At 41.9% G+C, this 72,089-nt stretch overlaps 1 protein-coding gene and 1 long non-coding RNA gene across 3 annotated transcripts; both read left to right on the top strand.

Annotated features, from left to right (window-relative positions):
- The first annotated feature begins 22,953 nt into the window (after nucleotides 1-22,953).
- On the top strand, nucleotides 22,954-24,555 carry LOC109616867. Its single transcript, XR_002198150.2, has 3 exons — nucleotides 22,954-23,946; nucleotides 24,152-24,227; nucleotides 24,445-24,555. It is a non-coding gene; the product is annotated as an uncharacterized LOC109616867 (long non-coding RNA).
- A 530-nt stretch (nucleotides 24,556-25,085) lies between these two features.
- LOC105008953 (sterile alpha motif domain-containing protein 3) lies at nucleotides 25,086-32,327 on the top strand. Of its 2 annotated transcripts, none has more exons than XM_029114395.2 (8): nucleotides 25,086-25,479; nucleotides 26,266-26,370; nucleotides 26,522-26,547; nucleotides 27,925-28,001; nucleotides 29,211-30,194; nucleotides 30,372-30,524; nucleotides 30,880-30,972; nucleotides 31,939-32,327. In XM_029114395.2, exons 5-8 carry the CDS (start codon nucleotides 29,235-29,237, stop codon nucleotides 32,242-32,244), a joined length of 1,512 nt encoding a protein of 503 aa, XP_028970228.2. In that variant the 5' UTR covers nucleotides 25,086-25,479; nucleotides 26,266-26,370; nucleotides 26,522-26,547; nucleotides 27,925-28,001; nucleotides 29,211-29,234; the 3' UTR covers nucleotides 32,245-32,327. The 2 variants fall into 2 exon arrangements, with proteins under 2 accessions (XP_028970228.2, XP_028970229.2); XM_029114396.2 differs by lacking the exon at nucleotides 25,086-25,479 and adding an exon at nucleotides 25,856-25,872.
- Nucleotides 32,328-72,089: the final 39,762 nt, after the last annotated feature.

Here is a 72,089-nt window from a genome sequence, read left to right as displayed (position 1 = left end):
CACTCATATCTGTAACACTGAATTAACATGCCCACGCATCTTTTGCCAATTACTGCCCAGTAAGCAATCGATGGCGGCCTGCCAGTGTTTTGCTGCTGGCCGGCCGCAGGAGGCTATAATGTCATACAGCCAGCGGGCCACCAGCTTTTCTCACTTTTCTCCTGATCTCAATTTGCATAAGCTAATTTGCATCTCAGGCAGCATTCCACCAGCGGCCCGACTGCGTTACGCTAGCGGCTAGCCACCGAAGAGTGGGCGTGTGCTGTGGTCTGTTGTATCTGCTTGTGTTGCCATTTTCTTCCAGCAGGGATGCTATTGTACCCCTTTGATTCTTGTACTGATTATTTTATTTATTTTAATATTGTTAAGTCTTAGTGTACAGAATTTTGGTCAACATTGGTAGTTTATAAATGAAATAGACTTTGACTATTGAAATATTGCTTGTGTAAAGGACCTTTGTGTAGACATGTACAGTAAACACATAGAAACAGCCGTCTCTCACCATTGCTTACCATAATATTTTCCCGAATGAATGACCATTTTCCACTGCATGGTACCGGCTCAACTACTCGCCTATAGCCTTGACTTTTATGCTTCATGGGGGACAGTTCTTTACTGTGTTTAAACACCACCGTGTCCGTAGATGGCGCTATAGCGAATGAGAATTGCACATGTGTAAGGCATGACAATCGCCATTTGGAATTCCACACTGTAGTACTGTGAAAACTAGTAGGATCATTCATTTGAGTGACTTGGTTCTTTCGTCAACTCTTGTTCAAAGTGTGTTAGGTATAAGCTTTATGCTCTGAATTGGACAATACAAACATGTGGATTATGAGATTGTTTTACAAAACAAATACCTCTCTGTAGTTTTGTTCCCGGAGGAGGATGACTGTGTGGCAGTAGTTCCACGCCTGTGGCTCAAAGGAGGATTTTGCTACTGGCCACCACACAGCATCACCAGCAGGAAGTCCTTCAGCCATAATAAGTTTGCCAGAAATTTTTCCCCACCTGAAAACACCTGGGAGGCTGTCCCTTACAAGCTCATCAAGCATGCAGGTGAATTTGAAAACATAATAACAATATGTTTTGCAGGGTAAATGCTTACAAAACCTTAACTTTTGCTAGACATGTGAGAAACCGGACATTTGTATCACCTGAGGAGCGAAAAATCGTTCCAGTGTGGGCCCCTACCACCCCAAGGATGCACATCTACACCACAACACCCTGTGGATTGCAGCCCTGGATGTATGTGAATTACATGTTGATCTCGTAATTGCTGCAATGTTTACTTGGTTTCACCATATTTATCTGTTCACCAACTTTTATGTTTATTTTTAGGATGGAGCAAGCACAGTACTCCAAGGCACCAGAGAGGTACTCCACGCCACCATGTAGAGGATTGCTAAAAGGATAAGTGTGGGTTCATTCACTTAACCCAGATGCTTAACTTGTTATTAAAGCATGCTGCTTCCCATTTTATTTGTCAATTTATTTTGATGATGAAACATTTTTTGAGTTCCGTGACGTCGCCCGGTATGGCGCAGCTGGGGCCCCATCCTGGAGCCAGGCCCGGGGTTGGGGCTCGCACGCAAGCGGATGAAGATGAGATTAATTAACTGTCTGTCTTTACTTTCAGAACATTTGGAGAAGATCAAGCGGCTGACTGAAGAGAAGATCGAGCTGAGGGCACAGCTGGCTCTACAATCAGGTAAAAACAAGACTATAAGGAAGAAACCATAAGGAATAAATCTTCCAACCGGGATGCCACTGACGAGGCTGTCCAGAACCAGGTCCCCAGGTACCAGAAAGGGGCTGCTGACTGTGCAGGTGGGAGAAGATGTCGGGGCGGTACCAGGGACCTGCCGTAAATGTAAGACATCTCCAGCACAACCAATTGCTGCTAAGCTGCAGTACTGTTTCTTATTTTTTTACTGCTGCTATGTACAGTGTTATATATATGATTGCATTGTCCTCTTAATATATTTATAGCTCTGTGTGAATGTTCTTAATTCTGACTGTAGTTGTAGTGTTATGCCACATTCATAAGCTTATTTCACTGATGTATCTATGATATTCAATAACTATCGATTGTTGCTAGGTCATACTTATGTACACTCACCTAAAGGATTATTAGGAACACCATACTAATACTGTGTTTGACCCCCTTTCGCCTTCAGAACTGCCTTAATTATACGTGGCATTGATTCAACAAGGTGCTGAAAGCATTCTTTAGAAATGTTGGCCCATATTGATAGGATAGCATCTTGCAGTTGATGGAGATTTGTGGGATGCACATCCAGGGCACGAAGCTCCCGTTCCACCACATCCCAAAGATGCTCTATTGGGTTGAGTTCTGGTGACTGTGGGGGCCATTTCAGTACAGTGAACTCATTGTCATGTTCAAGAAACCAATTTGAAATGATTCGAGCATTGTGACATGGTGCATTATCTTGCTGGAAGTAGCCATCAGAGGATGGGTACATGGTGGTCATAAAGGGATGGACATGGTCAGAAACAATGCTCAGGTTGGCCGTGGCATTTAAATAATGCCCAATTGGCAATAAGGGGCCTAAAGTGTGCCAAGAAAACATCCCCCACACCATTACACCACCACCACCACCAGCCTGCACAGTGGTAACAAGGCATGATGGATCCATGTTCTCATTCTGTTTACGCCAAATTCTGACTCTACCATCTGAATGTCTCAACAGAAATCGAGACTCATCAGACAGGCAACATTCTTCCAGTCTTCAACTGTCCAATTTTGGTGAGCTTGTGCAAATTGTAGCCTCTTTTTTCCTATTCGTAGTGGAGATGAGTGGTACCCGGTGGGGTTTTCTGCTGTTGTAGCCCATCCGCCTCAAGGTTGTGCGTGTTGTGGCTTCACAAATGCTTTGCTGCATACCTCGGTTGTAACGAGTGGTTATTTCAGTCAAAGTTGCTCTTCTATCAGCTTGAATCAGTCGGCCCATTCTCCTCTGACCTCTAGCATTAACAAGGCATTTTCGCCCACAGGACTTGCCGCATACTGGATGTTTTTACCTTTTCACACCATTCTTTGTAAACCCTAGAAATGGTTGTGCGTGAAAATCCCAGTAACTGAGCAGATTGTGAAATACTCAGACCGGTCCATCTGGCACCAACAACCATGCCACGCTCAAAATTGCTTAAATCACATTTCTTTCCCATTCTGTCATTCAGTTTGGAGTTCAGGAGATTGTCTTGACCAGGACCACACCCCTAAATGCATTGAAGCAACTGCCATGTGATTGGTTGATTAGGTAATTGCATTAATGAGAAATGTAACAGGTGTTCCTAATAATCCTTTAGGTGAGTGTATATTACTGCCATTCTAGCCCTTGTTTATTTTGTATTGTTTTCTTTTTATTTTCAACTTTCACATTCAAATACTGTAATTTTACTATATCTGTTGCTGGACACGTTTTCTTGCACTATTTGATTTTGTAAAAAATTTATTTCAATACATTTGCACATGTTTATTTTGTATGCTTGCTGTATAATGCATGTTTTTTTGTATTTTGCACTATTTGAAATAAATTGTTTAGATTTTATTCAGGACATTGTGACATGACCAAAATTATTATAAAGGATTATTATAAATAAAACCTAATATTGGGGTGTGAAGCATCCCTGTCAGGTCCCTGTACAACCGAAGCAGGAGCTTGGTCCGCATTGCCGGCAGTAAGTCAGACTTGTTCCCAGTGCATGTTGGACTCCGGCAGGGCTGCCCTTTGTCGCCAGTTCGGTTCGTAATTTTTATGGACAGAATTTCTAGGCGCAGCCAGGGGCCGGAGGGTGTCAGGTTTGGGGACCACACAATTTCGTCTCTGCTCTTTGCAGATGATGTTGTCGTGTTGGCCCCTTCTAACCAGGACCTTCAGCATGCACTGGGATGGTTTGCAGCCGAGTGTGAAGCGGTGGGGATGAAAATCAGTACCTCCAAATCCGAGGCCATGGTCCTCAGTTGGAAAAGGGTGGCTTGCCCACTTCAGGTTGGTGGAGAGTGCCTGCCTCAAGTGGAGGAGTTTAAGTATCTAGGGGTCTTGTTCACGAGTGAGGGAAGGATGGAACGGGAGATTGACAGACGGATCGGTGCAGCTTCTGCAGTAATGCAGTCGATGTATCGGTCTGTCGTGGTGAAGAAAGAGCTGAGCCACAAGGCGAAGCTCTCGATTTACCAGTCAATCTACGTTCCTACTCTCACCTATGGTCATGAGCTTTGGGTCATGACCGAAAGGACAAGATCCCGGATACAGGCGGCCGAAATGAGCTTTCTCCGCAGGGTGGCTGGGCGATCCCTTAGAGATAGGGTGAGAAGCTCGGTCACCCGGGAGGAGCTTAGAGTAGAGCCGCTGCTCCTCCACATCGAGAGGGGTCAGCTGAGGTGGCTTGGGCATCTGTTTCGGATGCCTCCGAAACGCCTTCCTGGGAAGGTGTTCCGGTCCCGTCCCACCGGGAGGAGACCCCGGGGAAGACCTAGGACACGCTGGAGGGACTATGTCTCCCGGCTGGCCTGGGAACGCTTCGGTGTCCCCCCGGAAGAGCTAGAGGAAGTGTCTGGGGAGAGGGAAGTCTGGGCATCCCTGCTTAGACTGCTGCCCCCGCGACCCGGCCCCGGATAAGCGGAAGATGATGGATGGATGGATGGATGGATGGAAGGAGAAATGTTACAGATTAGCAAGCTTTTTCCAAACAAAAAAGCAAAGACAGAAGAGCAGAAGGGAGCAGAAGGAACAGAACTAATCTTTATAGCATATAAATATTATCTCTGATAGTTGCTTTAACTTATTTCAAAAACAAATAGGACTAGGTTGTGTTCAACACAAAAGTTTTATGTTGTCTCATTATTATGTGATTCAATTTCATAAAAAAATCCCCAGAATACAGGAAAAGAAGTCTCTTAAATTCATATTTTTCGGGGGAAATAACCTCTGCCCTCCCAGTTGGATCCTCATGTCACACTTTTGCCACCACAGGTAAAACTTAATAACTCTAACCACTGTGTATGTGTCAACTGTTTAGGAATGCTCCCTTTTAAATAAATTATTGCTGCTACACTACCCACGTTTTGTCACGTCCAGTGGCATTGCCCAAGCTTCACTAAACGCTAAAGTTCAATTCCTCAGAATTGCTGAAGTGTGTATAGTGTTGATATACTGTTACACCATTACAAAAACCTATAGGCCTACTAAAATAGGACTCAATAAATGTTCTCTTGTCTGTCTAAGACATCTTCTGGGTCTTAAATTCTATTTGTTGAGGTCTTAAAAAGTATTTAAAAGCACTGAATTTGACTTTAAAGGGTGCAAGCACCCTGTAGAAAAACACTGGCAGAGACAGATTCTTGGAAAAAACAAAAAGCTGGCAGTGAAACATTTGAAATGTAGCATGCTAGCTAGGGTGGCATTATTAAATATTTAGCCACAATCCATGAGGTTCTAATGACGGTATCTAGCTAACTGTAGCCTGCTGAAGCATGGTTAGCCTTGACAGTGTAAAGTCTGCAGTCTTGCTATAATGGACTCAATTCTAATGAGAATTTTGTGGTAGTAAGAGTACTACTTGCTTGTAAGTTATTCAAGCTGCCAGTGGCAAAAGCCTGTCATATACAAAATGCTAATACATAAGACAATGCTAAGTTATAGCGTTAGACAACGACACAGAATGCCTTGTTCATGCATAGCGCACCATTTAGAAGTCCATCTTCACTGGAAAGAAATGTATGGAGCAAAATGTATCTGAAATGTATGAAATGTAAGAAAAGAAAAGCATAACTGAAATACTTTTTGAAAATAAAAATAAGAGCACGGTTAACAAAAAATATTTAATTGTATGAAAAAACTAAATACAATCGTATGAAAAAAATATACTCAGACGTGGTAAAATGTATTTTCGCGTCCGATCATAATGTATCTTCGTTCAAACAAGCTTTTTTTCACATTCGCTTCTTGCAATTACAATTTCTTCCCACCTTCGTTCGAGCCATCAAAACCAAGTTTTGAGCCTCTATTGGCATGGCTTTATCTGGGCATTAAATTCTCACACCTGATTAGCCATGAATCACAGCATTATAAGATGGAAATCATAGCCTTTCCATGCACTGCTTTCCCAATGCATTTTTATACGCTAGGCTAAATGTGTACATTTAAACAGAATAATAAACTGTTATTCACAGGTTGCATCAACGTTACTATTGCCATTGTCACAGACACAAATGTTGATGAAGTTTAACAAAGGGGCAATTTTACAGCAGAAATAAACATGTTTACAGCCTGGTTTTTAAAAATAATATGTGAATATTGCTAATTTCCCCCATTGTGACAACTGTGGGGGGGGGGGGGGGTGTTATAACTTATCTGTTTAAATGATATTAAGTCTTATAATTAGGAGGCGTGGACTATTGAGTGGCAAGTATGGTGATGGCGCTGTCACTCGTGTCACTCCTCACTCCTAGTCTGATGTTTTGCTCCACAACCACAAACGTTGTCAAAACGTTGCAAAAGCCCCAGGCACGCAAATGCATGTTTGCAATCATGAACACCCCCACACAAATACATTTTACCCACGTGAATGTAATCTGCGATTATTAGGGCCACCAGCGATGGATTTTCAAAACGCAAATGAAAGAAATAAACTGTGATTATACACCTGCACTCTTATCTTAAATTAATTGCGGTCAGTAGCCAATATTAGCCACAATTTTATGAGATGCTATGCAAAAAAAGCAGGATCACATCGCCTACCTGTATGGACAGAGTTGCAGTCGCTGCCAAATGCAAATCATCCTTTGGCAGAGTGCTTCCAAAACATTTTCTCCTCAAATGTTGTGATAAATTCCTTATAATGTCTTATCTTGAAGGTAGCGCCATGTAACAGCTATCAAACAAATAGTTGCCTAATCTTCTAAACAATTTCTGTCTGAGTTGTTCAGTGCAACTCTTCCTGGCTGTGTTGTTCGGTGCGTGGCCTTTTATTGTGGCCAACCTAAGGCACACCTGTGCAACAATCATGCTGTCTAATCAGCATCTTAATATGCCACACCTGTGAGGTGGATGGATTATCTCGGCAAAGGAGAAGTGCTCACTAACACAGATTTAGACAGATTTGTGAACAATATTTGACAGAAATAGGCCTTTTGTGTACATAGAAAAGGTTTTGGATCTTTGAGTTCAGCTCATGATACATTTTCAGTGTATGTGGGAGACCGGAGTTCGAATCCAGGGAGGGCAACAACAGTCAAAGCTTTTTATTGTGGGCCGGCTGAACTAGGCTTTCTTGTTCTTTTCTAACAGTCAATACATTTGAGCTAATTTTGGCTCCATAGAAATGCATCTACGATAGGCATTGTGTGAATACTATTTGATGGCAGTGGTCTTAACTGTATGTGCATTGCTTATTCTGGGTATTCTTCTGTGTCCTTAAGAACCTTCATCCTTAAAAGTGGCCTGCAGGGAACCTCACAGCCAGTTCAGTCAAAAAAGTGGTAGAACTATAAAGTAAATATAATTGGCTATTTTAAATTAAGTTTGACTATACTACTGAAATGTTTGAAAATGTGCTGCTTTGTACTTATCTAGTCTGATGCTAAGGAGGCTGTTGTGGATTTTTATTAATAATGCCACCCTAGCTAGCATGCTCCCTCTGCAACTGGCCCATCTGTGAGTGAGGGAGGCCTTACCACTCCTAATAACAGAAAGAAGGAGCGTGCTAGGCAATTAGGAGAAAAAGAGTGTTGAACAGGCCACCAAAGAGTGGAAGAACCCAGGAGGAGTGAGAAAGATATGTCTCGAATGGAATTAAGAGAGTGTAGTATGTGGGGGAACAAACATAAACAACTTCGAATGCTACTGAGTGGACAGGTAGGAGAATTAGTGCAGAGACAATCTATGACTTATGTGATAATTTAATATCTAATAATCTGACTCCACATTGTTTGTAAACATATGCAATCATAAATGACCATGATATGCTAGAAGTTCTTAGAAAAGATAACTAATCTTTCATCACAAGCCAAACTTTTAAAAGATCATATGTTTCACGGCCTACATTATCCTCAGTGCTCCTCATCAGTCAAGTCCAGAAAACAAGGGATGGCGTAGCAACCCGGAACTCAGGGATGATCAGTCTGGTCACTCAGTCTGGATTTACGTATGTGTATGTGCCTATATCAGTTATCATAAACACCCATAAGGTGTAGGTCGTTTAACATGAACCATACAGTAAAATGGCATGTGTTCCTGGGGCTAACAGAAGGTAAATACGACTCAGGGATGACTAGACAATGTCATGTGTTCCTGGGCCTAACCAGATTGCTTTGAGAATCCAGGACTCAGGGATGCCAAGTCTGGTCACTTGTACTTACTTATGTGTGTGTAATTACCAGTAACCCCACAAGCTTATGGAGATGAATGAGGAATGCCGTAGTAATTTATATTCCAGAGTAATACAATTTATTCCAATCAAGTAATAAAGTACAATACAAAACATAGTCACACAGTGGCATGAATCAAGTCCTCCCAACTAGCCTAACTGTCTACTAAATATACCATAAGTATTTAAGGCATTATAGCCCAAGGTGCGCTAGGAGCTTCTGTTAAAGATAGACTCCCAGACCGTCAAGCTTTCCTATTTATACCCACCTGACAGATCGATTCCAACCCCGCCCCCCCCCATTGCATCTCTAATAGGATCAGCTCACCTTGGCTAAAACAATGAAAACAAAGAAACTGGCATTCATGCATTTACATATATTCAATTAGCACCATCCAAAGCTAGACCCTTGGTCTTGCAGGATTTTTCATCCAGTAAATATTTACCTGTAACAAATGATACATAACATGTACAGCATTGAAACCTATTGGAGAGTTAATCCCATTAATGACACACATTAAAAGACCAAACATCAGTGAGATTAATCCAACAAAAGTCATATTTCTATTTTATTGATTAGTTGAGACACCAGACAACACGGCACCTTCATAAACCTTCCAAAACACTTATTTTATTACACTATAAGAGAACCAGCTAGAGGAGGCCAGGAGAGACGCTGCTGCAAGGATAGAAAGACTCCTTGCACTAATGGATGCTCTAGTAAATAAAAAATGGAAAATTAACTGTTTTGGTAACACTGTCTTCGCTTATTGTAAGTTAGCTAATGCATGCATGCTTCTGAATCTAAGGGGATGTGTTTCTCTGAGGGAATGTTTGATATAATTGAAAAGACAATGTCAAAAGAGTTTCCAGCACTGTCCTACAGGTGATGACAATGGTGACAATGTTGTTCATGGCCTAAAAGAAGGCTTTTGACATACCAAGTGGCCTTATTATTGGACAGACAACATTAGGACTGAATAGCATTTATTTCAGTGTGCAGGTATCTCCATTCTTTATGTTCCTCATATTGGCAGTTATAACAAATGTTGAATTAATGTACAACTTTCACAGCTTTTTAAAGTGTTTTGTGTGATAGGGAATACAAGCATTTCGGTGGAGAACATAGTCATGTTCCAGAAGAACAGAAACTTGAGCCTCAGGTGCAGAAACTTACAGTACTGTAATTTCCCATTTGTAAACCGTGGCTTATACACAGATTTTGTGGACATTTTCAACCAGCTGTTAAAACATGGGTGCGGTTAATACATGGGTTTACCTTTTTAAAACCTTTTCCACCAGCAAACCTTTTCACAGATGATTGCTTGATGACGTAGAGGTCTCAGAAACTCATAGCAGATGTTTAATATTAATGTAAAAAGTATGCATAGGCATCAATTGGGTATGGCAAGGTATCGCAGCTGCCAGTCTTTAGAAACTTTTTTTTGTTTTATAAAATAAAAATTAGAAACTAATTTAACTTGTATTGCCTTTAAATTGATTGCAAAAATTGATGGGCTCATCATTGATGTTCATCATTTTCTCACATATGATGATATTGTCACGGTCGTGGGATGAAAAGGACACAGGCGCAGAGTAAAGGTAGGGAAGGTAATCCATATTTAATGAAAAAATAAAGAAGGACTCCAATAAAACAAAAGGCAGCAACCAGTGACGTGGGTATTCCTTACACAGGATAAACAAAACCAAAATGAACCACGCCTTGGGGCCTAACAAACTAAACTTAAATAGGGTCCCCAATTGGAGGCAATAACTAACACCTGCCTCCAATTGGGGAAACCAAATGCCACCTCCTGTCCTGTCCCGGGCTATGCCCCGAGCCCAGCGCAGAGATGGCTAGGGGCACAGCCGGGACGTGACAGATATAATGTGCGTAGCCTATTAATATTGCACAAATATGGAATTTGTTCTGGCCATTGGTGCAACAATTAATACAAAAGGAATAAATGAAGTAAAAACCAATAAGAATAGTGGACTGAGCATAAAATAGTGGACTGTGCATTAATACATTACTAAAAATAATGAAAACATTTATATAAGGAGCAATATTTTGTATATTTGAGGGTTGTTTATGTATGTGGGGAGGGGTAATAGTTTTGTCCAGTTGAGGGTTGTGTGTGTATGTGGGAGAGGGTTATAGATTTGTCAGTTTAGGGTTGTGTATGTCGGGAGCGGGCTATAGTCAATTTGATTCCAGGTGCATGTTAATGAGGTCTACTCCAGAAGGAAAGAAACTGTTCTTGTGATGGGAGGTTTTGGTCCTGATAGACATCAGCCTTCTGCCAGAGGAGAGAGTACTGAATAGTCAATTTCCGGGGTGGGAGGGATCAGCCCCAATCTTAGCAGTTCGCTAAGATTGTACAGGGAGAAGAGTAGGGGGGACGGGACACTGACTTGGGGGGAGCCGGTGCTGATGGTCAGGGGGGTCGGACAAGAGGTCTAGTCAAAATTTAATTACAGATATCTTCAATTTCCATTTGGGATGTGTAACGAGTCGAGTGTCGTTTTCAGCGAGGTCATTGCTGATATCTGTAATTCACTTTTGATTAGCCCAAACTGAATTACAGATATCTTTAGTTGTAGTTTTGACTAGTCAGAATGATGTTACAGATATCATGAATCAAAATTCTAACTAGTCACAATGTAATTACGACTAGTCAAAATTACTGTGTTGATATCTGTCATGTTAATTCCGTATAGTCAAGTATAGCGAATAAATGTTAAAACGGCACCTAGTTCCTGATTCTTAAGAAAAACTACTTCCTGTAGCAGTAGAAAAACACTGATGTATTAGGTGGCACTAAATCACATTAACTTATATTTTCTCTTTTAGATTTCAATGTGGTCCAGAACAGTAACCCTGCTGAACTCTGTAACCATACCCACCAGCCCACCACTTAGTACTGTCTCTCAGGGACCTTGTTGTTCTACTCTCTTTGTACTGATAAAGACGTTTTCAGTTGTTACATGTACAAACCTGATTCCAAAAGAAGTTGGGACACTGTACAATTGTGAATAAAAACAGAATGCAATGATGTGGAAGTTTCAAATTTCAATATTTTATTCAGAATACAACATAGATGACATATCAAATGTTTAAACTGAGAAAATGTATCACTTTAAGGGATGTCAGGGACATTTCTATATACAATGTATTCTCACTGATTAAAGGACTGAGTCCCATTGTTTAGATAGGTAGAGGAATGTGGGGGATCTGGTATTTGCATAGGGGGCATCATTGACTGGTATCAGCTGATGAAAGGGTTACTCTTTATCTCCTTATCTGTATAACTCATCAGGCCATCTATTGTCTGTTTGGGTTCGGTTGGAACTCTTAGAATTGAAGAAGGTATTTACGGGAGGAAGGAGAGCTGTGCTTTGTGTGATGTTTAGGTTATAATGGAACAAAGGAAATGAGTCCTGTTGAGCTGGAATGTGCAGGATTTGTCACACCCCTCTCCTGTCCTTAAATACTGTCGATTGCCTGTTTTTATTTAGAGACTATTCACTGTTACTTTGTAACCTGCGTACTCTCTCCTTGCAAGTATATTAAAACCGTTTATTGTGCAATTGATTTCTCCTGTCTTACCTACCATTTTCATAGAACTGTTTTGCACTTTAGAAATTGCCATCACAGGGGAAAATAAGTTTAAATTTAAAAAAAATTTAAATTTCATTGCATCAACACATCTTAAAAAAGTTGGGACAAGGCCATGTTTAGCACTGTGTGGCATCCCCTCTTCTTTTTATAACAGACTGCAAACATCTGGGGACTGAGGAGACAAGTTGCTCAAGTTTATGAATAGGAATGTTGTCCCATTCTTGTCTAATACAGGCTTCTAGTTGCTCAACTGTCTTAGGTCTTCTTTGTCGCACCTTCCTCTTTATGATGCGCCAAATGTTTTCTATGGGTGAAAGATCTGGACTGCAGGCTGGCCATTTCAGTACCTGGATCCTTCTTCTATGCAGCCATGACATTGTAACTGATGCAGTATGTGGTCTGGCATTGTCATGTTGGAAAATGCAAGGTCTTCCCTGAAAGAGACGACGTCTGGATGGGAGCATATGTTGTTCTAGAACTTGGATATAACGGTCAGCATTGATGGTGCCTTTCCAGATGTGTCAGCTGCCCATGCCACACGCACTCATGCAACCCCATACCATCAGAGATGCAGGCTTCTGAACTGAGCACTGATAACAACTTGGGTTGTCCTTGTACTCTTTAGTCCGGATGACATGGGTCCCAGTTTTCCAAAATGAACTTAAAATTTTGATTTGTCTGACCACAGAACACTTTTCCACTTTGCCACAGTCTATTTTAAATGATCCTTGGCCCAGAGAAAACGCCTGCGCTTCTGGATCCTGTTTAGATATGGCTTATTTTTTGATCTACTGAGTTTTAGCCGGCAACGGCGAATGGCACGGTGGATTGTGTTCACCGACAATGTTTTCTGGAAGTATTGCTGAGCCCATGTTGTGATTTCCATTACAGTATCATTCCTGTATGTGATGCAGTGCTGTCTGAGGGCCCGAAGATCACATGCATCCTGTATGGTTTTCCGGCCTTGACCCTTACGCACAGAGATTGTTCCAGATTCTCTGAATCCATGGATGATATTATGCACTGTAGATTATGATAACTTCAAACTCTTTGCAATTTTTCTCTGAGAAACTCCTTTCTGATATTGCTCCACTATTTTTCGCCGCAGCATTGGGGGAATTGGTGATCCTCTGCCCATCTTGACTTCTGAGAGACACTGCCACTCTGAGAGGCTCTTTTTATACCCAATCATGTTGCCAATTGACATAATAAGTTGCAAATTGGTCCTCCTTATCTGTACATTTAACTTTTCTGGCCTCTTATTGCTACCTGTAAATTTTTTGCAATGTGTAGCTATCATGATATCCAAAATGAACCAATATTTGGCATGACATTACAAAATGTCTCACTTTCAACATTCAATATGTTCTCTATATTCTATTGTGAATTAAATATAAGTTTATGAGATTTGTAAATTGTTCCATTCCTTTTTTCTCACAATTTGTACAGTGTCCCAACTTTTTTGGAATCGGGTTTGTACATGTCTACCCCGGGAACCTCATTGGTGCTATCCCTGCATCACAGTTGCACATGCTACCTTGCACCTTCAATTTGCCTCCATTGCACATTTAAATTTTCTTCATTGCACATCTATACATCCCAATTGTAACATACATTATACTTAATTATTTCACTTGCCCTCTTCTATTTGCACTTCTGGTTAGTTGCTTACTGCATTTCGTTATACTGTACTTGTACTTGTTGAATGACAATAAAGTTTATTATCCAAAACCTCCAGGTTTTATCAAGACTACCTTATAAGAAAAAACAAGATGCTAGGCTTCAAATCATAGAAAAGCTAGCACAGTCTCTAGATGTATACCCCATCGAGCTGGGCAGAAGGGTGATGTGTTGCACACTAAAAACAGGACAACATTTGCGTTTGGCAACTTTATTCTTCCCCAGTGCTTCCCCAATGCTTTTTCTTCCATTAACATGATCAAGTCGCAGAGCAATCGGTCTCATTTTCATATCTTTATGTTCTCTACCAAGAAAAAAAAAATGTCTCCCTCTTTCCTTCCCATTCCCGCACCTGCATGTTAAAGTGACATTAAACAATTTGTATCCATGAATTGCTCTACTCAACCACAGGAAGAGAATAGGCTTAACAGTAAACAGGAATACATGCATAGTACACCTCAATCCAAAATACTGATATCACTGGCAACAGCTTCTTTCATTTGACAATACCCATATACAGCTCAGGAAAAAATTAAGAGACCACTGCAAAATTATCAGTTTCTCTGGTTTTACATAGGTATGTGTTTGAGTAAAATGAACAGTTTTATTCTATAAACTACTAACAACATTACTCCCAAATTCCAAATAAACATATTGTCATTTAGATTATTTATTTGTAGAAAATAACAACTGGTCAACATAACCAAAAGAAAATATGCCTTTGTTTTAACAGAAATCAATATTTGATGGAATAACCCAGATTTCTTATAACAGCTTTCATGCGTCTTGGCTTGCTCTCCACCAGTCTGTCACATTGCTGTTGGGTGACTTTATGCCACTCCTGGCACAATGACTCAAGTAGCTCGGCATTGTTTGATGGCTTGTGACCATCCATCTTCCTCTTGATCAAATTCCAGAGGTTTTCAATGGGGTTCAGGTCTGGAGATTGGGCTGGCCATGACAGGGTCTTGATCTGGTGGTCCTCCATCCACACCTTGATTGACCTGGCTGTGTGGCATGGAGCATGTTAATGAGGGAACATTGTTAGAGCAGAAGGAAGCAGGTGTTATTCCAGGACAACCTTGTACTTGGCTTGATTCATGCGCCCTTCACAAAGACAAATCTGCCCGATTCCAGCCTTGCTGAAGCATCCCCAGATAATCACTGACCCTCCACCAAATTTCACAGTGGGAGCGAGACACTGTGGCTTGTAGGCCTCTCCAGGTCTCCGTCTAACCATTAGACGACCAGGTGTTGGGCAAAGCTGAAAATTTGAGAACATGACCTTACTCCATTCCTGATTTAAGAAAAAAATAAAAATCCAGAGCTGAATATTCTAGCCCTCAACAAATGCAAAGCAAAGCACATGTGTGTTTGGCTGTTATGTCGGCAAAAGGTGGCTACTTTGATGAGTCAAACATTTTGTGTATATGTATGATTGCTGTCAAAATGTAAGCGTTACCGCATGCAAATATTTTAAAATGGTTAATGCCATTTATTTGTTTGTCGTCGTTATAGAGCTGCTAATCCTCATCCCAACCGCTTCGCACTCGTTAACGGATAGGTCTAGCAATGTCCCTCCCACTCAGGGCAGATCTACTGTCTCTGGCCTAGGGTTAATACTGCCATGTGAAGCCTCAGATTTTCAGTCTTCATGCTTGTCTCTTGAACGGAAGCTGATACAGTACATTGGGTTGACACCAAGGGTTGGAAAAACCACACTGGCTTCTCGAGCCCACTCTACAAGATTCTTGAACAGATAGAAGTGGAGGATGTTTCATTTCGGTTATTTGGATCCGGAACGACGCGAGAACCTCACAATGACAAGCCAAGGACACACAGAAAACACGAAGCGGAACAGTCCCATCAGGCTGGGACCATTACAATTATAAAACAAAGCAAAACATTTATCAATATATATATACAGTGGGGCAAAAAAGTATTTAGTGAGCCACCAATTGTGCAAGTTCTCCCACTTAAAAAGATGAGAGTGGCCTGTAATTTTCATCATAGGTACACTTCAACTATGAGAGACAAAATGAGAAGGAATAATCCAGAAAATCACATTGTAGCATTTTTTATGAATTTATTGGTAAATTCCTCTGTAAAATAAGTATTTGGTCACCTACAAACAAGCAAGATTTCTGGCTCTCACAGACCTGTAACGTCTTCTTTAAGAGGCTACTCTTTCCTCCACTCGTTACCTGTATTAATGGCACCTGTTTGATCTTGTTATCAGTATAAAAGACACCTGTACAGAAAATAGATCTTTGAGTAGCTTGTGGGGAAAAGCTCATTACTATTTTAGTGACAAGTGATACAGGATCAAAATGTTCAAGTGTCCCGAATGACAAAAGTTCCTGCCAGTTCTGTGCAATCTCAGCACCACTGAGTTTGTGAAAATTATGCTTATTTGGGGAGGAGTCTGTTATATGATCTATTCAAAGATGTTCATGTATTCGTCACTGCTGAAGTGAAGGCCAAATTCATTTGTGGAGCCCTAATTTTGTGTTAACTTTGCAACTGTATCAAAAATAAACGTACTTATTGCACTTTAGTTCCTTTCCAGGCTAGTCTAAGTACTTCAAGATGTTGTGAAGGGCTATTTCCGTCCCAATTTTCCAGAAGCTTGCTTCAGGGCTCTAGTATTGTTGCATATTTCTTTAGTTTTTAGTGATGCGACCATATCCACTGTACGCAGGGTTAAGTTTAGATCCTCGGTTGGATTGTTAACAGATTTATTTACACTGTCTTTCTCGGTTGGTGGAGGCACTCTAAAAGAGCATCTAAAATCATTCAATCCCAAGATGTCTTTGATTCGGGTGCCAGGGTGTTAGATGTTGTAACAGTAATCATAAGGGTCCAAAATGAAGTGGGAAAAATTGTTACATACACCATATCCATTCCACAGGTCAAAACTATGTTCAAGGTATTAGTGTGGCAGTGCGTAGGTCCTGAGACATGTTATGGCTACAAAGAACTTTCGGAAAGTGTGGTTGGCATAAGAGTGACATGACACTGTCATGATACTGTAATAGCCATGACATGACACATGAAGGAATCATTTTGAATGTTTATGAATGTTGTCATTAGGTGTCATTTGGTTGATTATGTCAGTTATTATGCACAGTTGACATTGTTTGGGATGTCTTTGTTATGACAACTTGACATTAACTGAGACAAAATATCCTGTCAGTGTCTTTGTTAATGGCAACATGACATTTACTTAGACAAAATATCCCGTCAATGTCTTTGTTATGACAACTTGACATTAACTGAGACAACATAATCTGTCAGTGTTTTTTTATGACAACATGACCAAGACAACATAACCATATACATGGGCCTAATTATCAAACTTGAAGAAACTATTTAGCCAGTATTATGTCTGCCATAAAAGGAACTTTTATGAACCTGAGACTGGTGCTCATACTTAGGATATTGAGTATGCATGGCAGAAATTATGGAGTCATAGATGTAATTGCACTCGTCACTGAAATTTCACCTCAAAATTATGGAGTGGCACCACTAGGTAGCCATGCGCCATTATAATGGTGTCTTGGGCAGACTTTTCCTTCTCATCTCGTCTCATCTTCATCCGCTTATCCAGTATCGGGTCGCGGGGGCAGCAGCTCCAGCAGGGGACCCCAAACTTCCCTTTCCCGAGCCACATTTGCCAGCTCTGACTGGGGGATCCCAAGGCGTTCCCAGGCCAGTGTTGAAATATAATCTCTCCACCTAGTCCTGGGCCTACCCCGAGGTCTCTTCCCAGCTGGACGTGCCTGGAACGCCTCACTAGGGAGACGTCCTGGGGGCATCCTTACCAGATGCCCGAACAACCTCAACTGGCTCCTTTCGACACAAAGGAGCAGCAGCTCTACTCCGAGTTCCTCACGGATGGCTGAGCTTCTCACCCTATCCCTAAGGGAGAAGCCTGCCACCCTTCTGAGAAAACCCATTTCAGCCGCATGTACTTGCGATCTTGTTCTTTCGGTGATGACCCGGCCTTCATGACCATAGGTGAGGGTAGGAAGAAAATTGACCGGTATATTGAGAGCTTTGCCTTCCGGCTCAGCTCTCTTTTCATCACAACGGAGCGGTAAAGCGAATGCAATACCGTCCCCGCTGCTCCGATTCTCCGGCCAATCTCCCGCTCCATTGTCCCCTCACTCGTGAACAAGACCCATAGATACTGGAACTCCTTTACTCCATTACTTGGGGTAATGCCTCATTCCCTACCTGGAGTTGGCACCCCATCGGTTTCCTGCTGAGAGCCATGGCCTCAGATATAGAGCTGCTAATCCTCATCCCAACCGCTTCGCACTCGGCTGCGAACTGTCCAGTGAGTGCTTAAGGTCACAGACCGATGATGCCATCAGGACCACATCATCCGCAAAAAGCAGCGATGAAATCCCCAGCCCACGGAACAGCAACCCCTCCCCACCCCGACTACGCCTCGATATCCTGTCCATAAAAGTTACAAACAGGATTGGTGACAAAGCGCAGCCCTGGCGGAGGCCAACCCCCACCTGGAACGAGTCCAACTTACTACCGAGAACTCGAACACACCTCTCACTTTGGACGTACAGGGATTGGATAGCCCTTAGAAGGGACCTCCTCACCCCATACTCCCGCAGCACCTCCCACAGTATCTCCTGGGGGACCCGGTCATACGCCTTCTCCAGATCCACAAAACACATGTAGACAGGATGGGCATATTCCCAGGCCCCCTCCAGGATCCTTGCAAGAGTAAAGAGCTGGTCGGTTGTTCCGCGACCAGGAGAGAATCTGCATTGTTCCTCTTCAATCTGAGGTTTGACTATATGCCGAACCCTCCTTTCCAGTACCTTTGAGTAGACTTTCCCAGGGAGGCTGAGAAGTGTGATACCCCTGTAATTGGCACACACCCTCTGGTCCCCCTTTTTGAACAGGGGAACCACCACCCCGGTCCGTCACTCCTTAGGCACTTTCCCCGACTCCCACGCAATGTTGTGTCATCCAAGACATCCCCTCCACACCCAAAGCTTTCAACATTTCTGGACGGATCTCGTCAATCCCCGGAGCTTTGCCACTGTGGAGTTGTTTGACTACCTCAGTGACTTCCGCCATGGAGATTGACGATGCTTCACCATCAGCCTCCAGCTCTGCCTCCACTATAGAGGGCGTGTTAGTGGGATTTAGGAGTTCCTCAAAGTGTTCCTTCCATCGCCCAATTACCTCCACAGTTGAGGTCAACAGTGTCCCATCCTTACTGTACACAGCTTGGATAGATCCCCGTTTTCCCCTCCTGAGGCGGCGGACAGTTTTCCAGAAACACCTTGATGCCGACCAAACGTCCTTCTCCATGGCTTCCCCAAACTCCTTCCACACCCGCTGTTTTGCCTCTTTCACAGCAGAGGTCGCAGCCCTTCGGGTCTGTCGGTACACTGCAACTGTCTCTGGAGTCCTCCAGGATAACATATCTTGGAAGGCCTCCTTCTTCAGTCAGATGGCTTCCCTGACCACCGGTGTCCACCAGGGTGTTCGAGGGTTACCGCCCCTTGATGCACCTAAGACCTTTAGAACACAGCTCCCCGCCGCAGCTTCGGCAACGGAGGCTTTGAACATTGACCACTCAGGTTCAATGCCCCCAACCTCCACAGGGATGCCAGAAAAGCTCAGCCGGAGGTGTGAGTTGAAGATCTTTCGGACAGGGGGCCTCCTCCAGACGTTCCCAGTTCACCCGCACTACCCGTTTGGGTTTTCCCGGTCTGTCCAGACTCTTCCCCCACCCCCTGACCCATCTCACCACCAGATGGTGATCGGTTGACAGCTCCGCCCCTCTATTTACCCGAGTGTCCAAAACATGCGGTCTCAGGTCTGATGACACGATCACAAAATCAATCATCGACCTTCGGCCTAGGGTGCTCTGGTACCACGTACACTTATGAGCATCCTTATGTTCGAACATGGTGCTCGTTATAGATAATCCATGATTAGCACAGAACTCAAACAACAAACAACCACACGAGTTCAGATCAGGGAGGCCGTTCCTCCCTATCACGCCTCTCCAGGTGTCTCCATCATTGCCCACGTGTGCATTGAAGTCCCCCAGCAGAATTATGGAGTCCCCTACTGGAGCCCCATACAGGACTCCATTCGGGGTCTCCAAGAAGGCCAAATACTCCGAACTGCTGTTTGGGGCATATTCACAAAAAACAGTCAGAGATTTCCCCCCCCCCACAACCCATAGGCGTAGGGAGGCGACCCTCTCATCCACTGGGGTAAACTCCAACATAGCGGCACTCAGCCGGGTGCTTGTGAGTATCCCAACCCCCGCCCGGCGCCTCACACCCTGGGCAACTCCAGAGAAGAATAAAGTCCATCCCATATCCAGGAGTACGGTTCCAGAACCGAGACTGTGAGTGGATGTAAGCCCCACCAGATCTAACTGATAGCGCTCCACCTGACTCACAAGTTCCGGCTCCTTCCCCCACAGAGAGGTGATGTTCCATGTCCCCTGAGCCAGCCCCTGCCGCCCGGGTCTGGTCCATCGAGGCCCCTGGCCTTCACTGCCACACATATGGCAGCGCACCCGACCCCAGTGGTTCCTCCCATGAGTGGTGGGCCCATAGGATGGAGAGGGGGGTGCCACGTTGCTTTTTCAGGCTATGCCCAACGCCGTCCCCCAAGACGTGGCAACACAAATGTCCTCCACCCCCACACCCCTAAACAGAGTGGCTGAGGCTGCCACCCCACGCGTGGAGTGGGCCCCAAACCCCCTAGGCGTAGGAGTGCCACGTGACTTGTAGGCCAGATCAATCGCCTACAAGTCGCAGTTTTAAGGGACAGCATCTTCAACGGTATCTGATCAATCGGTTCAAACGGCACGTTACACAGCACCTCCAGAACCAAAGCCAAATCCCACTGAGGGAACGTCCGCCGGGCCACCGGCCGGAGACGGTGGGACCCGGCCAGAAACGGTTTCACCAAGGGACTGTTTCACCTAAACACTCCACTGAAACCCTCATGACACGCTGAGATCGCACAAGCATAAACCTTGAGCATGCCAGGGGACCTTTGCTGCTCAAACAGACTCTGCAGGAACGACAGGACACTGCCCACGTCACAACAGAGGGGGTCAACCCCTGCGTCCTCACACCAGCCGACGTGGAGGCCGCCCTTGCGCCCTGAATGGTCGTGACCACCTCCTGTCTGTCCTTGGCACAGCAGTCTGGCCCTCTCAGGAGCCAGGCCCGCAGCGGCTGACCCAGCACCCAGCCGTTCGCCTCTGTCAACGCCCCGGCCACGGCGTCCCCACTGCCATCTGGGCCTCCTCTGCAAGCCACAGGGCACCGGGTGAAAAGGGGCGATCTGTATGAGCGATAGCCCCTCCGATCGCACCTGAGACATGACAGGGAGAATGCACTGTAGAGTGGGAAACGTGTACAACAGCCCTCTCGACCATGGCCGGTGAGCCAACGCTTCCACACCCAACGGGGCCTGTCTTGCGCTCGAAGAGAAAACCACAGGGGGCAGTGCGCGTCCTCCCGGGGCGCGAACAGATCCACCTGCGCCTTCCCGAAGCGTCTCCAGACCTCGGCCACAATGTTGGGATGAGGACGCCACTCGTTATCCCGGGGTCCGCGCCAACATTGAGCTCTCCGGGAATGTGAAGGGCCCTCAGAAACCTGAGGTGCACCTGCGCCCATTCCCAAATCTGCACCGTTAACAGGTGGAGGGGCAGAGACCTGACCCCACCCTGCCAGTTTACGTAAGCGACCACTGTGAACCCTGACCCCTGTTGTGCAAATTCTTGCACTGATGTATACTTGGTCCTATACATGTATAAATGGGTTACTAGTTAAAGATGCCGAGCCCCCATGTTTGGATGAGAAAAGGAATGTGTTAGAGAGGGATCTGGTGTTTGCCTTGGGGGCATCCTTGACCGGCACCAGTGGATTAGAGGGTTACTCGTAAATCAGTAAATCTTTATAACCCTTTAGTGTCTATCTGTTGGTTGTCCAGACATTGTGACTCCTCAAGAGTTGAGAAGGTTACACATGTGAGGGAGGACAGCTTTCCCCTTGTGTGAAGACTAGGTAGTAACAGAACAAGGGGTATGTGTTTTATTGACATAGGACAGCTGGTCAGCATCTTACCACACCCCTTTTAACTGTAATAAATACGGACTGTTCATGTATTAATTTAGAGACTCCTCTGATGATTATGATTGTAAGCGTTTGACGCGTCTCTTATTTGCAAATAATGATAATAATAAATGGTTAAATTGTGCCAAGAGAATTTTGTCTCTATTCTTACTCCTTTAAGAGTTCTGATTGATAAAATTGCCATCACACCCCCTGACACCTCAGTGGTCCCAACACTGCCTCTACGCACTTGGTGAAAGTGTGGGGGGCCAACACGTACCCAAACAGAATCTGAGTGTACTCGTATGCCCGGCCCTGAAAGGCAAACCGCAGGAACTTCCTATGGCGCGGCAGTATAGGAACATGGAAGTAGGCATCCTTTAGGTCGATGCTGACACAAAAATCCCCGGAGTGCACACACTCCAGGAGACGTTTCGCCGTGAGCATGCGAAACGGCCTCTTCGACATGCATTTGTTCAAAATGCGCAGGTCTAGAATTGGCCTCATGCCCCCGTCTTCTTGGGCACCAGGAAGTAAGCTGAGTATAACCCCTTCTCCCTCTGCCCCAACGGGACCAGGGACACCAGAAGGTCAATCAAGGACGGACTGGGACTAAAAAACGGCCCAGCCCAAAGCAATCGGCGCATGGAAACTCGACAACAACAACAACGCCTGCCGCCTGGCATGGGCGTCACAAGACTTTAATTGTGGCTCATGACACTATACCATCCAAATTATAGCAATAGCACTGATGTTGACTAGATGTTGTGTTAAAAGCATATTATTCTAGATTATTGTTGTCTTAAAATTAATTTATTACTTAATCATCTTAATTAATTTATGCAGTAATTAATCTTACTGCACAAATAATAATACCACATCTAATTTAAAATACACCATTACAAATGTAACTTCTGTATTCAAAATCTTCAAGGTTTGTAAGCATTAACTGTAACGTTACCAACATTTTTTAAAGTAAAAGCCCAACATATTTCTTAATATTAGCTACTGCATGTGGCATTTTACAGCTAAAATGTTGAATTTTTGCTGTTTTAACTACTGTAATCATTAAAAATGTAGCAAGCTGAATATCACTTCCTAACATCCTTAGCAAGTAACTCTCTCCTCTCATGTTCCATACTTACTTGCCCTGTATCTGCCTGTGGAACCAGCTCATCTTTCTGTCCCTCATCATCACTGGTGGCATGTTGCTGCATAGCTGTCTGGCTCACTTCTTCACTGCTGCGTCTGCTGCTAATATTTAACTGCGAGGTGCTGCTGCTAGGTGTGCTGCTAAATATTTCAGTTAGTTTGTGACATTTAGCGGCTTCAGTATCAAAATTCCGCAAATTTTTTTTTCTTTCGCCTTCTCAGCCCCACCCTTTTCTTTTCGTTTTTTACCCCGCGGGCCGCGTTATGCATATTGTTTGTCTAACGTCTTCTGTCTTCTGTCTAACGTCTTTGCTGTTGGTTTCCTCCTCCTCTTCCACTTCTTCTTCTCCTTACTTGGCGGCCACGGCCAGTGCAGCTGGCATCCAACTTAAAGGTGAATTGCTGCCACCTACAGTAATGGAGTGTGAAACAGATTAGTGGGGGGAAAAAACAGGTGATGACTGCGTGTGTGGCAGGTGGTGGGCCGGCACGCCGGCCGTCCTGGAGTACCAGCCGTTCTGTGATTCTCCAGATCACACAGTCCACACAGTCCGCCCCTGTCCACAATCTCCTCCTGCAGGACAGCAACCTTCAAAGGAGACACCATAACGGTCTCCACGACCCCCAAGAACGGGGGAGGATGGCAGAGAAACTGCAGCGCGTACCCCTTCCTCAGCATCTTGTCTAACCATCCCGGCTGAGTGCATAGCCGACGCCACTCTGAGTAGAACAGGGAGAGCGGGCAAGCACGCAGCAGGGGAGCGGTGGCCAGCCGCTGATTTTACACCTCCTCGGCCCTGACTGCCACGGGGGGCAGTCCGCGAACAGCCAACCAACCCAAGGCGGGGCCAACCCGAAAGGGAGAGGAGGACGCATGCGCCACCTAGGCCGAGCCGTCCATTTCCCCATCCCCATACAGATTTATGGAGTCGGACACTGAGGGCAGGGAGACCGAAGGCTCACTCACAGGTAACTGTCCTGTTTGTTAATGCATTTGTAAACCATTAATAAAGTAAGGGTTATCATTGTTAACTGTTTGTTCAAGTCTTGTTCATCATTGTTCATCAATGTTCATTCAAGGTAACTATTGCATTTGTTATTGGCTGTTCATGTACACTAATCGGAAAGTGTTACCAAAGTAGGATTGTTGAAAGTAGTGACATGTTTATGGCAGGTTGAAAAGCAACACAAGGAGACCAATTTGGACTCGATTTTTGGAAGAAATCATGGACTGTGAGTCAAGCAATTTGGTGAGTACAATAAGATAGATGACCCCACATACAATATATTAACATTAGCATATTAGGCTATGTTAGTCTTACTGCCAATTGGGTCACATCATTATAGTAGATTTCAGTTCATAATGTCCTTATATGTATCCAATTGTCTATGTGATTTGGCTATGACAAGTTGTGGCTGTTTCTTATGGCCTATTTTATCCTCATATTTCTCCCTGAATACCAACAGTGATTCAGGAGGTCCCTCTGGCTCTTGACCACCACTGTGACACCATCATCTGGCTGGCCATTTCAGAGATTTCCCAGATGTTGATAAGTTTCCCCCTTCTTTCTCCTATTCCCTTCTCCCTTCTACTTTTCCTTTCTACTCCTGCCAACTGTTTGCTTGCTATCTATGTGTGTAAGGAGGCATATATACCACATAGGATCTAACATCATATGTGGTGATCTAAGGTATGTTGTTAGATCACCACATATGATGCAAACACCACATATGATGTTAGATCACCACATATGATGTTAGATCACCACATATGATGTTAGATCACCACATATGATGTTAGATCACCACATATGATGTTAGATCACCACATATGATGCACACACCAAATACGATGTTAGATCATTGGATCTGCCTCCTTGTTGCGCCTCCTGTTAGTACCTTTATGAAGGGAAGCACATTTTTGGCCTTCCCCACTGCAATTCAAACATGATGAGAAATTTAGTTTTTTACAGAAAACGCATGTTTTTGGTTTGTTTTATCTTCTGCCAAATATATTGTGTTATACTTTCCTGCATTAATTTATAATTCCTACAAACTACAGAGTGTCTCCTTTCAAATGGAACCAAAAATATGTTTCTACTATATTCAGGTCATGCACTAGAAGCATTTAGATTTGGGTACATCATTTTAGGCGGAAATTGACTTTTTTTGCCCTTTCCCTAACAGGTTCTATAAATAACAGGACAGGGGTTACAATCTGTAACTCTTCAACACTGTTAGCCCGGATTTTATATCTAATTAACAATTTAATTACAGCATACTTAAATTATTTAATTTTTAATGCATTACTATAAAAATTTAAGTGAATTCTACTACTTTTGTGAACCTATTTGAAAGTGTGGAAAACTTTAAGTTTAATGGACTGAAATTGTAAAGTTTGTGTACTGACCACGCTCTACACACAGGTAGCTCAGCTCGCTGTTGCAAGCAACGCCATTTTCTCTCGCGGTTGGAAGTGCATTCTAATTCGTAGAGCTGTTGGTGAGTAGATATAAAGCAAATGTTTTAGCCAGTTTTATTGGTCATGGATTTTTGTTTGCGAGTAGGCTTAAAGTTAGTGAAAACGTTGTTTTAGTAGCTAATTGTGGACTTTGGACTCCACTAGTCCCGCTTGAACTTGAAACACAGGCGAATTTATCAGACATTTGTAATTTTTTGTTGTTGTTTTTCTCTCTCTTCATCAAAATTAGGCTATGTTTGTGAGTAGTGTAAAATAAATGTTTTAAACCGTTTGGGACAAAAAATTATGGCCCTAAAACCGTTTCACTCGACTGCGGCTCATCCCCTGACGAATTAATCAGATTTTAGTTAGTCAAGCAAGCAACGCAATTTTATCTCGCGGTTGAAAGTGCATTCAAATTCGTAGAGCTGTTGGTGAGTAACGTTAGATAAAGCAAATGTTTTAGCCAGTTTTATTGTTAACCGATTTTTGTTTGCGAGTAACCTTAGTGAACACGTTGTTTAGTAGTTAATTTTGGACTTTTTCCCCTCACTGGTCCATCTTTCTCCATCAAAATTAACTTAGGCTATGTTTGTGAGTAACGTTAACGTCAGTGTAAAACATTTTTTTTAAACCGTTTGGGACAAAAAGATGTCCCTATAGCCCTTACTCGCGTTCGCCAAACAGGATCCTGCTCATCTCCTGACGAATTAATCTGAAATTTTTCGTCTCTTTATTGTTTTAAGGTTTTTTATTATTATTGATGGGCTGTTTGTGAGTAATAAAATGCTTTAATCGGGTCGTGACATTTTTTACCTGTTAACTAGGTTTTCTCACTCGCACATGGCGGTTCCATACACTGCATGTTCGACACAAAGAGATTTAGCTGCTACAGCAAAGTGAGACATGAAGACCACAGTTTACTAAATCTGGTGAGTGAATTTAAGCTAAAGTTATTAAAAAATACGTACATTTTGATACAGCCATTTTTTTTAATGTAATAAGTTGTTGATTAAAATGTTACACATTAAAAAACGGATGGATGCTCTCTATTCATAAACTTTTTTTTTTATTGTGTTGCAGATGACAGGAAGAAATGCTTTGGAAGTGTAAGTACTGTCCTTTTACCTGTGAAAAAAGGTCACAGCTATTTAAGCATTATAGAGTCAAACATGGAACTTATGCTAGAATTGAGCCATTTCCTTGTTTGCATCAGGAATGTCTATGTACATTTAAATCATTCAATGCCTTAAAAGTTCACTTATCTCAATTTCACACCAAATCATCTGATCAACAGTCAAGTGCAGATGTACCAGTTAAGTTTAGCTGTCTGTCCTGTGGGTTTGCTGAGTATTGTACTGAGGCTGATTACTTTACTCACCTGCATACTGCACATTTAAAAGTAAACCATAAAGTCATGTGCCCTTACAAAGACTGTACATTTGAAAGTGGGGTCTACTCCACTTTCAAAGCGCACAAGAGTAAAGTACACAAAGAACAGAACTCTAAGAGATTCAAATCAGAAATCATTGGTCAAGATTCCATAAGCCATGATAATTATGCTGCGCAAGAGCAAATATCACATGCTGATGATTTGGAGGAGTTAGAAGAGCTGAGTGAAGAACCTAGAAATGATGATCTTAATGATTTAGAAAAACAGCTTGAGCATAACTTGGCATCTCTTCTGTTAAAGATGCAAAGTGTTTTGCACATTCCAGAGAGTTCTTTGCAAGAATTTATAGAACAGCTTTGTCAAATTCATGAGCTATCACAGCCACTTTTGCAAAAGAGACTCAGGGCCGTGCTAAATAAATATGCAGACATGGATGAAACTGTTGTAAGAGAGGTTACAAGTGCCGTGTCAGAAAGTAATGTGACAACTTTTTTTGCCAAAGATGGACCCTTAGGAACTGCTAAAAGGAGAGCATCCTATGTACGCAAAGAGTTTCCACTGGTAAACCCCATTGAATATGTTGTGGAAAAAGACCAAAAACCACTTGCATATGTTCCCATTCTTTCCATGCTTCAGAAGTTGCTTAACAAAACTGACGTGTTAAACCATGCTATGTCAGAAAAGGTCCATCTGATACATGAATACAGATCGTGTGCAGATGGGCAGTACTTTAATGAAAACTGTCTTCTTACAAGTAATGAGTTCACAATTGCTCTTGGCCTTTACATTGATGACTTTGAAGTCGCCAATCCTCTTGGAACATCAAAGCTGAAACACAAGATGTGTGCTGTATACTGGGTCATTACCAACATACCTGCAAAATATAGATCAACCCTCAACTCCATCCAGCTTGCTCTACTATGCAATACCTCCACTGTCAAAAAGTGTGGTTATGCAAAAGTTCTGCAACCTCTTATCTATGATTTAAAGCTATTGGAGCAAAAAGGAGTTTACCTTGAGAAACTAGGTAAAACTGTGAGAGGTACAGCCTTATTTGTTGCAGCTGATAATCTAGGCGCCCATTCTCATGCAGGATTCCTGGAGAGCTTCTCTGTTCAAAAATTCTGCAGATTCTGTTTGGCAAAGAGGAGTGACGCTCAGCAGCAAGAGGTATGTTCTGGGTTTTTTCAACTCCGAGACAAAGACTCCCATGATAGGCATGTGCAGGAAGTGAGAAAAGACCCAGAATTGAGTCGAACTTATGGTGTGAAAGGACCCTGTCCTTTAACTGAGAATCTCGATCACTTTCATGTGGTCACTGGTTACCCTCCTGACATCATGCATGATGTCTTAGAAGGCATTGTTCCAATTGAGTTGTCTCTGTGTCTTAAAGACCTGATAGGCAAGACTTATTTCACTCTAGATGTGTTAAATCATGCCATCAGGTACTTTAATTATACATTTACTGACAAAATGGACAGACCGCAAAGAGACCATTGGTGGAAATGCCCATGAGAATTGGTGTCTCATACGGCTCCTTCCGTTTCTCATTGGTAAATATGTTCCTGAGGGTGATGACACTTGGGAAATTCTCATGCTTCTCAAAGACATTATTGAGCTAGCTGTGGCACCAAGGCATACTGAAGAGACACTTAATTTCCTGGAATGTAAGATTGCAGAGCACAGACGGCTGCTGCAGTCAACATTTCCAGATTTTCGTTTAAAGCCGAAACATCACTACATGGAACATTACCCTCAGCTAATAAGGAAATTCGGCCCCCTGTGTGAAGTTTGGACAATGCGATTTGAGGGAAAGCACAAGTTCTTCAAAAAGGCAATTCGCAATACTCAGAATTTCAAAAATGTTGCAATGACACTGGCTACCAAACACCAGAAAGCAATCAGTTACCATCTTGATTGTAGTTCATTTTTCAAACCATCAGTTGAGATGGCAAAGGTCACCCCAGTTTTGCTTGCCTCTTTCCCTTTGAATGTTCAGAGTGTAATTGCTCAAAACATTTCACAGTCTGGATCAGTTCTTGATGCTTCATCAGTCTGTTTAGATGGTATCAAGTATCATCCAGGCATGATTCTCTCTACTGGCTCATGCTCAGGTCTCTCTGAATTTTCCCAGATTGAGAAGATTGTTGCTGCTAACACAAACATTTTGTTTGTCTGCCACAAAATGACAGCATGGTACTGTGAACATTTGAGATCTTACCAGCTTCACTGCAGTGATTCCACCTCAATGTGTGTGGTTAGGATTTCAGAGTTGAATGATGTTTTCCCATTGTCAGCATACAAGGTGCAAGGAGAACTCATGGTAACACTGAGACGATATGTTATTTGCTAAAAATATCTTATTTCCCCCCCCCCTAGATGGCTGTCCAATAGAAATTAACCATGAGAGTTATTGTCTCTGAGGGAGATATACGAAAAATGACTATGACAACACAACCTGACAGACTTGAAGATTTGACTGAGTGGCTCAAAGAAAATCTTCAAACAAACTACAGCTTCACTTTACAGTACCAAGATCCCGAATTTAACAATGAACTGTGCAATCTTACAGATATCTCTGAGCTTCCAGAAAAACCAACCATCAAAATCATCCCTGTAATTAATCTCATACCAATTCCTGCAGAACCTGAATGTTTTGGTGAATCAAGCAGCCAGGCAGACACTGAGATCCTGTCCAACTCCTCTCTGGATAGAAGTTTTCAGTGGCCAGATACATTTCACATTCCGAAATTTTCTGTTGATGTCGAGTATCGACTTCGTCAAGGTAACCTGCTGTATCTGAAGGATGGAACACATCTGAAAGTAATGAAAGAGATGAAGCATGATATTCTCGAGAAGCTGGCTGAGACAATGTATGAATTTAAAGCATATCCAACAAAGGAAGAATTTGAAGATGTTGCAAAAGCCTTAGTACAATCACACCCATGTCTGAAAGAGCAAGGCTCATCCTCTGGTTGGGAAGGATGGAAAAATAGCCTAAAATTCAAGATGGGAAATTATAGGAATAAAATGCGCTTGCTGGGTCGACTTGAAGTCACCGTGAATGGAGGTAAACGTGGGAGGCACACTACAGATGGTAACCCTCCCAATAAAGACATCAAGAAGCCAAAGAAAGGGGAAATAAATTTCCTACCTGAAAATCCAGAGGGCATGGATGACCAAAACCTGGAAGGAGTTCGTCAGGTCCTTGTCAATGAAATGAAAAAGACAAAGCCAAATGGATCCCTTGTGAAGAAACACATGGACATGACGTTTGCGCTTCGCAGAAAAGAAGTTGTCAATGAAAAGCCTGACATCAGCAAGATGGTTCTTCGATGGCCATCTCTGTTTACAGAAAGCCAGGTAAGTTATTTTTATTTAATTTTTTACTTGAATATTTGAATGAACGTATGTATACATGAAAATGGGTATTTATGACCACTTAGGTCATAAACTATCTGAAATTATGTAGCATTGTGGTCATAGATGTGGTGACGGTAAGCCAATATGGTTTGCTAAGTTTTATTTTACTTTATTTAGGTTTATTATGAGTTCAACAGAGTGGTGGGGAAAAATCTGAGAGAGAACTTCTTTGATGCACTTGACCATTACTCTCCAAATCTAATGGAAATCTTCAGGAAGAAGAAAGGCCTCACCGGACAGCTTTTAGCTGAGCTTTTACGTCAGACAAAGGTGTGTTCACTTGTTTACATTAGTCTACCCCCTCTTTTTCCTATTGTAATTTCTCTCCTTATCTGTTCTAATAATTTTTTTCTTATCTGTCCTCTGGACTCTTTTATTTTTTCTATCCATTCTTAAATATCTAATATGTTTCCGTCCTCTCCTCTTCCACTTTTCTTGTTTCATCTTTTTTTCTTTACCCCTCTATTCTCTCTTTTCTCTCCTCTCTCCTTTCCTGTTTGTCATCTTATCTTATTTTGCCCTGTACTTTACTTTCCAAAATCTGACAAAATTGTGGGAAACTCAGTAATTTGGTTTATACAAGTCAGCATCCGTAACAAACTTCCATATCTCCAATATCTTTCAGACCACCGAGCCAACAGATGTCAGGTCCCTTTGCCTTCGTGGACTGCCGGTCATTTTGGGGGATGACCCTTCTGCATTCTTTAAGACCTGCTCTGTAAGTTATAGGTTTTAAATATTACTGGTACCATTAACGAGGTCTGTCTGTTACTAATTATCAGAATAATTTAATCAGTATCTTGACTTTTATTTTCAGTATTTTGGAATATCTAATACTGGTTAATTATATGAAAAACTGAAAATATTTGTCTTCAAAAGTGAAAGGCTCAAAATAATATAAATTCTTCAGTTTAAAGGATTAGTTCACCCAGAAATTAAAATCCTGTCGTTAATTATTCACACGTCCTACCAAACCTATATGGCTTTTGTTCATCTTTCAAACACAAATGAAGATCTTTTTATTGAAATCTGAGGGTTTCTGTCTTTCCCTTTAGTGGCAGTCTACACAACTAACAGTTCCAAGCCCTAGAAAGGTTGTAAAACGTCATAGTGCTCTTGTGAATGTGCATTGCAGATATATATTTTGTAAATAACTAAATTTAGTTTTTTTTAGTGCACACCAAGCATTTGGAATACTTTAATAACTTTACTATTTTTATGGATATAGACAATTATAGTTTTTCAGACTGTCAATGGAGGGACAGCAAACTCTCAATTTCATTAAAAAGATTGTGTTCTGAAGATGAACAAAAGTCTTAAGGGTTTGGAATGTAATTAATGACAGAATTAAAATGTTTGGGTGAACAAAGCCTTTAAGTACAACTGAAAGTAATATCTTTTACCCCAATGTATTTTGAGTTTATAAATGGATTTGTACATTACAAGTATTGGTAGCAAAACTGCAGTGAATGTGGCTTGGCAGCGAACCAAAAAAGTACACTGAAAGTGTGTAAAATAACCAGTTAACAAATAACTCAGTTTAAGATTTTAAATTTTTTTTTTAATGCATTTCAGTGTCGTTTACATTGGTGATTTTCATTTTTAGTTGGATATACATTTTAGTTTACAAGGCAGTATTATCTAGCTGGCATGATAATGTCTTGTCAATCTGTTTCTTTGTTAGGATGTCAATGACAAGGACTCATTCCAACAAATTCCAGTGGGAATCCTCTGCCTGGATCCAGAACGTCCACAGCTAAACCCTTTCGGAGTGCACATCATCTTGGAAGGGAGCTTAGTGATGGAACCAGAAAACCTGCCTCAGGCCTTCTGTCTTCTCTTTGGACTCATTTATGCCCTGCACTTGGACTATCCAAAGTACATGAAAAACACTTTCCTCTTCATCCAGCAGGTATTTCTCAACTTGGGAAAGGGTGAGCTGACACCTAAAATTCAATCTTTAAAAAATCAGCTGGCTGTGACAGTGTAACAGGGTTTCCTCTAAAGAAGAGATTACTTTTATTTGGTGTTTTTGTTGTCACCTTATAAAATTCACTGTACTGTGAAAAAAAGCCCCAGGTTACATTTTGTCCAAGAGTTTTAGTTCAAACCAAACTTGTTTTATTTTGTTCTGATGTAGTTCTGTCTTCTGATCTGAGAAACTTTGCACTGTTGCACTTCGAAAATAACACGTTTCCTCACTAGTTAGGCTATAGTTCTATATTTGTGCTGGTCCCCTAAAAACAAAAGGCCGGTACATCTTGGGATTCTAAAAAAGTGTTCAAGTGAAGATTTCGAAAACTTTAGTTTTTGAAAATGTACTTAAATTCAAACTGTGTGACATACAGTTGTTTTATGGGGAAAATGTTCTCTGGAAAATGATTCACACATTTTGCCTCTTGTTTCTGAGTAGAGACAATCTTTAAAAAAAAGGGTAGAAACCTCTTAAACTTGAAAGAAATTGTTTCTCCCCTTTGTTGTATTTTGAATTGAAATAAAAACGGGGGAAAATGTAATGTTTTCTTGCATTTATTTATTTTACTCAGGTTATCAAGTACACATTACTTAATTTGTTTAGGGCAACCAGTTTGCTAACATTTTTTAAGTATACAGGCTAGTACAATAAACTTACATTTACTATTTGTAATAACTTCAAAAAAATTTATATTACAAAACATTTTAAGTTAAATTAACTTGATTTTTTTAAGTTACCATTACTTAATTATTTTAGGGCAATCCAGTTGCTCACATTTTTAAAGTAGATTCAACTTGTCCGGGCTAACAGTGAAATTGCGTTGCATACTGGGAAGAATATACTTTTAACAGGCCACTCCATAGATCCTTTCGAAGGCCTTGGGCCAAAAGGGCTTCTCCGATATATGCAGGCAGCAGAACGAACATTGGACGCCTTCCTCATGACGTTATGCAGAGGACAACGCATTGTCACACCCTCGCATCCACCTCCTCATTGTCCGGGCCAGACTTTCTCTTCTCCTGTCTGTCCATATTGTGGGTCCTTTCCCCACTGGCCCTCAAGTCTCCACACCTGCTATTCATTCCCTCATCAGCCTGCCTATATATACCCTGGTTTCCGTCCGTCCAGCACTAGATCGTTGTTATTCTCTTCTAGGTAGTAACGTTCCCGGCCGCTCCAAACCATAGTTTGAGCACCCAGTTTAGTTGCTCCTTCCAACTAACCCTGTTTATTCCCCGTTACCAAGATCCACCTTACCCAGCCTCCAAACACCTCCACCTGACCGCCTGTCTGCCACCTGCTCTGCCTACCCGCTGTCCTGTCTGCCTCGCCCTACCTACCTACCTGCCCAGCCCCAACCCTTTTTTGTTTCTCTGATTGTGTCCCTCCGTAACACGCATGTCATCTGCTCAAGTGATGCAAGTCACACAGACAAATAAATCATGCCCGTCTGAGTGATGCATGTCACCCAGATAGAATGCAGGCACCAATAACCGAGGGGCAAAAACAGCATTTGTTAAGTCTGAGAGGTAAAGGTCAGGGGCTCTCGGGGAGATTAAGAATGGGGAACAGTTACAGACAGCCAAACTAGCCAATTGAGATTATAGAATAGAGATGCGTGCTGCAGCTGAATATATAGGCGTATATTTTTCAATCCCAGATAATAAAAAAAAAGCTTTTGTAATATTCTGAAAACTCTCCTTTTTCGTTATGATACTTATTTTGTACTTGGCACACCCATAATCTAAATAGAAAGTATACAACTGAGCGATCATTAATGTTTAATATCTATGGCCGAAGACAATGGATGATTATTTTCTGGAACCACACGTTGATATATTATTTTTTTAAAGGTGAAGATTTTTATTTGTTGTTACATTTCAAGTAATCGCCCCCCGAACATTTAGTTTTGTTCAACACTATTTTGGGATATAAACTGGATATAAAATATTTCCCAGAATTAGTTCCTACACTAGTTTGCAACATTGCAGAAAATAATAAAAAAGAAAACATGGAGGCAAAATGTAAATCTCTTTTGGAAGAAGTGTGCTCTATTAAAAGAATGTAGTCAATGATACCATTACAAAACCTGTGGTTAAAAACTGCTGATGAAGTACTACATTTTGGCCAGCCTTTCTACAAATGATGTTAAAACTTTAGTTTGCCATGCATAGTCGACAGCATGATTTATAGAAATTGATAGTGGAGAAATGTATTTTAGATTAGATTCAACTTTATTGTCACTGTAAAGTAAAAGTACAGTACAATGACATGCAGTTAGCATCTAACCAGAAGTGCAAATAGAAGAGAGCAGGAAATTAAGTATTAATTTACTGTATTAACATACAGTATTAAGTATAGTGTATGTTACAAGTGGAATGATTTGATGTGAAATGAAGGCAAGTACAGTACAAATGGCAAATCTAAATGTGCAATGAAAGCCAATAGGGGAGGGCCGAAAATGTGTATAAAGTAAAAGTACAAAGTATTAAGTAGAATATATGTACAAGTGGGAAATAAATAGGTTTTCGATGAAGTACAAATGGCATTTCTGACAAATTGGAGGTGTAAGGTAGCATGTTCAACTGAAATACAGGGAGAGCAGCAACAAAGTTCCTGAGGTAGACATGTACATGTAACAACTGAAAAATGCAAGTACAATGGCAATTTTAAATGTGCAGTGTAGGCAATTTGAAGGTGCAATGTGGCACGTGCAACTGAAATGCAGGGATAGCAACAATGAGGTTCCTGAGGTAGACACATACACGTAACAACTGAAAACGTCCTTATCAGACTTTGCGAGGCAGTGTCAGAGTCCAGAAGTACAAAGAGAGTAGTGCAATAAGGTCCCTGAGAAGCAGTACTAAGCAGTGGGTGGGTGGGTATGGTTAGTGATGGGTCACAGAGTTCAGCAGGGTTACAGTAGATGGAAAGAAACTGATCCTGAGCCTGCTGATGCGGGAAGGAAGTAGCCTGTACTGATAGGAGGAGGGCAAACAGTTTGTGGCATGGATGTGAAGGGTCTCTGATGATGCCACGCACCCTATGCAGACACCACTTGAGGTTTGCAATGGCTGGGAGCTGGGCACCAGTGATGTGCTGGGCGGTTTTCACGACCCATTGCAGGGCCTTCTGATTAGCTATGGAGCAGCTGCTAAACCACACTGTGGCGCAGTTTGACAGAATGCTCTCGATAGTGCTGCAGTAAAAGTTCACAACGATCTTGGAAGACAGATGGGCCTTCTTCAGCCTCCTGAAAAAGTAAAGGCGCTGCAGTATCTTTTTGACCAGGGTTGAGGTTTTTTGGGTCCAGGAGAGGTCCTCGGAGATGTGGATACCCAGGAATTTGAAGCTGGGCATCAGTGCCATCGATGAGAACCTTTAGACTTCCTGCAGTCCACAATCAACTCCTTGGTCTTCTTTGCATTGAGGGCCAGGTTGTTGTCAGTGCACCATGCCACCAGGCACTTGATATCCTCCCTGTAGGCTGACTCGTCATTGTCACTGATCTGCGAACTTGACGATGGTGTTGAATCAAACTGTGTACAGGAACGCAATCATGGGTGAAGAGGGAGTACAGGAGAGGGCTCAGCACACAGCCTTGTGGAACACCAGTGTTCAGGATCAGGGGGGAGGAAGTGAAGTGACTGGGGACTGTTGGTTAGGATGTCCTAAGTCCAGTTGCAGAGAGAAGGGCTGATCCCTAGGTCATTGAGATTTTTGACCAGCCTAGTGGGGATGACCGTGATAAATGTTGCGCTAAAGGCTATGAATAGCATTCTCACTTAGGTGTTGGTTTTGTCCAGGTGGGTCTATGGCATCCTCTGTAGACCTGTTTGACCAGGCAAACTGGTAGGTATCCAGTGTTGGGGATGGCAGGACTTAAGGTTTCCTATTTTGATTTTAATTTAACATCATTTAAACAGGGAGAACAGACTGAGAATTGGATCTCTTTTGAGGCTGTGCCCTGTGAAGACATGCTTACATGTACAGTTAGGCACACAAACAAAAAAAAAAAAAAAAAAATTCAAAACATACTAACCAGGTTTTGATATTTGTTAATATAGTGGAAATTAAAGATGATATATATGGAGGTAATTTTAAAAGAAGTGCTTTGTAAATAAACAAGAGAGCATGTTGTTCACACCTCACAGAAAGACAGGCCCAACCCACATGTTATATAGAATACAGTGATGTGTTCTGTAACTATCACCGGTTATAAACCTGAGTGAACAATGGTAAGTAGCATCCAGGGGTTTTAGTGTGGTTGCTGAAGCATGTATATAGATAATATCAGCATAATCTAAGACCGACATAAAAGTAGCCTGAACAACGTGTCTTCTATTAGCAGAGGACCGACAAGCCCTGTTTCTATATAGGAACCCTAGCTTAAATCTTTACCCTTTTTCCCAATTCTGTAACATGTTTTTTAAAAGAAAGCCTATCATGTTGTGGAAGATGGAAAATGTTCACGATTTATTAAAATAAAAACTCCTCAGAGTCTGGTATTACAGCTGATTATTTCAAGTATAATTATGTGGATCCACGGGAACAAGCATCATGACAAAAAGAGCACAAGTACAGAGACCAACACAGAGTCATGAAAGATTGTTCTGATTATGCATTTAAAGTTTGAAGCTTATATTCTCTTCTAACATTACAGATGACGGAATTAGCATTTGCAGAATGTACATACAAGGAATAGTAGCCACTATAAGGTAGTCTAAAATGCAAGGTTACACAAATAGCTCCAGGAGACACAGAAAATCATAGAATGTTGGTTGCCCAGACAACCCGGTCAAAGGCTGAGATATATCTGGACAGTTATTATATGGGGACGTAAGTTAACTATGCTGTTCTCAATAAGGAATAGAGCTCTGTTCACCTGTAGGAAGTAAGTAATATTAACCCCCTTCTGAGCTTCCTCCTAGAGAACAGTTTCTTATGGCGGTTTTATGGCACAGGCAGAGGCCTGTTTCTCTTACTGCTAAAAGGAGCCAAGGCCCTGCTCAGCCGACATTCCATTCATCACTGCCCCTGAACACAAGACACTGGCCTTATAAGTTGGAGACAGAGACTTTCAGTATATGTGTAATTAATTAAGCATACAGAATACAAAACCCTTCTAATAAGATAATGATAAAAAATAATAAATTAATTTTATACAATCTAATAATACCCCTAAATATTTATATGCAGAGACCTGTTCGATTTGCATTTCATCGAAGTTAGTGAGTACAGATGTGTTTCTAACTGAGAATTTGGACCTCGAAAAAAACATAAAATGTGTTTTCTTTGCATTTAAAACAAGTTTAAGCTGTATAAGAGATCTCTGTTAAAATTTTAAATCAGACTCTAACATCCCTTCAGCTGAAGGAGGAATGGAGTACATCACTGTGTCATCTGCATAAATGAAAATGTTTGATATCATCACCAATATTATTTATATAGAGTGAGAACCACAGCGGGCCAATTATTGAACCCTGTCGACCATTACGGCCTAAGTTCTATCTTTAAGATAGTCATAAAACCATCAGCAGGCATCAGTGCCCAGTCCTATATTTGACATTTCACTCAACAACAAAAAAACAGCTTTTGACAGGTCTACGAAGAACACAACACAGTTCTTTCTATCATCTAAGGCATTAGCAATATCATTTACAACAACTGTGGTGGCCGTAGTGGTACTGTGTTTAGGTCTAAGACCAGACAGATGAATGTTAAGAATACTGTTAACAGAAAGGAAAGACTGTAACTGCTTGTTAACTAAGGACTCAATGATCTTTGCCAGACAAGGGAGTCTACATATAGGTTGATAATTATCCAAGTCACAACTGTCACCTCCTTTATGTAATGGCAGAATGGGAGCTGCTTTTCAAGGTGGGCCAGAACTAGTCTTATGAGGCACTTCATGATTATGGGGGTGAGTGCGACTGGTCGGAAGTCATTCAGACTAGACACAGTCAACTGCTTCGGCACTGGCAAAAGGGTCTTGAAGCATGTGGGGACAACCACCTGGGCCAGTGACAGGTTGAAAATGTCAATAAAGACCTTTTCATGTTATTAGTGAAAATAAGAGATAGCGTGATTGAGGGGCGATAAACGGGAGATAAAGTGAGGCAGGAATGCTTTGAGGGTTTATGTTCTTTACCCCAAACTTCTGCCTACAGTGCCACTAAAGAATCTGGATAGGATACGGCTAGATACGATATGGCTCTCTGACCACCCTCCTCTGAAAACCAAACCACGTCCTATTGTTGTCCAGAACTTCCAAAACAGTAAATTGTGACTTTTGACCTATGACCACTGACCTTTGCCAGCACCTTCCTTGTCTCACCTTACAACCTCCTCTCCTTCCAGCACTTTCTCCTCTGCAGCACTCCAGCAAGAGCATACAGTACAGTATTGTGTATCTTTCCAACATTGCAGAAGCTATCAGACACTGGTTTCAATTAACTGCCGTCAAGGCTCTAGTCCGGTCCTTCTCAATTAGCTCTTTTTGAGTGTGGTTTTCATCTTTCCTTTTGTTCTATGGGGTCAATTTGTGGGGACAACCGCATCTAACAACAGGACCTCTGAGAACCCAACCACATGGGAGTGAGGAAACACTTGCAAACTCCCAAAAGACTTCCAACTCCCAAAGCCTTCCTTCATGTCCTGTGGTGAGACTCCCATCAAGGCCTTTCCTGTGGACGGGAGGGGAAAGAATGCCATTGGAGATTCTGTCGGTGGTGATCTCAGTCTTACCTCTTTATGTCTCTTGAGAAAAAACCTTTTTCGTACTATGATTCAAAATAGTTGTTACGCTATGCTTGTAATCTCCCACTTTTCAGTCTATCCATGGCCAAGATCTGGTTTAGACTTAGTGTGAGATACTACAGATAGCTGTCAGTTTCAGAAACTCAGAGAAAAGATGTGCAACATGTTAAAATACAGCCATGCATGCAGGATTTCAATAATAATACAAATTTAGATCAGATGCGACACCTAACAATTTGAAGTACCAATATGCCACCCCATCCCCACCATATTATCCCTTCCAAATGGAAATTATGCTATTGTTACAAAACTTTATGAATATGCATAAAGATGTTAGACTACATTAATGACCTTATTGTAATAGCAAAATTCTGAGAGTTTTAAATAAAAGAACAGGACACGTTTCAACAAATCAATGGGATGCATTTCAAAAGGAAAAAACAACACAATAAAACATAAGGAAAGATGAACTGATCTGTGGACACTGGAAGTTTGGTTGAATTGGTTGATTACAGACACCAAACCAGTGAATAAAAATAGAAATGCTACATGTAAAGTGTTGGTCCCATGTTTCATGAGGTGAAAAAAAAAGATACCAGAAATGTTCCATTCACACAAAACATGCACATGTGGACCAGAAAATAGAGTTGTTGGCCATGTTTCCTTGACAGGTATGCATTACATCCAAGTAGAAAGCCAGCTACCCAGCTAATAAGCTACCAGTATCTCTTTCCGGTGCTTTTAACAGTACGTCACAGGTGGGGTTCCAAATCACTAGATTGCCAAGCTAGTGAGTTATTATTTAGTTTGCTGCTAAGGCTAACTAAATAGTGTTAGGGTGACCTGATTCAATAGGGTGAAATACGGGATAGTCATTTCACCACCGAACCCCACCCACACCACCTACAAACAATGCACAACAAAGTAGGGCCTACTATTGTACAGTACATTAAATTGTATTATCCAATACACAAATACTGTCTGTTGTGTTTGTACCAAATTAATTGGATTGAAGCAAAAAAAGAGTGTTTCACTCAGAACATCACATTGCATCTTTCTGGCAAAGATAAAAAGTTTCAACTGCAAAAGCTATAAAGAAAATAATATATTGCATATGTGACAATTAATTAATTGTATTTAAACAACAAGAAAATAGTCTTTGCAGTCTTTAATGAGTTTGTCATAGAAAGCTGTGCACTTGAATGCAATCATTTACTTGAACAAATAACATTGCCGTCATGGATGGTTGTTACAGCGAGGTGGGATTTCTCGCACACAGGTGCTTGGCAACTCTTGAGAACTAAAATGTGATTGGGTCATAGTCTGTGAAAATAAGGAACTTTAGGACTGACAGTGGTGGCAAATCATGACACGACACCTGTCACATTTGAATGGGCAGTATATCTGACCAGTAAAAAAACAGGACCAAGTGAAAATAAAGGACAAAACAAATTATGCATTAGGATTTGTTCAGGATAGACAAAGACTTTGCTGGCTACACGATTCTCTCATCTTTTCACTTGATGAAAAAGTCAGTTATCGTCACCTACATTGATAGTTATTGTATCACAGTCATTCACGAATGGCTAATGAGCTGTTAAAACAGCCAGTGGCAAAAGTCATACATTTCATAGATGCTGTTTGTTGTGGAGGTAAACTTAATAAGAAATGCTAGTCAGTTTAACTCTGGTCCCCTATCTAGAGTTGTATACATTTTCTCTGCTATTCCCATTATAAACACTGAGTTTACCCATTTCTCCTATAATTAATAGCTTCAAAGTTAAGAAACAAGGAGCTAGTCACAGCTGGTAACAGAAGTCATTAGTATTTTTGCTAAAGTATTTTGCTAAAGGGGGGACAAAAGGGGGACAAACACGTGCCACAGGTAATTTGGACAATGTCGTTTTGATTGAAATGCCTAAGTAAGCGCATTGAAGTAGGAAAAATATGTTGCATCTCCTAAGCGTTATTCTGAAGTACAGCATTTGTTTACTAACCAGATGAAACCCTCTTCCTCTTTCCACCTGGCCTCTCTTTCTCAGAGCAACATCTGTCTTGAAGACTTTTCCAAGCAATGTGTTTTAGGCTCCAGTACATTTTGCCTCTGAGGTGATTCCACTTCTAGTACCCGAGGAAAAGAATGTCTGCTGGAATGGTCAAAACACAGCCAGGTTTCCATACTGTATCATACAAAAGTAGAATTGAAAAATGCTGTGACAGCTAAATGTCTTGGCAGAAACTTTTTAACATTGTATTTCTACTGTTCTACCTCTGCAAATGCCCCTTACTGTGAATATGTATGTTTGATTCTAACACCTTTAGTCTAAAAAAGCAATGCCAGATGTTTTTTTCACCTATTTTCTATGTTTGCTGAGGGAACTGATCAGCCAGAATGGAATGTTTTGCTTATGGCCTTATTAATCATTCAACACTGCATCCTCTGCCAAGTCACAGATAGCATGAGGTTTCTTCTGAGGCTCTTTCCACCATTCCCAATCATAGTAATGATTGGCTTGTATGGAGTTAGAATTGTTTCTACATTATTGCAAATGTGCAGACCATAATTTACAAATGTATTTTACGAAGTGTAAACAGAAAATACATACATACATCTTCTTCCGCTTCATCCGGGGCTGGGGCGCGGGGGCAGCAGTCTAAGCAGAGATGCCCAGACTTCCCTCTCCCCCAGACACTTCCTCCAGCTCTTTCGGGGGGACACTGAGGCGTTCCCAGGCCAGCCGGGAGACATAGTCCCTCCAGCGTGTCCTAGGTCTTCCCAGGAAGACGTTCCGGTGGCATCCGAAACCGATGCCCAAGCCACCTCAGCTGACCCCTCTCGATGTGGAGGAGCAGCGGCTCTACTCTGAGCTCCTCCCGGGTGACCGAGCTTCTCACCCTATCTCTAAGGGATTGCCCAGCCACCCTGCGGAGAAAGCTCATTTCGGCCGCCTGTATCCGGGATCTTGTCCTTTCGGTCATGACCCAAAGCTCATGACCATAGGTGAGAGTAGGAACGTAGATTGACCGGTAAATCGAGAGCTTCGCCTTGCGGCTCAGCTCTTTCTTCACCACGACAGACCGATACATCGACTGCATTACTGCAGAAGCTGAAAATAAATTTGACAAATTAATGTAACATCCACAAACTAATGTCTCCTGATCTGCAAATACAAAACAATCCACAAATATATTTCACTACCAGTGGCGTTGTTAGGCCTGGGTGTCCAGGGCTATAGCTCCAGATCCCAAATTGAGCAATAAACATTATAATAAAAGCCCCTGATCTATTCATTCATAATTCCGATCGCTCATTAGGATAATTTAGACGTGTAGGCTGTAGGTGTTGCATATCAAGATGCTGATTAGACAGCATAATTATTGCACAGGTGTGCCTTAGGCTGGCCACAATAAAAGGCCACTCTAAAATGTGCAGTTTCACTGTATTGTGGGTGTGCGGGGGGGTCCGAAAACCAGTCAGTATCTGGTGTGACCACCATTTGCCTCACGGAGTGCAACATATCTCCTTCGCATAGAGTTGATCAGGTTTTTGATTGTGTCCTGTGGAATGTTGGTCAACTCCTCTTCAATGGCTGTGCAAAGTTGCTGGAACAGGCTGTCGTATACGTCGATCCAGAGCATCCCAAACATAGTCAGTGGGTGACATTACTTGCTGGCCATGCAAGAACTGGGATGTTTTCAGCTTCCAGGAATTGTGTACAGATCCTTGCAACATGGGACTGTGCATTATCATGCTGCAACATGAGGTGATGGTTGTGGATGAATGGCACAACAATTGGCCTCAGGATCTCATCGCGGTATCTCTGTGCATTCAAAATGCCATCAATAAGATGCACCTGTGTTTGTTCTCCATAACACACGCCTGACGGTACCATAACCCCACCACCACCATGGGCCACTCGATCCACAATGTTGACATCACCCACACAACGCAATCTGCCCTGTACAGCAAAAACCGGGATTCATCCATGAAGAGAACACCTCCCCAAAGTGCCAGACGCCATCGAATGTGAGCATTTGCCCACTCAAGTCGGTTATGACAACGAACTGCAGTCAGGTTGAGACCCCAATGAGGACGACGAGCATGCAGATGAGCTTCCCTGAGACGGTTTCTGACAGTTTGTGCAGAAATTCTTTGGTTATGCAAACTGATTGTTGCAGTAGCTGTCTGGGTGGCTGGTCTCAGACGATCATGGAGGTGAAGATGCTGGATGTGGAGGTCCTGGGCTGGTGTGGTTACACGTGGGCTGCGGTTGTGAGGCAGATTGAATGTACTGCCAAATAAAAAACACCTTTGGAGATGACTTATGGTAGAGAAATGAACATTCAATTCACGGGCAACAGCTCTGGTGGACATTCCTGCAGTCAGCATGCCAATTGCACGCTCCCTTAAAACTTGCGACATCTGTGGCATTGTGCTGTGTGATGGAACTGCACATTTAAGAGTGGCCTTTTATTGTGGCCAGCCTAAGGCACACCTGTGCAATAATCATGCTGTCTAATCAGCATCTTGATATGCCACACCTGTGAGGTGGATGGATTATCTTGGCAAAGGATAAGTGCTCACTAACACAGATTTTGAATGATTTGTGAAGAGAAATAGGCCTTTTGTGTACATTGAGAAAGTCTTAGATCTTTGAGTTCAGCTCATGTTAAATGGGGGCAAAAACTAAAGTGTTGCGTTTATATTTTTGTTCAGTGTAGATAGGGTATCGACACTGTAGTGACACACATTTAACTCTCTCAGCCGGATTTATTTATCCTTGTCAAAGTAATTTGTTAGCTAGCCAGCTATCCAGCCAGCCATCCTATGTTGTGATAGTTTCACTTGTAGCTCTCGCATAGTAATTTCATTGTATCTTTCTTTGCTTGGATAATAATGACAATTGCTCCTGGTTCAGCTCTACGTAAAAGAACTACTTCAACAGAAGTTCAGACAACATGGAGTACTGTCCTGACGCCTCAGCATCTTTTTGACACTATAGCATCTACAGCAGGGGTGTCCAAACCATTCCACAGAGGGCCGTGTGTCTGCAGGTTTTTGGTTTTTCCTATAAATTGGTTCCCAGTTCACACCTAAACAACCAGGTGAGGGTAGAAACTAACCAATAAGTAACCTAATTAGTCAATCAAGTACAAGGATAGAGCGGAAACCTGTGTTTAGTTGTCAAGCAAATCCAACAAAATACAGGCATATGCAATGTGCATGGATCCATCTTAAATCAATACCCAGCTACATTTGGACCACTACATAAGCTACAGTAGCTGATTTTAATTTATTTATATAACATACTGATTGTTATGTGTGTAGAGTGCCTGTGTGGTTAAGTTGTTTAAAATACAACCTACTGACATTTAAAGTACGCAGGGTTTCTAGTGGGCTTTATACAACATATACCACAGTTAAGGGCTGTTGTTAGGCACCCTGCAAAGTAAAGGCATACAAAGGTATTTGGTCTGATAAACCACAGCTGTCTTTTTACTGTGATCAGTTTCATACGAAACATCTGATCTATACTATTGTGTGTATTTCTATAACCTCTTTATACACTTTTTGTGCTCTGAATGTTGGTAAAACTGTAAATATAGTATTCAAGTTATTTTCTTGTCTGTCTATTTTGTTTGTGCCCCTTATCACTTCATGTGAAATTATAAGCCTGAATAAATGTGTAATTGTCTAGTTTTGTTTCGCCCATGTTTGCTTAATTTATAAACATATAAAAAACTCAAACTAAAGTCAAATACAGTGGGGAGTGTGAGGTTTTCGCGTCGTTCCCGATCCAACTCCTCCCCGCCACGCTCCTCACCTGCCACCGTTACACCTTCACTTCCCGACACGCATGAATGCACCCAACACTCCAGATCCCAATCACCGGAATACTGAACGCCGACCTAGCTGCCTGCCCCTGGATACTCTTACCGTCTCTCCCTGCCTGTGCTGTTGCCTCCGCGGACTGATCACCCGGCTTCCTAACCGAGGAGTGTATATCTGCAGACCGCAAGTCAGGGGCATAACTTAATATGGAGGTTCCTTAATATTAAGTTACGCCCATTGAAGGTTTCCATTGGTGTGGTGTTTTCGATTAAGTGCATGCATTTATGAAGGAAGTATTACAGGGTCAATGACGAAGATTTTGGTAAGTGCTTCCAATTGACAACCGCTAGCTATATATTTAGGGATAGTTAACGTGTTCGCTAAGATCGCTTATCTACTAAAATCTTTGAATCTGAGATTCGAATAGCTTTCCAGAGACAGACTACACGACAACCCTTATAGTTACGTTTAAAGATAGCTAGCTACGCGACGAGGTAGGCTACTTGTTATTATTTCTGCCATGATGTGGCATTATTACCTAAAACCTACCGGTAACGTACCGCAGTGTTCCAGTTTGCAGTGCAGCTGCAACTTTGCTTCAATCGAATCTTGGTTGAGGCGTATTGACAGTGCATGAGGCTCCAACAGAGGGTGGTGCAAAATGTACACGGCCCGGGATTTGACAGGTGGATGTCAAACACTGTTGCCTTGTCTCGCACCACATGGGGCTTAAGCCAGGTCTAGTCTATTAGGGTACGTTATAACTAGCTAAAGATGTGTGATGCACCTGTCACTCTATGCAAGCAGGCAAGATCCATTTATTTTGTAGCTTAATAAACACTGTTGTCATTATTTAGAAATGTAAACAAAATAATATTTTGCCATGGCCATCTTCTATGCAGTGGTGTAAAAAATAGTATTTGGCTGTGTTGACCGGTTTTGTGAAGTTGCTAAGGATGAGCTAAATTACCTAAACAGAGTTCATAACTAACCAGTGATCTTAATTGATTATTTACACTCTTCCTTTTAATTTTATTGATCACTGGTTAGTTTTGAACTCCCAAAATTGTGTACAATTATGAGATTAGTGTGTTTGCCAACAAAAAAAACAAAACAAGTATTAGTAAAGAGCTGGATTCTCAGGCCCTTAAAACCAGGGATCAAGTGCGTAATCTTGGTGCTCTGATAAAACTCAGACCTCACATTTAACAGTCATTTTCAAACAGTCACCAAAACATTCTATCATCTAAAAAATATTGCAAGATTAGCAGGCTTGGTGCCCCAAAAAGACCCAGAGAAGCTTGTCCATGCTTTTATCTCTAGTAGGGTTGACTACTGTAATGGCCTCTTAACTGGGCTCTCCAAAAATACTTTAAAACCGCTGCAGCTCATTCAGAATGCTAACCAGGACCAAGAGAAAAGAGCACATCACTCCGGTTCTTAAATCTTTGCATTGGCTTCCAGTCAGTTACAGAATAGATCTCAAAATGGTGCTTTTAGTTTATAAATCTCTGAAAGGTTACATTTCTGATATGTTTGAAGAATATAAACTGAGCAGGGCTCGATGTATGAATTGTGCTGTATAAATAAATTTGCTTGCTTTACCTGGTTACTTAGATCTTAATTAGATACTTCCCTAAAGTGGTGAACAAAGCCGAACACAGTTGAGTACTTTTTCTTTGCACTTTGTACACCTCTACTTCTATGTGATTTTTGTGATCTTTCATTTCAGTTCCAAAGATGCGTTGTTGAGCTGGGGGATGCTGTTGCCTGGGTAAATGCCAACATGGGCCTTTTCTGAGACTGGGTAGTCCTCATCCCTGAATGATGAGGAAATACAGGGTGCTCTGCAGATGCTCAGAGAGGCTTCAACTCCAGAGGAAGAACAAGAAGCTCTCTCCCATTCATGTTTTTGTTTAATAATTTTGAAGACACTGAAACATTCGTAGATGAAATAGACAAAAGAGGACTTAGTGATAATTTTGAGCTTCCCTGTTAATTATGTCTGTTGATGAGGATACCTATTAACTGTCTTTAAACCATCAGCTAATGCTGGGTTCCACACAACAAAAAAAGATCCAGAAAACACAATATAATTTGATGAGACAAAGAGACAAGGAACATCATGTATTTAGCAAGCGTAAACTGGATAGTGTTTTGGAAGTGTTCACCTGGCCATACAACATGATAGGATGAACCCAAAGCCTACAGAATCTGGGCAAAGCTGAATACACAGTACATAAAGAAACAGTTTAGTTTTGACAGTGTTGGAATGTAATGTTTAGTATATTTAATGGGGTAATTAAATGTTTAATTGTCTAACTGGCATATCATTTAATTTTGTATTTCTTAGGTTATGCCATTAACTTTAAGATTTTGGGCTATATTAATTGACTGTCAATAATGTATTTTGTGCTCTTTTTGACCTGTTCTACTTATAATTTATGCTATTGAAATAACTTTTAGGATAAGGGTTAAATTAGATGTAACACATATTCCTCCCAACAATGTTTTAAGTCCATAACCACGTCATTACTATATAATAAAAATTGTGCTTGTTCCAGGCACCCCTGGATAAATGTATTGTTCTGTAAACAGATGTTGACCTGACCTCTAAATTATGCAAATTGAAACTTGCTACCTTTATGCAACAGGCTATAGAAAATTCCACCCTTCCATTTACCAATTTCAACTTTCTAGAAGATTGCTGTTAAATTGAACAATGCAAGTCAGAGGAAGGAGAAACCATTACAATGATTTGTATGAAAACTGGTCAGATCCATGTCTCGTTCTTGACTGTAACCAAAACTTTTTTAGAGGCACTTCAGTTTTCAAATGAATGTATTTCAGTTGTTTGTTATCAAACTATTTTAATCCTGTAACAAAATACAATTAAATGTTATTGGAAAATACCATTTTATTTTACATAATTGGTACAAGCATAATCAGACTAGAGTGCAGTATTTAAAGCAAATACACTTTTGTTTTCTATATCAGTGCTTGAACCGCTTGAACCTAGTGTTATATCTTGACAAATGATATTGAATGAAATCACATGGACTCTGAGTTGTAACATTAGTTTACTCTTCCTCCATTAGTACACTCAACGTAATGACGTCATACGCATACATGACACCTAGTGTTGAAACGTGTGTCAAACCAGGATGTACCCAAACTGACCAATGGCGAACATTGGTGGGTATTACTTAATATTCAGGAACCCCCATTTAAACTGACCAATAGCGAACATCAGAGGGCGTAACTTAATATTCAGGAACCCCCATATTAAGTAACACCCCCGACTTGCGGTTTGCAGATATACCTTATTGTCCTGACCTGCTTGCCTGCTTCTGGGTTTCTCGTTCCTGTCCTTTCCTGCCTGTGCCTTCGCCTTCGAGGACTGATCTCCTGGTTACCAAACTATCTGCCTGTCTTTACCGTTCTTGTGCTTGCCTACTCCCTTGTACGAAGAAAAATAAATATACAGTTGCACTTCTGCAAATGGACCCACACTACTCTGGTCTTGGTGTTCACTACAGGGAGAACAAGTATTTGATACACTGCCGATTTTGAAGGTTTTCACACTTACTAAACATGTAAAAGTCTGTAATTTTTATCATAGGTACACTTCAACTGAGTGACGGAATCCAAAACAAAAATCCAGAAAATCACATTGTATGATTTTTAAGTAATTCATTAGCATTTTATTGCATGACATAAGTATTTGATACATCAGAAAAGCAGAACTTAATATTTGGTATAGGCACCTTTGTTTGCAATTACAGAGATTATACGTTTCATGTAGTTCTTGACCAGGTTAGCACACACTGCAGCAGGGATTTTGGCCCACTCCTCCATACAGACCATCTCCAGATCCTTCAGGGTTCGGGGCTGTCACTGGGCAATATGGACTTTCAGCTCCTTCCAAAGATTTTCTATTGGGTTCAGGTCTGTAGACTGGCTAGGCCACTCCAGGACCTTGAGATGCTTCTTACGGAGCCACTCCTTAGTTGCCCTGGCTGTGTGTTTCGGGTCGTTGTCATGCTGGAAGACCCAGCCACGACCAATCTTCAATGCTCTTACTGAGGGAAGGAGGTTGTTGGCCAAGATCTCGCGATACATGGCCCCATCCATCCTCCGCTAAATACGGTGCAGTCGTCCTGTCCCCTTTGCAGAAAAGCATCTCCAAAGAATGATGTTTCCACCTCCATGCTTCACGGTTGGGATGGTGTTCTTGGGGTTGTACTCATCCTTCTTCTTCCTCCTAACACGGGGAGTGGAGTTTAGACCACAAAGCTATATTTTTGTCTCATCAGACCACATGACCTTCTCCCATTCCTCCTCTGGATCATCTAGATGCTCATTGGCAAACTTCAGACGGGCCTGGACATGCGCTGGCTTGAGCAGGGGAACCTTGCGTGCGCTGCAGGATTTTAATCCATGATGGTGTATTCAACTAACGTTAATGTCTTTCTTATGTTAACCTCAGAAAAGATGAGAGCAGTGAGAAAATGAGTGCCTGTCAAATAACAGAACTTTACAGTAGAGATGAGTCTATGTTTCTTGTTAGTAATCCATTCCTGAACTTCATGACAAGAAACACCACTGGTTTACTGATAATATTTATTTCATGTTCTGGTGCGTTCAGAGTAAAGAGAGAGAGGGAGAGAGAGCATGAGGATGCCCACAGGGCAGGGAGAGCAGGTGACGTGGAGGTGAGCGAGAAAAGGAGCAAATATTGATGACTCGTATATCGTCATGTTGGTATTGTTCCTACAAAATCATAATTAATGTTGGCACAACTGCTGTTAGGTTTAGTCTCAGGCCCCACTGAGGTTAGACACAGGTGTCTCTGAGGTTAGGGTGGGGGGAAGGAGAATATTTGGTCTTTGGACTGGGATAACCAACTACAGGTCAGTTGCAATGATGGTCCTGGAGCAACATTAATTACGGTGTCTTGGGAACCACATGAACACTGCGCCATCAGATTGCACAATTATTGATGGTTAAGAGTCTTTTTCGGGGGGACCTGTAGATTTCTATGTAGTGTAAAACATCGTAAAACTTGAGTCTTGAATTTGCAGATCATGAGACGTTTGTGGATGTTACATTAATTTGTAAATTGTATTTTCTGTTTACACATTGTAATACACATTTGTAAATAGTGGTCTGCACATTTTCAATCATTTAGAAGCAATTCTATCTCCATAGACGACAGCTGGGATATTTGTAAATTGCTGCAACTAAGATTTATCATCCCATAAGCCTGATGGGCAATTAGGGTTAACCGTTTTGGTCAAGGGCAGATTTTTGACTTTGGCTGAATCTCAAATTGCATACTATCTATACTGTATAGTATGCCATATATAAGTATTCCAGAGGACTAGTATGTCCCAAACCATATTATGTTAGAAATTGTATGCCAAAGGTTCCCAGATGGTCTACTATTTAGGGTGGATTTTTGAAGTATGCAACCATGGATGCTTAGTAAAAGCGGAGGGGTTTGCAACAATTCGCTCATATTTTCACTCAACGAAAAATCTGTTTGATTAATCTACAGCACCGGAAAAAATTAAAAGAGCACTGCACCTTTTTCTTTCCTTTGCAAAATAGTTGAAAAGGAAAGTTTTGAGTGAGGAACAGAAGGTCTCTTAATTCTAACCCTTCTGTTCCTCTCTCAAAACCTTCCTTTTCAACTTTTTTGGAAAGGAAAGACATAGGTGCAGTGGTCTCTTAACCTTTTCCGGAGCTGTATATTAATAGTTATTGCATCAAGATGGTATGCCCCAATACTGGCATACTAGCCCACCATACACTAAGCACGTACTTCACCATCACCCACGAAGTACGTACTTGCAGTACATAGTATGTAGTATGCAATTTGAGATTCAGACCTTGTCTGCTCTCGCAATTGATATCATGGTCACTGATGTTACCACCAGGCAACCTACAGAAAGTGAAAGCTTTCTGGAGGAGTGTTTTGACATTTTTACAACCAAGTAATCTTGTTTGCTCACGGGTCAGCTCAGTGAGAGAGTAAAGGGGAATGGACTTTTCTTCTTTCATTCTTTCTAACTTAATTCTCTCTACTAGAGTATGTGGCCAGAGATTTTTTTATGTTAACTCTTTTCTGTCTCTTTTTACGTGTGTGTGTGTGTCAGAGCAAAAACAATATCAAACAATGGCGCTGTACATTGAATCAGTCAGGGACAGATGTGGAGGGCTTACAGCTCAGTGATATTTAGATTATTCTGACCTTTAATGTGAAGTACAGTATTTAGCAATCATGTTTACTGGATGGAAATAAGATTTGACAATGACATTTTTGTTTTTATACCTTTTTTTGCACACTACAGATCTCTTACCGATCTCTTACTGAAGTGTGTAAAGGAAACACGCTAATTTATCTTTCTTAAATAATTACGTTTCATCCCAACTCCAGTCTCCTCTTATTCAATCCTGACAATTACCTCCTGTTTTATTTGTTTTTTACCTATAGTTTAGTAGAACATTCAAGCATATGTTTTATTTTATTGCCACTGGCGGTCTTCTCTAGCCATCGGGGACAAAATAAAGAAGTCAAGCTCCATCTTGTTAGATTTTCTCTTCCTTCAACTAAAAAGCAGAGGGCTAGGTGGCCTTCAGCCAAACAGACGCCTCAGTGGACAACTATTGGGCAGAGGGAGGGGAAAATAATAGCACTTTAATGTGTACTGAGGTTTCATGTTGTGAGACACAGGGACGTTTCACTTGCAAGCAGGTTAGAATGATTAATATCACATGAAACCAGTTAATTTAGTTGTTAATACCAGATAGGCGATTACTTGATTGTCTCTAAATAAAAAAAATAACTGTCAAGAGTTTTTAGAAAAGCTGACTTAGACAGGAAGTATAGTCTTCTCTGCACACCAGTTCCATATGGCATCTTGGGAACCTTTATAAAATCCTGTCTCCAGGCATATTCCAATTGCATTTTTTTCTTCCCAAAATTGTTTTCTCCCCCTTACATCCTGTGATCTTAGCCAGGGAGACTCTGCTGGCTCTTCCCAGAGAAGGCAGCCAAATCTTGCCTGAAAAACCACTTTTATCCTCTTGATAAAATTCAAGGGGATTTTTTTTATTTCTCAAGATCCAACAGGCCACAGTGAATTGTCAAGATTAATAATACAGAAAGAAAGGCAAAGAAAAAGGGAGATAATGCAAGAGGGAGAGGATGAGAGACGGAGAGCATGCAAGAGGGAGACAGTATGAGAGATGGAGACACTGTACCAGAGGATGCCCAGGATATGAGGAGATAAGGACTGAAGGAATTACATAGACATTATTTTTCTTCTTCCTTGCCAATGACCTCTTCCACATTGAGTGTTCAGGAATCTGACATTACACACTGACCTCTGATTTCACAACTAATACTCCTCTCCTACCATTCCTTAAAATGCTAGAACAATATTTAGCCTCATTATAGTTTTTGCCACTGACAATTTGCATTTAATGTTCCTTATTATCCTTTGATTCTTTTTAATTTTAAAGGGAGAGAGCAGTGATTCAGGCTATTTCAATGGACTTACAGTTTGGTGTGGATTTTTCATGCTTGGACAGAACACATACGACCTCTGGGCTGCAGCGATTCATCATATTCAGTTGAAGTCATTCTAACTTCATTTCAAATCGAGTATTTTCAAACTGCCGTTACATAACTGAAGAAATAATTTGCAAGTTAACTCTTACGCACTTGCGTGCACACATGCTTACTGAAGCTGGTTTTCCAGGTTGTCCTTGGGTATCCAACAATAGCAAAAGCTAACTTGGCTTTCAATTCTAGGCTCCAAAGCAAGCAAGCAAGTTTATTTATTTAGCACAGTTCATTCATAGAAGCAATTCAATGTGTTTTACAAAGAAAAAGAAGAAATATAAAAACAAATACTCAAATGAAAACCTCAAAACAACATCACAATAATAAAACATAGAATAAGAGAATAGAAATGGAATAAAAATGGGATTAACTGTGGGGTTAAATTTAAGCGCTCATTCATAGGCATGTGAAAAGAGAAGTGTTTTCTAACCTGCATTTAAAAACGGATACGTTTGGGGCACGTATCTTCTGGTAGTTTATTCCAGTTGTGTGCAGCATACAGTGGAGAGAACATGTATTTGATACACTGCCGATTTTGCAGGTTTTCCTACTTACAAAGCATGTAGAGGTCTGTAATTTTTTCATAGGTACTGACAAGGTACAACGGCGGACTCAAATGCACGACTCTGAGAGGTGTCGCAAGTAACAGTCTTTATTGTTCCAAGAACAAAATGCAGGCAGAGGTACAAAAACTGCAGGCATAAATCATAGTCGTGAACCAAAGCAAGAGGTCTAGAAACACAGGAAAACAAACACTGGGGGAAAACGCTGGAGAGAGTGACATAAGTACAACTACAATCTAGCACTGGGAAGTGGGACTGGAGAGTATTTATGAATGGGGAGGCTGAAAACAAACAGGTGAAACACGTTAGGGGCGGGGACAGTAATCAAACAGGCGGGAAAGCAAACAATGGGAGGAAGACGAGTGACCTGGGATAAGAGCGACTAATGATGTCAAAATAAAACAGGAAGTGCAAATGAACAAAACAACACACAATAAAAGCAGGAACATGACAGGTACACTTCAACTGTGAGAGACGGAATCCAGAAAATCACATTGTATGATTTTTAAGAAATTAATTAGCATTTTATTGAATGACATAAGTATTTAATACTTATGTCAGAAAAGCAGAACTTAATATTTGGTACAGAAACATTGTTTGCAATTACAGAGATCATACGTTTCCTGTAGTTCTTGACCAGGTTTGCACACACTGCAGCAGGGATTTTGGCCCACTCCTCCATACAGGCCTTCTCCAGATCCTTCAGGTTTCGGGCCTGTCTCTGGGCAATACGGACTTTCAGCTCCCTCCAAAGATTTTCTATTGGGTTCAGGTCTGGAGACTCCAGGACCTTGAGATGCTTCTTACGGAGTCACTCCTTAGTTGCCCTGGCTGTGTGTTTCGGGTCGTTGTCATGCTGGAAGACCCAGCCACGACCCGTCTTCAGTGCTCTTACTGAGGGAAGGAGGTTGTTGGCCAAGATCTCGCGATACATGGCCCCATCCATCCTCTCTTTAATACGGTGCAGTCATCCTGTCCCCTTTGCAGAAAAGCATCCCCAAAGAATTATGTTTCCACCTCCATGCTTCACGGTTGGGATGGTGTTCTTTGGGTTGTACTCATCCTTCCTCCAAACACGGCGAGTGGAGTTTAGACCAAAAAGCTCTATTTTTGTCTCATCAGACCACATGACCTTCTCCCATTCCTGCTCTGAATCATCCAGATGGTCACAGGCAAACTTCAGACGGGCCTGGACATGCGCTGGCTTGAGCAGGGGGACCTTGCGTGCGCTGCAGGATTTTAATCCATGACAGCGTAGTGTGTTACTAATGGTTTTCTTTGAGACTGTGGTCCCAACTCTCTTCAGGTCATTGACCAGGTAGTTCTGGGCTGATCCCTCACCTTCCTCATGATCATTGATGCCCCACAAGGTGAGATCTTGAATGGAGCCTCAGACCGAGGGAGATTGACCGTCATCTGGAACTTCTTCCATTTTCTAATAATTGCGCCAACACTTGATGCCTTCTCACCAAGCTGCTTGCCTATTGTCCTGTAGCCCATCCCAGCCTTGTGCAGGTCTACAATTTTATCCCTGATGTCCTTACACAGCTCGCTGGTCTTGGCCATTGTGGAGAGGTTGGAGTTTGATTGAGTGTGTGGACAGGTGTCTTTTATACAGTTAATGAGTGGAGAACAGGAGAGCTTCTTAAAGAAAAACTAACAGGTCTGTGAGAAAAATAATTCTTACTGGTTGGTAGGTGATCAAATACTTATGTCATGCAATAAAATGCAAATTAATTTCTTAAAAATCATACAATGTGATTTTCTGGATTTTTGTTTTAGATTCCATCTCTCACATTTGAAGTGTACCTATGATAAAAGATGATACAGACCTCTACATGCTTTGTAAGTAGGAAAACCTGCAAAATCAGCAATGTATTAAATACTTGTTCTTCCCACTGTATGTTTATATTCTTCAAACATATCAGAAATGTATTCAAGGCCTAAACCATTCAGTGATTCATAAACTAAAAGCACCACTTTAAAATCTATTCTCTAACTCACTGGAAGCCTGTGCAAAGATTTAAGAACCGGAGTGATGTGCTCTGTTCTCTTGGTCTTGGTTAACATTGTAGCAGCAGCATTCTGAATGAGCTGCATCTTATTTACAGTATTTTGGGGGAGTCTAGTTAAGAGGCCAGTCAAGGCTACTAGAGATAAAAGCATGAATGAGCTTCTCTTATTCTTTTTGGGACACCAAGCCCTTGATTCTGGCTGTATTTTTAAGTTGATAGAATGCTGTTTTGGTGACCGGTTTGATATGACTGTTAAATGTGTGGTCAGAGTCTATCAGAACACCAAGATTACGCACTTGGTCCCTGGTTTTTAGGGCTAGAGAATCCAGTTCTTTACTAATACTAGTTCTTTTATTTTTGTTGCCAAACACAATAATCTCTGTTTTAGCATAGCATCATCTTCCGCTTATCCGGGGCCGGGTCGCGGGGGCAGCAGTCTAAGCAGGGATGCCCAGACTTCCCTCTCCCCAGACACTTCCTCCAGCTCTTCCGGGGGGACACCGAGGCGTTCCCAGGCCAGCCGGGAGACATAGTCCCTCCAGCGTGTCCTAGGTCTTCCCCGGGGTCTCTTCCCGGTGGGACGGGACCGGAACACCTTCCCAGGAAGGCATTCCGGAGGCATCCGAAATAGATGCCCAAGCCACCTCAGCTGACCCCTCTCGATGTGGAGGAGCAGCGGCTCTACTCTGAGCTCCTCCCGGGTGACCGAGCTTCTCACCCTATCTCTAAGGGATCGCCCAGCCACCCTGTGGAGAAAGCTCATTTCGGCCGCCTGTATCCGGGATCTTGTCCTTTCGGTCATGACCCAAAGCTCATGACCATAGGTGAGAGTAGGAACGTAGATTGACCGGTAAATCGAGAGCTTCGCCTTGCGGCTCAGCTCTTTCTTCACCACGACAGACCGATACATCGACCGCATTACTGCAGAAGCTGCACCGATCCGTCTGTCAATCTCCCGTTCCATCCTTCCCTCACTCGTGAACAGGACCCCTAGATACTTAAACTCCTCCACTTGAGGCAGGCACTCTCCACCAACCTGAAGTGGGCAAGCCACCCTTTTCCGACTGAGAACCATGGCCTCGGATTTGGAGGTACTGATTTTCATCCCCACCGCTTCACACTCGGCTGCAAACCGTCCAAGTGCATGCTGAAGGTCCTGGCTTGAAGGGGCCAACACGACAACATCATCCGCAAAGAGCAGAGACGAAATCGTGTGGTCCCCAAACCTGACACCCTCCGGCCCCTGGCTGCGCCTAGAAATTCTGTCCATAAAAATTACGAACAGAACCGGTGACAAAGGGCAGCCCTGCCGGAGTCCAACATGCACAGGGAACAAGTCTGACTTACTGCCGGCAATGCGGACCAAGCTCCTGCTTCGGTCGTACAGGGACCTGACAGCCCTTAGCAAAGGACCCAGGACCCCATATTCCCGAAGCACTCTCCACAGGATGCCGCGAGGGACACAGTCGAATGCCTTCTCCAAATCCACAAAACACATGTGGACTGGTTGGGCAAACTCCCATGAACCCTCCATCACCCTGTAGAGGGTATAGAGCTGGTCCAGTGTTCCACGGCCTGGACGAAAACCACACTGTTCCTCCTGAATCCGAGGTTCTACTATCGGCCGTATTCTCCTCTCCAGAACCCTGGCATAGACTTTCCCGGGGAGGCTGAGAAGTGTGATCCCCCTATAGTTGGAACACACCCTCCGGTCCCCCTTCTTAAAAAGAGGGACCACCACCCCGGTCTGCCATCCCAGAGGCACTGTCCCCGACTGCCACGCGATGTTGCACAGGCGTGTCAGCCAAGACAGCCCCACAACATCCAGAGACTTGAGGTACTCAGGGCGGATCTCATCCACCCCCGGTGCCTTGCCACCGAGGAGTTTCTTAACCACCTCGGTGACTTCAGCCCGGGTGATGGACGAGTCCACCTCTGAGCCCTCATCCTCTGCTTCCTCAATGGAAGACGTGACGGCGGGTTTGAGGAGATCCTCGAAGTACTCCTTCCACCGCCCGACGACATCCCCAGTTGAGGTCAACAGCTGCCCACCTCCACTGTAAACAGCGTTGGTAGGGCACTGATTCCCTCTCCTGAGGCGCCGGATGGTTTGCCAGAATCTCTTCGAGGCCAGCCGATAGTCCTTCTCCATGGCCTCACCGAACTCCTCCCAGGCCCGAGTTTTTGCCTCCACAACCACCCGGGCTGCAGTCCGCTTGGCTTGTCGGTACCCGTCAGCTGCCTCTGGAGTCCCACAAGCCAACCAGGCCTGATAGGACTCCTTCTTCAGCTTGACAGCATCCCTTACTTCCGGTGTCCACCACCGGGTTCGGGGATTGCCGCCTCGACAGGCACCGGAGACCTTACGGCCACAGCTCCGAGCGGCCGCTTCGACAATGGCGGTGGAGAACATGGTCCACTCGGACTCAATATCTCCAGCCTCCCTCGGGATCCAGTCAAAGCTCTGCCGGAGGTGGGAGTTAAAGATCTCTCTGACAGGAGACTCGGCCAGACGTTCCCAGCAGACCCTTACAGTACGCTTGGGCCTGCCGAGTCTGTCCAGCTTCCTCCCCCGCCATCGGATCCAACTCACAACCAGGTGGTGATCAGTTGACAGCTCCGCCCCTCTCTTCACCCGAGTGTCCAAGACATGTGGCCGCAGGTCAGATGAAACGACAACAAAGTCGATCATCGACCTGCGGCCAATCTCTGTTTTGTCTTGGTTTAATTGTAGACAATTTTGGTTCATCCAGGTATTTATGTGCTCTGTACAGTGACACAGTGTGTCTATTGAGCTGTGGTCATACGGTAAGAGAGCTTATATATTTGAGTATCATCGGCATAGCTGTGTTAGTTAATGTTGTTGTTTTATAGAATTTGGCTCAGAGGTAGCATACAGAGATTGATCAGAAGCGGTCCGAAAACTGATCCCTGGGAAACTCTGCATGTCATAGCCACCCTATCAGATTCATCATTACCAATGGTGACAAAGTAACTCTGGCCATCTAGATAAGATCTGAACCAATTAAGAGCTGTCCCGGAGAGTCCTACCCAATTTTCCAGCCTATCTAGAAGTGTTCTATGATCTACAGTATCAAATACTGCACTGAAATCTAATAGAACCAGAACTGTTATCTTATCGGAGTCAGTATTCAGCCTTATATAATTTAAAACTTTTATCAGGGCCGTTTCAATACTGTGGTGAGGTCGGAAGCCTGACTGAAAAAGAGACCACTTGAGTTCACAAAATTGCTGAGTTATTTGAAGACAACCTTCTCAATGATCTTGGCTATAAAAGGTAGATTTGATACAGGTCTATAGTTGTTCAATATAGATACATCCAGTGTTATTTTTTTTAATAGGGGCTTAATGGAATCTGTTTTTAGAGATGTTGGGAAATTGCCTGATTGCAGAGAGCTATTAACTATTTGCTGTAGGTCCATTGTTATAGAGTTAAAAATTGTTTTAAAAATGTCTGATGGCACTGTGTCGAGACAACATGTGGAAGCTTTAAGATGTTGAATTGTTTCTTCTAGGGATTTTTTATCAATTGTATTAAATTGCAACATAATAACCAAGTTATGTCTTGGTGGTCGTAGTGACGGTACAGAGTCCTTGTTCTGATGGTCCGTCTAATATTTAAAAACATTTCACTAAAGAAACACGCAAATTTCACAATTCACAGTGGACATGATGCTATCTGCTTTAGTAGGTTTGTAAGCTTGTCGACTATGGCAAATAGTGTGGTTATTGTTGATATTCTTGTTGATCTTTCCTGATAAATGTTGGTGTCTGTCCCTGCGTAACTCATTGTTGAAGCTACCAAGGCTTTGTTTATAGATGTCATAGTGGATTTGAATTTTCCTCCACTTAAGTTCTGCTTTCCTACATTCTCTTTTCAGGGCGCTTACCATCATGATGGTTCTCCATGGTGTGTTTTCTGTTTGCTCATAGTTTCCTTCACCTTTTCTGGTGCAACACGGTAAAATTATCCACGAGTACATCAACTGACTCAGCCCTTAGTGTTGGAGAGATAGCTATGGCTTCCATAAATTGAGCAATGGTACTCATTAATGTACCTTTTCTTAACAGAAACAGAGTTTACTGGAACATTCAGGGTGATCAGTGTTTCATTCTGATCCCGGGAATGTCAAACAGGAACAAGCGCGACTGCATTGCTAGAATTCTCAACCATATCACTGCCCTGAATTTAGCTGGTGCTGTCAACAAATTTGAGTGGGAACAAGTGAGAGAATACTTTCTGGAGGACAATGATGCCATGACCCTCTCTGACTTGGAAGATGAATCAGACAACGATGAGGAAATACCAGACTTGGATACTGTTCAAAACAGAATGAGGCATTGCAAATTCTTCTGATGAAAGTGATGATGAAGGAACTGAGATGTACAGTTTTATTGTCACAGATGAAGTTGACCATGTGATGGAATCAGTGGAATGTCCTGTGCAAGCAGTGTATACGAAGGACATTGTCAAAATTCTGGCATTTGATTGCAAATGCAGCAATGGCCGAAAAGAAAACGCTGGTTCGTCTTGTATAAAACAACTGTCCACGGCTACCATTTACAGACAAAAGGCAACCATGGCATCCATGACAGAGACAATGAAAGATCAACAGATTCTTGGAGTATTGAACACTTTGAGTGTGAACTGTAGCTAAAACACACAGCATAGTAAACAACGTAAACAGACCAAACGCAAACAGCAAAGGACTTCGTATGTATTTTCCGTCTGCCACAAAACATTCCTACATGTATACTGTACATGTATATATTATGTTTGCATTGTTTTCACAAAAGCGAGCAAGTCAGTTTGATAAGCTACCTGACTGACCGGTCATTCACCCAGGTGTGTGTGATTATGCCTAGCTATTATGTTTGCATTGCCTTGTGTTTGTGTTTATGTTTATTTTATGTATTTATTTTGCGATAGTACATATTTCCCCAATTCTGTCACAAATTATCAAACAAGGCCAAGTCTTTAATCATGACAGAGGAAATGTTGAGACCTTTAGAGATCTAGAATGTGTGTACGCTCTTTCACATGTTGAGTGAGATCAAAAGTGTGAAGTAGTGCAAAACGTTATTTGGCATTGTTGTCCATATTATTATCTATATGGATGTTAATCCCCTGTAATAATAAACAAGTTATAATCAACTGATATAACAGAAAGTAGTTCAGCAAAATCATCAATAAAAATTGCAGAATTTTTGGGGGTACCCTTCAATGTAAAACAGAGGTATTCAAAAGAAATAAAATGTATAAAGTGTATTTTCTTTGCAATGGAATGTATCATTGAATATGGCAGCTACTCCTCCTCCTTTACTACCATTTCGACACGTATTCATATAACCACATTTTTCGGGTGCTGTCTCATTGAGAACAGTAGCACTACAATCTTCTGTTAGCCACAAATCTAGGTTGGAGGATATTATATTGTCATCTACTAAGAATGATGGAGGTGGAGAGGGTGAGTGTGGTGGAGGGGGAATGGGAGTTGTTGTGCCCCTTTTGGGACAAGGACAACTTCTGGAAGCATTGGGTGATTTTAGTCAGAGGGACAGGTGAGGGGGGGTGGATACTCTGCCTATGAGTACTGTCCTTCATGCTTATCTTGTTTGAAAATGGCATTCCAAGAGCGCAACGTATGTTGGCACCAGGCAGCTGGCATCCCATGATGTTTGGATGAACCCCATCAGGTCTAAAGCGGTCTTTACAGTTCCAAAAGATATTGAAATTGTCAATACACCTAATCCCGTGATTGAGGCATGCCGATGTCAGCCACATATTCAGCCCAAGGAGTCTGCTAAAAGATTCACTTCTTTTCTCCAAGGTTGTAATGGGCATTTAGATGAAAACATGTTGTTGAAAGTTGTTTATTTTCTCCATTGCATAGAAAAATCAGTGTCAGGGCCTGGGTGGAACCCTAAACCAGACAAGGACACATAGTGACAGTGAAGGGAGATTTAATCGACAAACGGAAAGGTGTAGGAGGTGGGTATGGATGGAGTGCTGGCAAGGAGAATGGTGTGCAGACAGTTGCAGGTGTCCAGGTAGACAGGAAGGTGAATGCAGGTTAGGGCGTGGTAGTTGATCTGGTCCTGGAGGCAGAATCCAGGTAATCCTGTGACGGAGCGGAGAACTGGGTGAAACAAAGCATATAACGAGCAGGTAAGTGAGACTAAGCAAATCTTCAGTTTAGGCTGGATGAGCACGACATACAAAGTACGACCAACGATCCGGCAGGGACAAGACGTCAGAGCTCCACTTAAGTGCTGCCGGTAAGTGGTGGAATAGGGAACAGGTGTGTGATGACCAAGGGGAAACAGCTGGCACCGGCATTACCCCGGAGTTGATGCCACGCCCCCTAACAGGTTGCCAGGACGATCAAAACAGAGACACAGAAATAGAAAGGAACGGATATCCACACACACTCTCAATCACGGGGGACGGACCGTGACACTTCGTAGAATAGTTTTCTTTCGTAGAATGTCAAAAGACCCAGTGTGGATATCATCTGCATGTTGCTTGGATGTGTAGAAAGAATAAATGGCAAAATGTTTGTTTGCTCTCTGACCTATATGTCAGCCATGGTTAGGTTTTCAGTCTTTACCATTCTGATATGCTTGGTTATATCGTCCCCAATCAAGGTAGTATGTGGTTTATCAAATGTGGAGTTAGCAAAGTTTCTTCTTTCCCATACCCTGACTGGGAGTTCTCTCTCTGCGTTCTCAGAACCAGGCGCATCGCCCAATTGGGTGCCCTGTTTTTGCCCCCTAAATTTCTTCCAAAATTTCGGCCCCTCTTAGGGAGTTTTTCCTGGCCACTGCGCTTCAACACTGTTGTTGCTAGCTCCTTGGGGTTTCAGGCTGGGTGTTTTGTAAAACCACTTTGTGACAACTGCTGATGTAAAAAGGGCTTTATGAATACATTTGATTGATTGTCCAGGAGCTGATTAATGGCTTCATCTGGATCTGGGAGATGATCCCCCAGGACACCATCCGCTGTCTTTTTAGGTGTTTCTGTCATGTTGTATCAAATGCACAACATGTGGCTCCAGTGGCCTAACCAATAAGGTGCTGGCCTCCTAAGCCAGGGATTGTGGGTTTAAGTCCCATTGTGGGTGTATGTCAGCAGAGTGGCGCAGCGGAAGCATGCTGGGCCTATAACTCAGAGGTCGAGCGAAACCATCCTCTGCTATTTGGGAGTCCCTTTACCTACACACTATCTAAATTGTTTGTCCAAATGATGACCCAAAATACCTTGTTTCTGAGATTCTGTCATGTTGTCTCTGTAGAAAATGTATATATTATCATTCTTATTTATTAATTATCTTTTTAGAAGGGATTTGTACTATGTTTGATTAATAACACGTATACTGACAAGCTAGTCACTCTCTCTGATCCAACTTATAAGGCCAGTGTCTTGTGTTCAGGTGTTCAAGTGATGAATGGAATGTCGGCTGAGCAGGGCCTTGGCTCCTTTTAGCAGTAAAAGAAACAGGCCTATGCCTGTGCCATAAAACCGCCATAAGAAACTGTTCTCTAGGAGGAAGCTCTTGAATAGCAGGGGGTTATTATTACTTACATCCTACAGGGCTCTATTCCTTATTGGGGAGTGCATAGTCAACTTGAGTCCCCATATAGTAACTGTCCAGATTGTTATATCTCAGCCTTTGACCAGGCTGTCTGGGCAACCGACATTCTATGATTTTCTGTCTCCTGGAGCTATTTGTGTAACCTTGCATTTTTTAACTACACCGTAGTGGCTAATATGCCTTGTATGTACATTCTGCAAATGCTAATTCCGTCATCTGTACTGTTGGAAGAGGATAAAAGCTTGAAACTTGAAATGCCTAATCAGAACAATCTGTCATGACATTACTCTGCTAGTCTCTGTAATGATTATCTGTCAATGTTGTAAAGGTTGTTCCCGTGGTTCTACGTAATTATGCTTGAAATAATCAGCTGTTATACCAGACTCTGAGAAGTTTGTATATGTATAAATCACGAAAATGTTCCATCTTCCACATCTCAATGGCTGTTTTTCCGCAATTGTCTCTTAAATTCAGTATTGCTGACCCTATCGCATGTTTTGTGCGTGGCCTCAGTTGCCTAATGGATAAAGCAATGGCCTCGTTCGGCAGGTATTCTGGGTTTGAGCCCCATCTGTCAACAGCGAAAGCTCGCTGACCCCATAAACCGAAAGTCAGTGTATTGAAACTGTCTTCTGCTATATGGATTTCCCTTTAGCTACACAACATCATTATCTAACCTATTTGTCTAATTGATAACGCGTATCACTTTGTTTAAAGTTGGCTCTCTCTAATTGGTTTCCCCTTTTGATGCATTTTTGGGTTTCCCTTTAGCTACGCAATTTGAATATCTAAGTTGTTTAGCCCTGTAAACCGATTCTGTAATGGCCAATGTTTCCAAATTTTGACATTGGGTCTGAAACAGATTACTGCGGTGTAAGTGTGCTGGGCCAATATCCCAGAAGCTGGTGGGTCGAAACCATCCTCTGTTATTTAGGATTACTTTCAGGCTAATTTGTTTACACATCTAACTCATTTAGCAGTTTAATTACATTCTGTTATTGGCAATGTATACTAATTGGGCTATGTGGTCTGTGGGTATGAAGCAGTGGGCAGGGGAAGCGTGTTAAACCCATAAACCAGAGTCATATAGGCATTGATACTAAGGCATTGATACTTTCTTGCTTCTCCATCTGTCCAAATTATTATCCGCAATGCACAGCCTGCAGCCCTAGTGGCCTGACACATAAGGCACTGGTCTCCTAAGCCAGGGATTGTGGTTTTGTGTCCCATCTGGGGTGTCTTTTAGCTGAGCTGATTGGTGCAGCGAAAACGTGCTGTGCCCATATCCAGTGGATAACAAGCAGAGGGGTGCAGTGTATGTATGCAGTGTCGGCATACAGGCATACTGTTCGCAAACAGGTTAAATATTCCCTCATCTAACAACCCTAAAAGGTGACACTGTAAATAGTGCCTGTGTTACATTCCAGCAAGATTATTACCAAAACCACATGAACATTTTTTGGTTTGGTATGTTATTCTTTCTCTCAACCAAGCTCAGTGCAAATTTTCCAAACCACTATATTCTCACTCAGTCCCACCACCTTCCATTACTACATTTTACAAACTTTTTTTTAGATGTCAAATACAACTGTCAGCCAAATTCAAGTCATAGCCTGGACATACTATATTACACAGAATAGGCAGGTGTGTGCTCATTGTACTAACTTTTTGAGACAAAAAATTATATGATGAAACAAATACATATGCATGGTCTCAACCATCTGAAGAGGAAATTCTTCAGCCAAAACTAAGGACCCACACCAAGAGCGGAGTTTTATTTTGGGGTGAAGTGTCTGTTTGACAGTGTGTATCTGAGACAGATAGAGACCGAGCAAACAAGCGAGAGAGAACATTTTGAAATGAAAGAGAGAAGAGAGAGAACATTGTAAAACAGGTCAGTCTTGCTGTGAGATGCCATTGGAGCGCAACCAATATGTAAACACATTTTATCTTTTTATTACTTCATTATTTTGAATGAAGTGAAACACGCTTAGTGTGCATGTAGTTATGAGTACATATAATGTAAAAAAAGACATATTGACTATTTACAATGTTGTTTGTAAACACTGAACGTAGCTAACATTCAAAATTACATTGCAGAATAGTGAAGACATCAAAACTATGAAATAACACACACCACTGTTCAAAAGTTGGGGTCACCTAGAAATGTCCTTGTTTTCCATGAAAACATAGATGAAATGAGTTTGAATTGGATGTATACACTGATCAGCCATAACAATTTGACCACTGAAAGGTGAAGTGAATAACACTGTTAATCTTGTTAACATGGCACCTGTCAGTGGGTCGGATATATTAAGCAGCAAGGGAACATTCTGTCCTCAAAGTTTATGTGTTAGAAGAGGGAACAACAGGCAAGCGTAAGGATCTGAGCGACTTTGACAAGGGTTGCTTACCTGGAGAACACATGGCACCAGGATGCACTATGGGAAGGACGCAAGCCAGCAGAGGAAGTGTGAAGCTTTCAGCAATGTTTTGCCGGGAAACCTTGGGTCCTGCCATTCATGTGGATGTTACTTTGACACGTACCATCTACCTGAACATTGTTGCAGACCATGTGCACCCTTTCATGGCAATGATATTCCCTGCCTCTTTCAGTAGGATAATGTGCTTGAGGGACACAACAACAAGTTCAAGGTGTTGACTTGGCCACCAAATTCCCCAGATCTCAAAACATCTGTAGGATGTGCTAGACAAACAAGTCTGATCCATGGAAAATATAGTCAAGGATCGATTTTTTATTGAAATAATATTTATGTCCTACAAACTTCGCTTTCGTCAAAGAATTCCTCCATTTTCAGCAATTACAGCCTTTCAGCATTCTAGTTGTCAATTTGTTGCGGTAATCTAATCTAAGAGAATTTCACCTCATGCTTCCTAAAGTACCTCCCACAAGTAGGATTGGATTGATGGGCACTTCTTAGGTACCATATGGTCAAGCTGTTCCCACAACCACTCAATAGGGCTGAGATCTGATAGCTGTGCTGGCCACTCCATTATAGACAGAATACCAGCGGACTGCTTCTTTCCTATATAATTTTTGCATAGTTTGGAGCTGAGCTGTGGATCATTGTCCTGTTGTAAGAGGTAACTGGCTCCAATCAAGCGTCATCCACAGGGAATGGCATGGCATAGCAAAGTGGAGTGATAGCCTTCCTTCTTCAAGATCCCTTTTACCCTGAACAAATCTCCCACTTTATCACCCCCAAAGCACCCCCAGACCATTACATTGCCTCCACAATGTTTAATAGATGGCATCAAGCATTCCTCCTGCATCTTTTAATTTGGTCTGTGTCTTACAAATGTTTTCTTTGTGACCTGAACATCTCAAACTTAGATTTGAGGTAGATTAGTTTGTCCATCACTTTTGTCCCCAATCTTCCTCTGTACAGTGTCTGTGTTCTTTTGGCCATTTAAAAAAAAAATATTGCTCAGTCTCAGATTTGTCTTTTTCTTTGCAACTCTGCCTAGAAGGCCAGCCTCTTCACTGTTGATGTAGAGAATTTTGTTTTGTGGGTACTATTTAATGAAGCTGCCATTTGACGACCTGTGAGGCGTCTGTTTCTCAAACTTATTTGTTTCTGGCCATTTTTAACCTGTAAACGAACCCACAATTGCTGATGCTCCAGATACTCAACTATTCTAAAGAAGGCCAGTTTTACTGCTGCTTTAATCAGCACAACAGTTTTTAGCTGTGCTAACATAATTGCAGAAGTGTTTTCTAATGATGGATTAACCTTTTTATTAACTTGGATTAGCAAACACAATGTGCCATTGGAAGACAGGAGTGATTGTTGCTAATAATGGGCCTCTGTATGCCTATGTAGATATTCTAGAAAGAAATCTGCCATTTCCCGCTACAATAGTCATTTACAACAATAAGAATGTCTACAATTTACTTCTGATGCATTTATGTAATATTAATGGACTAAAAATTTACTTTCCTTTTCGAAAACAAGGACAAGTGACAACAAACTTTTGAATGGTAGTGCATGTAAACATTTGTTGACATTGCCACTTGATTTGCAAACAAATGTTTTCCATTTCAATAAAGCTCTTTAAATAAAATATAATTGTATTGTAAGAGAACAAGAGACAGCAAAATAGCATGTGCACACACAATAGCATAGCCTGTAAGTCCCACTTTTAAGCCGTAAACATAACACAATCCTTCCATTACAGGGTTTACTTTAGATCTGGATGATCTAATGCAGTGACAGTATGTCATTATATTAGTACCAGATTGAGGAGACTTCCCTGATACTTTTTTTCATAATAACAAAATATGTAATACAGGTTTTATTTACATGACTTTTTCGTATAGTGTCTGTATTTCAGTTTCTACTGAATATTTTGTAAGGATGAGCTGGGTGGTCCCTGTGTTGAGACCAACACATTTTCTTCTCTCTTGAATAAACTCACATCCTGCACAGATGCTGTCTCTCTTTAAATGCCTTTGAGTTTCAACTCAGCGAAAAAGAGACTGAGATACAGATTGAGAGGCCGGTAAAGGGAGAGAAAGGACACAGATGGGAAGAAAGAGAAAAAGAGAGAGGAATGGAGTTAACAGCCTTATACAGAGGTGGGGAGGGGTAAAGCTTTATGGCATATTTCCCTTTTCCCCCTCAAGAAGTCAGTAACTGTATCTTGATTGAATCACGCTCTTTTTTACAAGTTGTTGCAGATTCCAAATATACCTAGAGGAAACTAGACCACACCAAGATGTGTCTACCTCCATTTTACATTATACTGAAGAAATCCTACTTCTAAATGTTTTTTCAAAGGATTGGATGGAAAAATACCACACATTTCTCCCCTGCTTGACTAATCCAAGTCCTGAGCTGGCTATTAAAGAAGGGATGGTGATCATATAGAAAGAGACGGACATTCTCCATAGCCCAAAGTACTGTCCCATTTATGGTGGTGCATTTGTGCCTTTTTGTTGAGAGCAAAGCTTTTTTATTTTTTAATCAAAAATAATTGTACTGAAAGCAAAAGCGAGGCTTTAAAGCAAAAAATATGTTTGCAATCAAATATTTTGTAATAGAGCGCAAAACCTTATGCATTTTATTGCGAGAACAAAATACGTAATTGAAAACAAAACTCAAATTTAATTTTGCTATCAACCACGTTCCATTTTGGATAGACTGCCTCTCTGCTTGCAGCGCTTCTTTTTTTTTGACTGAAACACAATGTTTTCATTTAAACCTTTGACCCCACAGCTGTGGGCGGACATTAGTGTGAGGTGTGGATCAATCTTCTCCATCGGGCAGACATTTATTTTTTTAGCACATTTTTATTTATTTGTTGTTTTAGAAAGACAATATATACAGGTATATACATGCCACAAAAACAGAATATAAACAAATATATATATATATATATATATATATATATATATATATATATATATATATATATATATATATATATATATATATACACACACACATACATATTCACATACATGCCTATACATGAGCATATATAACGAAGCAAGAGAAAAAGAAAAATAATTTCAAAAAAAGAAAAACCCAGGCATAACCCACCCACCCCCTGGATCCAGATCTCAAAATCTCAGATCCAGATTAAATCTGAAGCCCACGAAGAGTAGTTAGTAGTGAATTCCAAGCCTCTATTGCTGACTCTTTTGCACCGTGGACTCTAGCTGTAGACAACTCCAAGTAAACAATATCTAAATATGTTAAAACCCAAGCTCGAAAAGAAAGTGAATGTGGAGGTTTCCAGCGTGTGGCAATTCGTTTTTTTGCAGCGGTAAGACCAGCGAGCAATGCTCTTCTCTTATCCAGTGACAAACCCAACCTTGACAAATCGTTCAAAATGAGTGTAGCAGGTGTGCAGGGCAGTCTAATATTAAACAACCTAGAGAGGTTAAAGGCAATCATCTTCCAAAAGTCGGCCACTGGAGTACATTCCCAAAACATGTGAAAGTAACTGCCAATCACTTTGGAAGGAAAAAAAGTACACATAGGATCGCCGATAACCTTCATCAAATGAAGCTTCCTAGGAGTTAAATAAACCCTATGTACATAATTGTAATGTATCTGCTGATGATCGGGGTTCCTGGACGCTAAACCCAAACTAATCCACACTTCATCCCAATCAAACGTGGGTGCCAAATCTGGAACATCTCTCCTCCACACAGTGTCCAACGCCAGAGGTCTATAAGCATACTGCAGCAAGAACCCGTAAAGTTTCGACACAAAACCCCTTGTACTCCCAACAGAGTGAAACATTTTCGAAGTGGATGTGGTGTGAGAGGGGCCTGTAAAGGGGCACCATTGCTTCTTAAAGCCGATCTCAACTGCAAATAAAAGAAAAAGGATGTACGTGGTATACCATGCTTAATACAAATGTTTTGGAAAGTGAGTAACCCCCCCTCCCCATAAATATCACCAAGTGTACATATGTTTTTTTTTTCCCCAATCAGGAAATCGAATAGGACGACCGCCAATCAACAATCTCTCATTGTTAAATATTGGAAGAAATGGGTCCCAAACAGAAGAGCAACCAGCCAATTTCTCCCACCTCCTCCATACCAATAACAAATATGAAATAATAGGGTCCAAATCTTAAACGGCAGTGATGGGGTGAGATTTTAGCATGCAGAATGTAAGTAAAAGAGTATGGAGCTATCATCCGTTCCTCCAAAGTTCACCAAGACACATGAGCATCAGATTGAAACCAAGTTAGGAGAGGTCTAAGTATAAAAGCCCACTCATAGAACTTAAAATTTGGGAGAGACAAGCCACCGGCCTGCCTTTCTCGCTGCATGGTGGTGAGCTTAATGCGAGGTCGTTTGCCATGCCACAGAAACGTAGTTATTGCTGACTGTAATTTGCTCCAATAATTAGGGGGTGGGGAAAGGGGGAGCATCGAGCTGACAAAATTGACTCTGGACAGAATATTAATCTTAATTATGGCTACCCTGCCACGAAGCGAATTTGGGAGGTTAGACCACCTGTCCAGATCCGTCACAACTTTGTTGTGTTTTACGATTAAAAAAATAAATAATTGTCTGTATGGAGGAAGAGATATCTATCCCCAGATGAGTGAAGATGCAGGGATGGGAACATTACATATTGCCTGATTTAAAGGTAGCAAAGCTGATTTATGCCAGTTTATTTTGAAACCAGAAAGCTTACCATAAATATCAAAGGTTGACAAAACATGTGGGATACATTGCACTGGGTTGTTTATATACAATAAAACATCCTCAGCATACAGTGAGACATGATGATGTGTTCCTCTAATGGAAATTGGAGAGATTGTGGGTGAGCCGCGGATAGCTTGTGCCAGTGGTTCAAGAGAAAGGGCGAATAACAGAGGGCTAAAAGGGCAGCGTTATCTCGATCCTCTAGAGACAGCAAAGGGAGACGAACAAATTTTGCCCGTAAGTACCACAGCTGTTGGGTTTTTATACAGGACCTTAATCATATTAATAAATGGCAAACCGACCCCCATGAATTCTAATACTGACCACAGAAATGGTCATTCCATGCGGTCAAAGGCCTTCATTGCATCTAGAGAAAGGACAGCAGCAGGGGAACTTAAGCCTTGAGCACCATCTATAACGTGTAAAAGTCTTCTAACATTATCTGTAGCAAGTCTAGACTTAATAAACCCTGTCTGGTCACTATGAATCAGTTCTGTCATGTGACCTTGAAGCCGTCAGGCCAGTAATTTTGCGCAAATCTTTAAATCTGCATTTAAAAGCGAAAGAGGCCTGTAGCTGGAGCACTCAACTGGATCCTTTCCTTTTTTAAGAAGCAGTGGAATTAATGCAGAATTAACATCCCTAGAAAATGATCCTACTCTAATTGAGTAAAGGATCATATCCAATAATAGCGGACCGATCAGGGGCCAAAAGGTAAGATAAAATTTGTGTGGAATTCCGTCAGGCCCTGGTGATCTACCCTTACGCATGTCCCTAGCAGCTGCCTCGCACTCCTGCAATATGACAGGGCGATCTAGCTTTATGGAGTCATCAGTACTAGTTTACCTTCTGAATTATATAACTCCTGATAAAAGGAGGCAAAGGAAGCATTTACTTTCTTTGGGTCACATTGTATACTACTGTCTTTGTCTTTAATTAAAAAATATCAGCAAAATGCTCATCCGTCCGGAGTTTCATTGCTAGTAAACGACTGGATTTTGAGGAGTTAAAATAATAAGTTTGTCTTGTTTTATGCATGAGGAATTCTGAACGGCGCTTCAGAAGAGAGTTAATTTAATAAGTTCCTTCTGTAGAGCTGTGTAATCGTTAAAATTATGTTGCACGGAAGCATCAAGGGTCACATGTTTTAATTCTAAAGCTTCCAATTTTGCTGCACGCGCTTTGTTTCGAGTTGACGCATATTAAGTGGTGTTACTCCTTATAAAGCCTTTTACCGCCTCCCAAAGTATCCTTGAATCAAGAACAGAGCCGACATTAAATTCCAAAAATTCACTAAAATTAGTTTCAAACTGAGTTTTGAATATTTCATCTCGCAGTAAAGAAGCATTAAAACGCCACCTGGGGGCTTTAGTGGAAGATGGGCGAACAGAGACCGAACAATATATGGGCTTGTGATCAGACCAGGTAACCGGAATGTAATGCACATTTTGAATATTTCGAAATAAATCTTTGGAGGCAAAGATAAAATCTAGCCTCGAGAAGGATTTATGTCTCGCTGAGTAAAATGAGAAGTCTTTTAAAGAAGGGTTTAACAAACGCCAAATTTCGACCATGCCTGTATCAGATGCCCAGTGGCGCAAAGCCTCAGATGCAAGATGTTGGTCCCTAGTCTCGCCGCCACCTGTTCTGTCCATGCTGCTGTCCCACACCGCATTGAAATCTGCCCCAAGAACTAAATGAAACCCTGTGAGATCAAGCAGAGATTTAGTTAATAGATGAAAAAAAGTGCGATCAAATGCATTAGGGGCAGAAATAAGCGCAATGTTTTTCCCATCCATGCAAATCTTTGCAATGGCTATACGACCTGCATCATCCGCCCAAGAGTCAACCAGATCAAATTTTTGTTTGCGTTTACACAAAACCATTACCCATTTACATTTTGTAGCTGCAGATGAAGTTGCAATAGGGTGATAAAACGTATTGGCTAATCGACCCACATCTTTGCACAATAAATGTGACTCCTGTATCATAGCAAAATCTATATTTTTCTTGTGGAGAAATTCTGGTCCTTTTGTGCGGAACGTTAAGACCTCTGGCGTTGACTGAAATAAGATTAAGAGCTGTCATATGCTAGAAAGGTTTGTAAGAAAAAAAAAAGAAAAAGAGAAAAATTGAGTTGTCCCCACAGCAGTAAGAGAAGTCTGGATCCATATAAAAAAATAAAAAAATATAACCCCATCAAAAACACCAAAGAAGAAAAAGGAAGGTGAGGATGCAAAGAACTG

This window comes from Esox lucius, chromosome 18, assembly GCF_011004845.1.
Source record: "Esox lucius isolate fEsoLuc1 chromosome 18, fEsoLuc1.pri, whole genome shotgun sequence".
Classification (NCBI taxonomy): domain Eukaryota; kingdom Metazoa; phylum Chordata; class Actinopteri; order Esociformes; family Esocidae; genus Esox; species Esox lucius.
The sequence above is the reverse complement of the archived record's forward strand: the minus strand, read 5'-3'. Positions and strand labels throughout refer to the sequence as shown.

Coding starts and splice junctions, on each gene's coding strand:
- LOC105008953 (XM_029114395.2), top strand. CDS start 29,235: ATGAGAGTTATTGTCTCTGAGGGAGATATACGAAAAATGACTATGACA. Junction 30,525..30,879: donor AGCTTTTACGTCAGACAAAG/GTGTGTTCACTT, acceptor AATATCTTTCAG/ACCACCGAGCCAACAGATGT. Junction 30,973..31,938: donor CATTCTTTAAGACCTGCTCT/GTAAGTTATAGG, acceptor TTTCTTTGTTAG/GATGTCAATGACAAGGACTC.